This window comes from Netta rufina (genome assembly GCF_964035555.1).
Source record: "Netta rufina genome assembly, chromosome: 1".
Classification (NCBI taxonomy): domain Eukaryota; kingdom Metazoa; phylum Chordata; class Aves; order Anseriformes; family Anatidae; genus Netta; species Netta rufina.
The window spans coordinates 83,642,337-83,713,063 of NC_140123.1; the positions used below are offsets into that span (position 1 = coordinate 83,642,337).

Below are 70,727 nucleotides of genomic sequence, written 5' to 3' on the forward strand. Positions count from 1 at the left end.
CATCTGCACATCAAGGAAGTTCTGAACTTTGCTGAAAGTTCAGGCAGACTGCTGTGGCTTTGTGCATGGTTTTGTGAGCAAAGGGTGTGGGATTTTTTGGATTTATAGCCCTTACTGTTGATCAAGACTTGATTGTTTAATAATGCGATAATTGATAGGCTTAATGTGTCAGTGGCAGTAAGAGAAAGGAGTACTTGAGCCCTTAAGTGGTCGTCATTACTGTCAGAGCAGCACGAGCTCTCTGCACCTCAGGTGGCTGCTCTGCACAAGTTGGGGATTTAGCGGCACCAAATCTTGCGTGATGCTGAAGGCAGAGATGGAGCTACCTGCTCTGATGCTGATCTATCAGCGCTGATGCTTTCCGTGAAGTGACGAGGTTTGAAGCCTGCTGGTTTAGCCACTGTATTTCCGTGGAGTATCACATTTCCTTTAACGATTACTATGGATTGCCTCCCTGACTTATCCTTGCTTCCTGAGGTTTTTGGTTTCCTGACATTGAAGCAATAGAAGCTTCTCCAGAGGTTTAGAACAAAAAGCGAATTGTTGTGGGTTTCCTAAGCTCTGGTGCCTGATTGTTCAGTGTACAGCAGCAGTTCCTCACCACTCATTTTCTTTGAAGCATATGAGCACCTTTGATTTCCCTGTTACATAAATCTCCCTAAAACTAAAGTTCATTGGATGACTCCTGACATTTGAGATGTGTTACAAAATAACACCTCCAGGCTTCTACCTGGAAAATTTTTCAACTTTCCATGAAGTTTTATAAGTGCTTGTAACTTTTTGTAGCTAACCGAGCAATTCCAGGGCAGGGAAATACCCGAAGACCAATCTTTCTTAACTCACTAACCTTTTCCTTAAGTAACGAAGCTCAAGTTGGTCATCATTTTGCTAGATCTGAGATAAGTTCATCTGAAAGAAAACTTTGAAACTTCAGAAGAAATGCGTTGTACTTTCTCACTGCTTACCATTTGACGTAACAGGATCTTTGCAGGAGCTATGTGGTTGATTGGCTTCTCTGTCCAAAAGCAAAAGGCAAGTCACCATGCACGCAGCTAGGAGACTTGATCTGAAGGCTGTAGAAAGACTTTCCTCCTTAACCCATCACTTGATTCTTTTTTTTTTTTTGAAATTAATAAAAAGATGCATGTAAATATTTTTATTTAAATATTTTGAGAAGAGTTTCTGTTTGGCCAGTTTTCAAGGTCACACAACGGTCTGTGTTCTGGTATTATTTCAAAGGACAACTTCATAAACATTTTCTTGTGGTTATCAAAATTGATGCCAGGTTGCATTGCGAGATGTAAATCATTGAAATGTCGGAGCCAGCCTAGCATACCTGAGCTTGTCATGTGGTAGGCAGCTTCCTTACCTGTTTTTCTTTGCTCTTGATCCTTACAATAATAAATACCTTCATAGGTGTATGTACACTTGATACAGTACTTGGGGCTGTGGAGGACCAGCACTTATGGCACGGTTCCTTTGCATTCAGTTAAAGGAACCAGGATTTTTGTGTGCACGTGTGAGGTGATCGGTCACGGCTGTGCGGTGGTCCCTGTGGTTGCAGGCGCTGGTGAAGCGGTGTCTTTTCCTCTCTGTTTTTAGAAAAGTAAACTGGTCCACTGTCAGTATGATGCGGTAATGCTTGAAAACTGCCTGCTCTGTTCTGCACTAAGTGCAGTAGCTAGGTGCTGTGCATTATGAAACTTAACAATTACACAATTTTTTTCACAAACATATTACCGGCCATTTGTGAAGTGTGAAGAAGTTGGAGTTGTGCTTTGTCCTGGAATATTTCAGTGAATTTTGTCTTACCATTACTCTGTACACTTTATGGTGAGGAATACCAACTTGCTAAACATTGGGTTTTATAGGAGGAGAAGTGAAGTTTCTGGGTTTTTAATGACCTGTGAAAGATCTGATCTCATTCAGTTGGCGTGCGAAGTCAGCTTTGGCACAGCAGCGCTGCCACCCTTTGCGTAATGGCTAACTGCATTTTATTGACCTCCTGACTTGCCCTGTGCTCCCCTGTTCAGTTTCTGTCTGTAACCATGAATTGTCTCGAATTCCCAGAAACAGGAAGGCAAAAAGCGTTAGAATAGAGCTGTTTGACCTGATACCATTGGTTTTTCCTCATATTTCCTTAAAAGATACAGAACGTAAGCTCGCTGGACTTTTCTGATGGTTCTCTGTGTTTATAGTGTTTGATACACCTACGTGCTGGGGAATTCATTGAAGAAAAGGTGCTCCTGAAAAACAAACCACCAACAACTAAACAAAACTTGCCGTGCTGCTTGGCTTCATGTTTCACTTGGAGCCAGCAAATTTAGAGGGGCAGTCCTATTAATTCTTACACAGTATGTGTTGCAGTTTTCTATTTGCGTGTGAAATGATGAATATTTAAAATGTCCTTGCTCTTTTCTGAAATAGTGCACACATTCAGGAGGGATCTTTTATATAGCCAAAGCAGGAGGGGAACAAATCTGTCTGTAAGGGATAGTTCTGTATTTCATTTTGGCATTTGGCCTTTAATTATATAGTATAACAGTGCAACTTACGGCACTGTTAAAAGTGAAACTTTCTAGCTTTTAAACTGAAATGGAACTAAGCCAATGCTCAGGTGTTACACAAGAGCTGGCACAAGAGCTCTTTGCCTTGCACTGCAGAAAACCCTTCCTGCGGTGCTGCCCGACTTGGAGACTTCTTATTCCATGTTTAAAAACATGGCCCAGCTGGGAAGTGCTGAAACCTCGTCTGCTGGCTGAGCTTCTCCCTGCCTGAGGCAGGGCCATCTAAAACAAAACAACAAAAGGCTCGGAGGCAGGAAGGTGGTGGGAGCACAGGAGGGGCTGCTCGGGTGGCAGCGGTGAGGGCGTGAAGCCCTGGGCTGCGAGGAGGGAGGTAACGAGAGGGAACTGCTGCCAGCGTGTCAGGCCAGGGGCTGGCTGTGCGTGCTGCGAAATGAAGGCGAGAGGCGGCGCGTGTCTGTTGTACGCTGTTTATTTTTCATGTGGAGCTTGGCTGATAAATAGGACTGAATCAAAGCAACGCTCATGAAAAATAAAACCCAACCATGACTCAGAAGTGCGAAATTGCCCTCCGCGTGTCCGAAGACAATGAGGTTCTGGTTTGCTGGAGAAAGCGTGTGGGTGTCGGTGCCTGTACCGGCGGGGGAAAGGCTTCAGCTCCGCTGTCCTACCTGTGAGGAGGACGCCTGGTACAGGATATGGCTTTGTCACGGGGTGGCCACCTGTGGCTGAGAAACAGCTCCCGCTACGAAGAGGTCGGGCCGCCGAGTTTTTCTCCGGGTCCTATGTACAAGCCGTGGGCGCTGCCTTCTGCTCAGGCTGCTGGGCAGGACGCGCGGTGGAACGGGGACAAGCGGTGGGGCTGGAGAACAAGGAGACCCTGCCCGCCTCCACCGCCTTCGGGCATGGCTCCTCGTGTAAACAGCACCAGTGGGAGGGAGCAGGCGGCTCCACGGCGGGGCAGCAGGTTGCGACGGGAAGACTTCGACTTGCCAAGGACGGGAGGGACCGAGGAGCGCGTCCCTGGTGCGGAGTTACGGTGACGGGCTGCCTGAGGCTGAGGAAGGTCTGCACCGCGTCGCCCCGTCAGGCACAGCAGCTGGGTGAGCCGCGGCGCTCCTCGCACTGCCCCGGGGCAGCAGCAGCCACCCTGCTCCCCATGGCCTCTGCGCAGCCCTGCGGGGGAGCTCGCTGGGCTCCAGAGGACAGAGAGTGCCGTGAGATACTGCTCGGCCTGGCAAAGTGTGCCCGAAGGCAAATCGGTTACCCCGTTATCCCATGGGGCGGGGGGAAGCTGCGGGGAGTGAACGAAGCGCGGGGCTAACTCGGTGCCAGGGGCTGCGATTTACCTGCCTGGAGAGTTTGGGAGGGAGGGCAGGCAGCTACCCAGCGCGTCCCTCGGGAAGGGAGGCTGCTGCGGGCTGTGCTCCCGTCTAAAAGGTTTCCATTGTGTTTTCCAGCCTCTTCTCCCTGTTGGGATAGAGGAATGGCCTCGGGACCCTGTGCAGGGGCTGCGTGTCTATGAGCACATCTTGTTCAGGGTTTTATGAGAAATTTAAACCTAATTGGATTAGGAGCATGTGAGGGCAGTAGCACTGTTGGGCTCGTCGCTTGGCGATGCCTGTCTGGGAGCAGCGGGGCTCCTGGGGGAGAGGTTTGTTCTTAGGCTGCGGGATCCCACGTGCACTTCTGGAATTCACCACTAAAACCCATCAAAGCCCTCAAAGCAGCCGCTGCCCACAGCAAAACGTCCCAGTCAGGACTGGCTTCGTTTACTTACTTGCCTCCGAAGTGCAAAAACGGGGAGTGGAACAGAGGTGGTCGGGCAGCTGCTCAGGCACTAGGAACGTGGGGAACACCGAGAAAGCAAAGGGGCCGGTGCAGCCTGAATGTCCGCGTGCGCCCTGGACAGAGGCTTGGTCAGCAACACTGCGCAGCCTGAGCGCATCGAGCGACCCTCCGCAAACCCCACCGGGCAGCTCTCCGCTCTGCTGGCACCCTCTGGGCAGACCTCAAAGCGAACGAGGTGAGATTTCCTTTCCCGTTTTGCTGCAGCAGCGCCCTTCCTTCCCGTGCTGGAAGAGCTCAGGGTCAGCAGGGTCCAACGCAGCCACCACGGCCGTGGCTTTGCCTGTGCTGCCTGCGGGCTCAGCGCAGGTCCCGCTGGCCCGGCCGCCGCTGGTGGGGCCTCCCGGCACGGCGAGGGAGCGGGGACGGGTTCAGCTCTTCCTGAGATCTCCCTTGCTGTGCTCCAGTCTGTTTTTGACGTCTCCCAGGGCGCGTTCCCTGCTGTCAGAGGGACCCCAGGTGGTCCTCGCGCTTCTCCCCATCCGGCGGTCGAGTTCATAGCTTGTTCTTCTGTCTCATGGTTATAAAAATATATATCTTTATTTTACTTCTCGTCCTCGTCCCCCTCGCTCATGCTGCTGAGGGAGGCGGAGGCAGCTTTAGGAGAAGAGGGAGGGGAGGCTTTATTGAAGACCCAGGGTGGGGACGGCGAGCGGGACGGAGAGCGGCCTCGCGTGGGGCTGCTGCTTGGGCTCTGCCTCGGAGAGAAAGCCTGGAGCATCCGGCCGCTCCGCTCCTGGAACATCTGCTTCTGCGGAAACAAAGGGGAGAGGCGCCGTGAGCAAGGCACAGAGGGGAAGGCGTCCGGGCAAACGGGCTGCTCCGCCTGGGGAGGGCAGAGCAAGCAGCTTCTGCTCTGCAGCACAGCCCAGATGTGCTTTGCCTCTTACACCGTGCCCGTACTGAGTTGGTTTTCACCTGATGAGGTTTTGACTTAGCAAGGACGCCCCTAGCACGAGAGAACTCCGCGTGTTGTCCTGAGCCAGCCCTGGGGACCTCTCCCTGGCTGACTTCAGATGTGTTGGTGATTGTGTCCCACACAGCCGGCTCTCTGCCTGAGCTGCAGGTGCCCCTCGTTCCCAGGCCCTTTTCCTCCCGGTGTGCTGGGACAGGGCACCTCTGCAGGCCAGCAGCTCTGCTCCTCCTCCCCTTCCCCAGGGAGGCAGCCCTGTGCCTGCCCTGTTCTGGCAGCCGCTTCCCCAGGCAGCTGGAGCACGCATCCCCAAACCCTTCAGGTTGGGGGCAAGGGAGTAAATGCCATAATTCAGACATCCACTTAAAAGAGAAACGCGTGCAGGCGCATGTTCTGCTGTGGGCTTTATTGTCGCTTGCTCTGCAAAGCCAAGTGGGGAGCTGCTGGAGCTGGTGGGGTGCAGCCACCCCCACTCTGCAGTCAGGGGAGTGGCTGCAGGAGGCAAATCAATGCTGCTGCTCCTTGGCGCCGGCGTGGCCTTGCTGTCGGGCTCCAGGGCGGGTTGCAGGAGCTCTGCCTCGTGCTGCCGCAGGCTTCATGGGGAGAATGCAAACTCAGAGCGCCTCGCTTCTGCTCTTGAAAGGGGGGAGCAAGAGCTCTCAGCCTCGCCTGGAGCACTGGAAGTCGGCTCGTAGGTGATGCTCAGCTGGAATGGAAGAGCCATCCCCAGCAAGGTTAAGCTACCTGAGAGCAAAACGCTTCCACAGCCCCTGTGCTGGGCACTGCTTGGGCAGCCGAAGTCCCCAGCATTTCTCAGCCTGCAGTTACGTTTGGTTCCTCCTGCAGCTGTTGTGCCCTGTGCTGTCCTTCCCCCAGCCAGGGAGCATGGGGCTGCCCCTCACTCTTCCTCCCCGACCCTTTGCCACTCACTGTTTCCTGACAGAGGAGCAGCAAACGTGAGGTTTTTCCATCAGGTTTCTGCCCTGGGCTGACTCAATCTGTTTCATCCTCTCCCTGAAAATATCCCTCCCCAAAAGCATGGGCTTTGATATGAAATATTTCTTTATCCTGGCCAAGCAAAACGTTTTGTCTCCCTCCTGTCCCTGCCCCCTCCCAGCTGTGTCAGGAAGCTCAGTGACCCTGCAGTGCTTCACTGTATGGTACCGGTGCTGGCGATGGGAGCAGCCCAGCCCCGCCGGGCACTGCCCTGGCTCTGCTCTCTGTAGCCCCCTTGGCTGTGCCCCGGGCTGTAAGGGAGCACCCCACCTTCCTGCTTCATTCTGGGGGAAGACTGGTGCAGAAGCCCTGTCCTGTAAGCTCTGCTTTCTCTCCGCTGATCTCAAGTGCAGCCGTCTGCTCCTGAACGTCTGATGTGAGGCGAGCTCAGTCCCGCGGCACTCCGTGTCGACCAGGAGGGCCCAGGCTGTGCCGTGCTGCTCTCACACCAGAGCAGAGGTTTCACGCCACGTTAATTGCTGTTGTTTCTGACACCTCCATGACTCGCCCAGGCAGGCACACACCGAGACTTGTACAGGTGGGCTAGGCTATGAAGGCGTTGCATGCGTCTTGTCAGCTCGGAAACTGACGTTCTGACCTTTCCCAGAAGCTGCTGGGTTTTTGTGGGTTGCGTGGCCCCCACTTTTAGAAAATTGATGCCAGCATAAAGCATATTCTAATGACTATTTGTGAAATAATAATAGCTTATTAATGGGATGCAAATTGCTGATCTAGGAAGCTAGCATGCCCATAACGATTCCTGTACTTTTAATGTCAACATTAAAAGCAACATCTAACTAACTGTGATACGGCAAATTAATGTTAATAACAGTTTTGACACTAATAGCAAGTTATCAGTATTTTAAAAGTCTTTCCTGCTGCAAGGCTCAAACTGCTTTAAAAAAGCCACAACACCTTTCAGCTCGCTGTCACGGATGCTTTTCCTGCGAGAGTACAAGGAGATTTCACTCCTTTCACTCCCAGGCTTTTTCTTGGCAAAGGTCTCTGATTGCATCAGCTTTCCTACTTTGTGATGCGGACACTAACTCAGAAAACACCCCAGCATCCCCTCAGAACACCTTCACAGAGCAGCTTCTCTCTAATAAGTTGAATTCCATAAAATATTTATCACTAAAGGGCTTTTTAATGTCCTCAGTGTGTGTTTTTGAGGGGGTGGAGCGAGGTAATAGCATCAAGGCTTTGCAATTCTCTTCTCTCTGCACAACCAGGCTCATCTCACCCCCTGTGGCCTTCCCACAACCTGTCAGCACTCTGTTTGTTCAGCACCTGCAGCCATCAGACCATCTCCACATCGGGAACGCTGACTGGCAACCAACACCCTCTCCGTGTGGATGTGGTCAGTGCAGGTAAACCTGGGCTAGTCACCAAGAGTTCACAGCCTTCACTTTCCAAAGGAAAATGATACCACTAGTGAACACTTTGCTAAAATGCCGAGGGTTTGTTTATGAGCAGAGGCTCTGCTGAGATCCTTCCAACACAGCGTGCTATTCACAATGCTGTGTTGTTGGAGTACAGACTGATAAAAGTAAGGTGAGAGAACATCGTGGCTGTGTTGGCTTTTTAAAGCTAATAGTATCTGCTTCACGCCAGTCCTAAACTGTTTGTTTCTGGCTTGCTGCCTCTGTTGACGTTTTGTCTCAAACTGTAATCCATAAGCAGTTAAAGCTGTGCACAATTCTCTTGCAGAGGGTTTGCTCTCAAGTGTGAGGAGGGAGCTGCCTGGCTGCACACCGTGGTGTGAAAAAGCCCCTCTGAAGCATCCTGCTGTTCTGCTCAGTGTTTGTCTAGTTCTTACTCTTCGCCCCTCGGTTTTCTCTGCATGGCTTGCTGCTCTCCTCCCTGCTCCCACACGTTTCCTGAGGCCAAACTAAAGCCTCACTTGGAGCTTGGAGCCAAAACAACACATCTGAGATCGTGCCTGTCTCAAGGGGTTTGGCTGGGGCCTGGGATTTTCACCAGGAAACACCTGCATGGAGCGCTTGTTGGGAAAGGACCAACACCCAGCAAGAAGGGCTGAGAAGTTCTGTACAAACCAATGGCAACCTCTGCATTCAAATTAAGCTTTGCTGCTGGTTTCAAGCTAGCATGGGAAGTGTTACAAGAAAATAAAGCTGCTGCATGTCTGACAGGCTGTCAGAAATGAAAAAAGGGGGCCAGGACTCTCCTGGGGCTCTGGATTGTCACCAACTCGTCACTCGCTGCCTGATTTTAGTTTGATCAGGTAAGGCCTTCGGACTTCTCCCCAGAATGATAGTGTCCCAGCCTCTCAGCTGCCCTACCAAAGCCCTGCAAATCTTTGGTAAATGGGCACTGGGGCACTAGCACTTACCATGGACACCTTCAGAAGTGCTTCTCTTCTACCTGACACTTCTCTGCAGTCAGTGGGGTGACCCTGGCCACTAGAGATGTAAAATCATTTCTCAGAACTTTACATTGGCAGTTTTTAAGGTTAGAAAATGTCATCTTCTATTGTTGAATGCAGAGAATAAATGGAACAACTCAACTTTTCAGTGTTGCTGTTTCCCTCACCACCTTCAGTGAATAATTTCTCTCTGATGTCTGTGTGGGCCCATTTAGTTCTACCAGGGAAAACAGACGGCATCAGCCTGTTTGCTAGTACGTGGCTGTTAGGCAGCACTACTGAATGCAGCATCATACCCAGCACTGCAACTTATTTGACAGCAAGGCATCACCCTGGTAAAAAAAAAAAAATCTATAAACATTAAAGACAGAAGTTGTCCCAAAGGAGCAACAGACACGGCAAATCCTCCTGCTGCAGTACTGGCATGCGTTATTGGATCCAACAAGCAGGTCTGGCACTAGTCTGCTGTGCTGGCTTTTGAAACAAAGACTACAGCAAAAGGATTTGCTCTTGATCTTTGTTATAGGGGGATAAAAAATAATAATAAAAACAACATTCAGATTTCCGGGGATGGCAGAACACCTACCAAAGCTCCATCAGGTCCAAACAGCTCTAAAAAGTTGCCGATAAATTCCCTGGACTTTTCTTCCCATTTCTGAATGAGGTCATGGCTCTTCTCTTCCACCTTGTTAACAAATTCTTTTGATTTTTCTTCCACGTTCTTTACTTTTTCTTTCATTTTGTCGACTTGGTTTTGAAAGCGGTATTTCTTTTCCTGTTTTAAAAGTGTGGACAGAGATTAATACATAGGGATTTGGGAATAATTAGGCACCGAAAGTACAGAAGAAGAAAACAAATCTCATTAATGTATCATAATGCATATGGCCCTGTTTAACTGTTCTCACATTGTATTTATATACACAAATTTAATGTATGTGTAATGAAGTGCAGGAAGTACATACTGGAAATAATGTTTTACATGATTACTATCTTTATTCCACTATGCGACTCTTTACGTATTTGCAAAGTGAATGCAAAGTTGAAAATTTGAAAATTTTGTGAACCTTGTTAAGGGCACAAGTGAGAAGAAATTAACAGCTCAAACTTTGTAGCAAGCAAAAGGCAAACCTCCCTGTGCTCCCTAGCAAATGCATCCCACTGCAGCCTTGCCAGCCTGGATGTTGACCTGGTCCCAAATGCCTCTTTGGTCAGATTGCTGCAGAGCAGAAGGAAAACTCTGTTCACCTCCGAGCCTGGCAAATACAGGAGCTTCTGACTACAACAGAAAGATGGGCATAGGCCCAGGAAACTTAGGATAAAAGAGAACAAACTCCGAATTGCTCGGTAGCACAGACAGAGAGGAAAAGAGAAGATAATGTTGGGATGCTCTCATCTGGCCAAGCTTCTAAAACACTTCAATGCTTAAAGGTTTTGTGTTCTGAAATGCTTCCGTGCTCCACAGACGTACAGTATACAAAACTACCTCAAGCTGTGCCCCTGAAGATAGTATGATCTTCATAGCAGCACGACTCACTACCAGCTTTTAATTTCCTGCAATCTTCATTTAATTGACCCTTTACTTTCAAAATATATACTGTTTATTGCTGGAGGGGGGATGGGGATGGGAGCTCATAAATCACTAGAAAAAAAAGATCTTTGCAGGCCACAAAGCCAAACAAATCAATGAAATCTAAAGAAACTTAACTCATTTTGTACCTAGTAAGTAACCAAGCCTTCCTTCACCTAGGAAACCAACACTTTATTGTCTTGGTGAAATCTCATTTTTTATTTTGAAACACAAAATGCTTCTGGTGAAAAGTAGTATTTCCGCACTCGAATATATAAGCTAAATAATCAGTGTCAGGAGGGACTTCAGAAAACATCAGTGTTTTTGAGTGTTATAAGCCTAAGATGTGTAACAGTATCTAGTAACAGTAGTTAAAAAGTAACTTTAAGACCCACCAAGGCATCCAGCGTGCCCTAATTTAAGGGATATTTGCAATAGTGAACCTTAATGGGTGGAATATTTGGAGCAGGATTGTTTAGAGGTGTAGAAGACCAAAAAGAAGTGCAGTGAAATAAATACTTATGCCCTGTGTACTGTCATTTATCTGCCAGACTTCAAAATAAGAAACAATAAAATCCTAGTGACGTGACATGATTTAGTCCTTCACAAGGGGATTTCCCAGCCCCAGAGAAGAGGGGATGCCTCCTATGACCTCGCCCTATCACAACAAAGATTTCAGTAATGTAGGGACTTGAAGCTGGGACTTGGAACAGAAAATGGAGGGAAACTTTCATTTCTGCTACTTTATGGGAGGGCAAGGTGCGGTTCTGTATGTGGAAGCTGCATAACTTGAGCTAATAAGTTTTCTGAGAAATCTTTTCAGAGAGCACTCTTGCCCTACCTATTGTGCTACATATTGTGTCTTCTGATCTCTTCAGCATCATTTAAGCATTAGCTTCCTGACATACTTCCTTGTGTTTTAAAATCCATTTTAGCTTCCTCTAGTCATCTCTTGTCTCGGTTGTTTTTGTTTTTATCTTGTCTCTCTGTCGAGAAACTTTGGATATCAGAATCTTCGCCTTCTGTGCTGCCTTCTCACGATGGGAATAGAGAAACAGATCATCTCTTGGGTCAGTGTCTGAGAAGACTGCAGCTGGGGAGTTATTTTCTTCCTACTATGTTATTATGTCAGGAGAACAGGGAGCAGCAGCTTTGTTACCAATGTGAAAGTGTAAGATGGAAATGAAGCTACTAATTAATAGGAGTAATTAAAACTATCCTCAGCTTACCAATTCCTTTTAAGTGAAGTTCTTCACGGCTCTGCCTTCTATTTTTAAAACACTGTCTTAGCCTGTATGCTACATTTGGGGTCCTACGAGAGGCTGTTTCAGAAGCGACAGGGTGAGTGTACTCACGTTTATAAAACTAACGTTCAGCTCTTTGGCGGTGTATCCCCGTTGGAGGTTGCGTCGGGCATAGACGTCGTAGTCGCGGACGATCCTTGTGATGATATCTGACGTGGAGATGCCCTCAGTTCTCTGCGTCGGTACGAACATCCCTGAGCAAAGTGGGAAAAGAAAGCCAGCTGGGAAAGCACGGCAGGACCGGGCACTGTGGCAGGTAGCTGAGAATGGATACAAAAACGCCTAACCATAGTCAAGACATTTGCAATTCTGGCCATCTTCCTCCTAGCTTATTTTCTCTCCCTCACGTGTGAGCTTAGAGAAAGCACTAGGTTGCTACATGGTTTGTTTTCCCTCAGCCTGCAGAAAGGCTAAAACTTGCACGGTGTCAGTTGTGATGCAGGAAGCCAGACTGGCTCCTGAGCCAGCCCCTGTTTAACCTTATCTAAAAGGCTGGGGGGAGCAGTTGGCCTCCACTCACGCTACTGAAAGGCTGTTTGGGCTCTCCAGCGTATTGCCACTCTCCACTCCATTTCTGTGTTGCACCATCTGACAGGCTTTGTTCTGCTGAGCGGTAAAACAAACCACTGGCCAAAGCCACGGAGCACCTTCAGGTAGAAGATGTATACTCTGCGTTACAGGAAAAGGAAAACACCCAGGAAATGCTGACAGCTTGTAACAGGCACAGGGCAAGTAATGGTGGTGTGAGCAAACGTGGCTGTACACACTGTGGGGTCTGAGGCCACCAGTCTCGACAGCCCATTTCATGTACACCTGGCCATGTTAAGGGGTTGGATAATCGCTCTCCCTTTCCAACTAATTCAACTGTCAATTTATTAATACTGCTTGATTTTCCTCAACGCAGCTGAGCAATATATTGCTCCTCTTCAAGGCAGGCTCACTTAACCTGTTGAAGCAAGTCACAAAGGCAATAATAATAGAATACTAGCTCACCTTGTTTTAGTAGTTATTTAGGGCTACCAAAATTACTGCTATCACTTACATGTAATTGCAAAATTAAACTGCTGATGAGAGAGAGATAAGTTAAGACTTAAGATTTTGAAAAAAAAAAGTGCCTTGCCTTAAAAGGATGCTATAGCTATTGACAAATCCGTCTTCACACATTCACTGGAAGTAGGCAGGCACTGCTAGCCAATTTCACAGGGTTAGAAAAAGAACTGGTGAAAGAATCAAGAAACTTAGCAGCCTCCTGCGACTAAATGATAAGTGATACCTTCTCTTTATGATCTCTAATTACTATTCTGCTCAAAAATAGATTGTTTTAATCATGAGCAGAGAGGGTTCCCTGTTCCCTGATCACGCTTTTCAGGCATGCAGTAGTCACTCAGGAAACTATTTTTGGAACCCACTTTTAGCCAAAAACCTTTATCGACAGGAGCTACAAGAATTCATTAAGAAAACCCAAACCCTACCCTTGCTAAGCCAAGTGCTGAATTGTTTTCCAGTAAGTGGACAAAGCCACATGTGAGAACATCACCTTTAGTCACTGATTTTGCTTTCATTGGCTCCATGTGTTAGACTGATTGATGTTTTCAAACCTAATTGTTTACAAATGTACAGAGGTTTAGGCAGCACACCACTGCACAGCTCCCAGTTGTCCATATGCTCTCCCACCCATTGACTAGATACAGGGAACTAGTAGTGCATGGGAATCTACACAAAGAGCTCCACATTTCCCATTTGCTTTTCTGCTTGCTAACTACTCAATGTGGGAAAATGAGAGTAATGGAACTGAGGAAAAAGCACAAATGCATCCACAGCATTGGTCTATTTAAAACACAATACGCTACAGGAAATTCATTACTGTCATAATATTGTTCTGGAGTGTCAGGACTACTGTCACTCGAACTCAAAACCCTTCACAAGTTACATTATTCCCATTTTACATCTAACAAATTTCAGTCATATAAGGTTGAAGCACTTCTCCAGCATCCTGCAGTGACAGACAGGACAGAACACGTCTCTGAAGCTGTAAGTTCATAGTTTGTTGGGCAAAGTTTGAGTTCCTCATAAGGATGCACGCGCATTAGACCCATTCCTAACAACAGCAGAGGAAGATGTGCCAGGTTTGGGCATGCTCCAGCTCAGTTTGATAACAACAGAGTGACACCAAGGGCGCCTGTTCTGTTGTACTGTTAGCTCGGCACCTTATAGGTCTAAGTCAAAATAGCTTCCCAGCCAGCACGCATTCTGTGTGTCCCTCGGTGACCTGTCCTTACCAGAGGTATGTTTGTCCCATTGCCTAGTAAAGGAAGCTGGTGCTGGCTCTGAAGCTGTAGCAAAAGCAGTTCCCAAAGGAGGGTTGTGAGTCTGACACTACAGCGATGTTTGCGTTTGGAAAACGATCAAGAACTGCTGCTATAAAAAGCTTATGCTTTTAGCTTGGGTCAATACCTGGCCTACTGCTGTCATCGTATAGCTTGGGAATGTCACTTTGCACTGCAAACTATCAGCAGGCAGATTTGCTCTGGAATTCTTTTAAGCGCCCAAAACACGTTCTTGTAGACCTGGAAGAGGATGGATTCCCCCGTGGTCAAAGCAGCACCTCCAGGGAGCAGCGGAAGAAAGGAACGACCAGTTCCTACTCCTGTACTGGTCACTGTGCTGGGATAGCTGTTGCCTGCAAACGTGGCTAAACATGGTCTCCTCAGATTTAATTCAGCTTCCATGAACCAAAGAGAGACAAACTCCTGATGACTTCAGCATGTTCACATTCAGTGTAATACTGTAGTCAACCAAATAGCTAACTGGTCATGCCAATTAATTACTCTGGCACTCATTTAAACCATCTGCCAGTGTAGTGAAAAGAACCCTCAGTGCAAATCACAAGTGGATCCTAATGACTCCTGAAGGCTGATGGTGTGCCTTCCCGCAATAAAGGCTGTTCTGTGTCAAGGAGTCATCAGTTTGTGGTTACCACCAACTGCAATTGGCTGGGCTGCTGTGGGAACTGAACTCATTTTTATTAGTTCAGAGATCTTAGTTGAGCAACCTAAAATCAGTTAAATAAAAAAAGAAAAAAAGAAAAAAAGAAAAAAGAAAAAAAGAAAAAAAGAAAAAAAAGAAAAAGATGGGGCCCCTTTTTGATAGACTTGAATGGTTTCCTGGGGTTATGGCAAGAATTCAGCCAAGGACATTGTGATTTTGCAAAGTGAATCTTTCTGCTGATGCCAGCAATACCTACTGTGAGGGTGTACGAGAATGCAGTATTATCTCTGCTGCTTCTTTCTCAGCAGTTGTGGTCAAAAGGCAGTAAAAGAGTTTGAGCCAAGGCTGAAAAGAAAGGTGCTAGTAGTGTGAAGCTGCCCTTACCTGCCTCCTTTATGTGCTTGTATACATCATCTGAGCCAGCAGAGGAGTACGGGATGTCATCGTGGGCTACAAAGTCAATCTGCCAGTGAACAGAAGAAGAATCAAATGCCACCATCACTGAATTTTGGTTCAATGAGGGGTCTTTGTGGAGGATCAACTCTTTTCTTGACTTCATCTGACTTGCTTTTGACTTTCTCATCCTAAAGCCATCACCTAGAATATTGCACTAGATTTAGGCCTAAAACTACTATGTTCTGTGATCAGTTAGGAAAGTACACAAAGCTTGTCTCCAGAAGCATTGTCATTAATGCACTGTCTGCCTTTTAGAGGACATGCTGTATTTTTATGTATTCCTGGCCAATTATTGCACCTGTTGACATTAATGGGAAATGTGCCTTTAATCCAGGACTTTAATAGGGCTTCAGTCATGACAGGATAACTTTACTGATCTCCTCATGATCTCCTTTCCTGAATGTCAATTTACGGATGACTCCTTAGTGCTGTTTTGCCATTCAGAAACCACCCCGGCATTCCGAGAAATCACCCCAGCACACTGAGAAAAAAACGGCAAGAGAAATACAGCTTTTTCTGACAAAGGCTAAGGCAAGCAATGCAGCGTAACTGATTTCAGTGACTGGAGCTAACTGAATTAAATAATTTACTCCAGCTGATACAGGTTCACAGGCTTGCTGTTATCTTCAACTGTCCATCTGTACAGGGGAGGGAGGGACAAGGGAGGAACGCACCTTATGTTTTTCAAGAAACTCCGGTGTCAGCGTCCAGGGCGCATCTCTGATGACCTCATCCACATAGCGACAGTGCCTGAGGGCTTCGTATCTCTCAGTTTCGTTCATCACAGTGAAGCCTTTGAACTTATGAGTTAAATCATCACTGCAAACTAAAATATGGAAGTATCAACAAAATGGCCCCATGCGCTGCAGAAATTGCTTGACCAGCCATTTATTATTTCCTGCTAATTGCATTAAGCACTTGGTTATTACAATTTTAGGCAGCTCCAGGGCATCTAAGAATTGAGTTCTGCACAGAGTTGGCAGGTACAACCAGAGATTTATGGCAGCTCCTTCCCTTCTCAACTGCAGTCAGACCCTGAGTGAGATACTGCAGGACATCTCAAGGGGTGCTGTACATGCACGCTGAGGCAAGTGAATCCACTACAAGGGGGGATTTTGGACAATGTTTTAAAAATAAACAGAAAGTGCAGTGTCAGCAACCACACAGTGCTGACAACGCTCATGTATCACAAAATGGTTGAGGCAGGAAGGTACCAGGACATCACATAACCCAACCCCCTCCTCACAGCTGGGTCAACTACAACAGGTTTCTCAGGGCCACGTCCCAGAGACGGAGACCCCACAGCATTTCTGGGTGTCCTGTTCCAGCGTTCAGCCACCTGCACAGTAAAAATGTTTGCTCTTACACGAACAAAGTTCTAAATGATTAATTTGCCTACACAGCTCTAAATCATAGCAGAAAAGTTTCTCACTAAATAAACACTGATAGAAAGTAAGCCAGGGCAGTTTTTATAGGAGTCTGTCTCTGAATTTAGCTTTGAGTTCAGCAGAGTTCATAGAAAGAGAAGTAAGGCTTGTGCCACGATCAAATGGGAAATTGCAGAAGGAAACCTCATGGAAAGGACTGGAAGACGCTATGATGTGCTCTCGTGCAAAGAACAGAGTTAAAAGCCCAGGAATCCTGCATCTTTAACTCTGGATGTACCAATACCGTATCACATATTGCTTTTAAATTGAGAGGGAGGCAACGTCTGCATTACTGGGGGACTATAAAAGCTGGCTGTTATCCTTCTACCCACACAATGTTGCAGGAGAGGCAGTGGCCTGTCCCTGGAGCTGTAACTGTCTGGCATTACAGCTACAATAGCCATTTGATGCCCCGGGTGGAATAGTTTGATACCATCACCACAGGTCGAACCCACGCCTTTGGGTCTCACTTTTCTGCGACACCTGGACAAACGGTAAATGTGCTTGACAAATGATAAATGCAACATTATTAGTGCTGCAGGAGGGTGTGATAGCAGCCCTGCAGCTGCTGCTTCTTTCTAATTTGAAAACATCAACCTATCAGACAAGGCTCTGACAAAGGTGCAGCCTCTTTTGAGATCTAAAATGGATGTTCTTGCTGTGATGGTAATGAAGGGCCTTTAAAGCAGGAAAAATGTAGGAGGGTTTAGATAGCCCTGGAGTTTGTGCAAAATTCAGTCAGGTAATAATATATATGTATTTCAGCTAGCTAAATGCTACTCTATCCTATTATGTCATTTTTGATGCCTGCTGACAAGAAATTTAATGGAGATCAAAGCATTTGCAGTAGAAACATCCCTTCTGAAATTGTATTTATATTTCTTTACACACTTTATATCATCCTAAAGCTACCCTCCTCTGGAAGAAAGGGTCTGCTAAAATTATTGGAAAACAGTAATTTTTGCTTGAATTCTGTAGAAAGGTTTGATTTCGATCTTTGATTACTATTTATTCATGTACAGTGCAGACACAATATGTCTGTATTTCCTTTTGATCCTGTCATCCTGCTCTAATGACTGATTTGAGAAAGTATAAATATCTTTACAAAAAAAAAAAAAACAAAAAAACTTAGCTCCGAATAATTATTTTCACAATAAGAAATAAAAGGGATTGGTTGTGGTGCCAACCAACATGTATGACACCAGTGCTTTTGCAGCACAAATTGTATGTGGGTGTGGAAAAATGCCCATTTTATAAACATGCTAAGATACAGTGCATTGCTGGGAAAAGGTATTGATGAGTGCTGGCTGCTTTGTCCTTCACTCCAAAAATAAAGGGCAAAGTGTAGCTATGCCAGGAAATTCAAAGGAGCTAGACTTTTGCCCCAAAGCTCCTTCCCAGATCCATGACTCCACTCCCCTCCCTTTAAAAATAAGAACAAAATCTACATAACCATCATTTTTTTTAAGCCTCATTCTTTTGCACCTCCACATGCTTCTTCTGCAAGATACCTGTCTCCAGAGAGAACAGGAGTCCTAAATTTTTCCTTCACAACAAGGGGATGTTGTTTCCCTCCCAGGAAGCTCCATCTGAATTGCCACCATTTATAAACTTAACAGTAAAATGTAAGATTGTGTTTATGCGGAGATTTTGCCTTTTTTCTGTGTTAGGTTTTTTTTGCCTTCCTTTTAACTGATTTGGGACAAAGACACAAAATCATGTATTTATAAAGTGTCTGAAGGTTGCATTCACATTCTCTTTATCATCATTTCTGTAAGCGTTTGAGAAGCAGCTGAATGTTGCTGTGCAATGTTTATGAGAGACCTATCTCAAACCCAAAGGTGCAGGGAAGTTGGAACTGAAATGCATGTTCATGAGGCCTCACGAGAGCCGCGTGTGCACAGCCAGCTAAGCAGGAAACAGTCACTCTCCCTCCGGTGACTTCTCTGGCATATACCAACTGCTGAGCATCTGTTAGCAAGCTGCACAGCAAAAAAAGAAGATAGTTGTGGAAAAAAAATATGAAAAGAAAGTAACCTGCCTGGGGACACTTATAAGCTGAAAAATATGTTCAAATCATAACCTACATTTAGGTCTCCAATGATAACGGTCTGAATTTAGCTTCTCTGCTGATGTTGAAGGTTGGGCCTGCAGACTCAGTACTGACCCAGCAGCCAGGGGACGTGGGCTGTGTCTGACTGGCAGAAGGACTGAAGAGCCAGAAATAAATGAGTGGTTGATCTCATTCACTCATCTCCATCTTTGAACAATTTTGAGTGAATAACTGAAAAAGGTAAATTATTCATATGGAGCTATTCTAAGCTCAGAGTCATGCAGGCACCTGCTTTAACTAGAATGGGAATTGTGCCTGTGCTGCTGAGGGCAGAATTTGACTTTTACTTTAATTGATTCAATTATAAGACATAAGTCAAGGCAAATCGCCTATAGAAAGCCCCCAGAGTGAAAGCAGCATTCAAAGTCATAGTGCATAACCAGCTGGGGGTGAGAGCACAGCAATAACGCTTATGCTGAAGCATAGAAACAAAACTCCAGTGCAAGAAATAACTCTGATCTTACCTCCTACTAATAAGTAGCTATTTGGGAATAGAGTTTTGGCTTGCATAAGAGCTCTAGCATGGCCAGAGTGGAAGAGGTCAAATATCCCATCTGCATACACTCTGACAGGTCTGTCAACTGTAAAGAAAGAAACACAATAGTGATTTTCCAGACCCAAAACAAGTTGCACTTAATTCTACTGGACAAGTTTTTGTTCCCAGATAAGATCACTGTGGAGATTTACCCCCGTTCTGATATTCAAAATACACTGTGGGTGAACTTCCAGTGTTTTATGCTGCTTATAACTTCTCCTTCTCTGTGCTCTCTGCTGTTTTCTCTCAGACTTAGCCTATTTATTATCATCGATCATCCCTGTATTTTAATTTAGAAAAAATGTCATCTTCCTGTCTCATTCAGAGTTCCACCATATGTCTTGTTCTTTTCCCTCTGCTTTTCTAGTTAGTTCTGCCTTCTGGATTTTTTGAAATTTTTCCTTATTTTTTTTTTTCCTATCACCTCACTTCTCCACTCTGGTCTGTGTCTTTCTTTTTTTCCACAGCCTTCACATAAACACTTCATTACCCTTTTTTAATATTTCCCCCAAGATCTCTTTTTCTCATCAATGAGTCTATCTTCTTTTTTTTTTTCACCATCCACCTGCTGTCACCCTTGTAACTCTTTCTTTCTGCATGAAATTTTCAGCAGCAGTCTTCAGACAGAAAAGGTAAAACTTGCTTTACCAAATGACAGACCTGACAACGGTGTGTAGCGGGTTTATGTGGCAAGGTTTTTGTAGTGGAGGCTGCAGGGGTGGCCTCTGTGAGAAGAAACCAAAAACTGCCCCATGTCAGATAAGGGCCCGTTTCAGACAGCTCCAAAGGGATCCACTGCTGGCCAGAGCAGAGCCAGTAAGTGATGTTGTTTGTGCCTCTGTGAGAGCAGATTTAAGAAAGGGGAAAAAAAAAACTGCTGTGCAGCTGGGAGAGAGGAGTGCGAACCAGCCCTGCAGCCCCCAGGTGAGTGCAGCAGGAGGGCAGGAGGTGCTCCAGGCAGGCAGCAGCAGTTCCCCTGTGGCCTGTGGAGAGGCCCCTGGTGGAGCAGGCTGTCCCCCTGCAGCCCATGGGTCCCACACGGAGCAGATCTCCACGCTGCAGCCCCCCCGTGGGTGGAGAAGCCCCCGGTGGAGCAGGTGGATGTGGCCTGGAGGAGGCTGCAGCCCATGGAGAGCCCCCGCAGGAGCAGGCCCCGGGCCGGAGCTGCAGCCTGTGGAGAGGAGCCCACGCAGGAGCAGGGGGTCTGTGGGGAGCTGCCGCCCACCCAGGCAGTGGGGGACCCGTGCTGGGGCAGTTTGCTCCTGGGGGATGGACCCTGTAGTGACCATGAAGGAGCAGCAGAGACGAAGCATCAGGCACTGACCACAGCTGCCATCCCCAGTTCCCCTGCACCACCTGGGGGGGGACATAGAAGAGCGTGGATGGAGGGGAAGGTGTTTTTAATTTGCTTTAAGTTTCTCACTGCTCTACCTTGTTAGTAAGAGTTAATAAATTTTACTGATCTCCTTATGCTGAGTTTGTTTTGCCCATTATGATAAACAGTGAGTGCTCTCCCTGTCCTTATCTCAACCCTTGAGCCTTCTTCACATTTTCTCCCTCTTTTCCTTTGAGCAGGGGGAGTGAGAGAGCTGTCATGGTGGACCTCAGCTGCTCAGCTGAGTAAAACCACCACAGTGCCACATAATAGCCACCTCCAAGCAAAAGGACAGCAGAGATGATAACAACAAAGATCCAACATTCACGGACTGTACTTTACGTATTTGGGACTTTCTGTGAAATCATTCTGTTCCCCAAGCCCGATCACAGAGATAAGTCTGGCAAAAATGTCTAGACAGAGTTCAGAAATTGGGCATGGTTTCTTTGCAAAGGGCAAATGGCCTTTAAGGCCACTTAAGGTCTGATGTGGTCAACAAGAACATGAGTGAAAGAAGACATTTTCCAGCATACATAGGCAGCATGTGAAGAATCCCCAAAGTAGCCATTAATCAACACAATTTTTAGGCTGTCTGGAGCAGGCTGGCAAGCCTTCCTTTTGACCAACATGCAGACACCCATGAAACATCAAACTCTAACTTGAAACATTTCCCCTTGTTGTTTCTCCTGCTGAAGACAACGGTCCTCTAGTTACTTGTTCCTTCCCCATTAGCTAATAGCACCAGATACCAGGCTGGCCTTTCTGCTTCCAAACGGAAGGCAAAAGTGAGTATTGATACAGGGCTGTAAGGGAGAGCCTGTGGTTTGGGAGTGCCCATGGTCCTGCTGATGTAGCTCTCCACACATACCTGGTGTTCCCAGGCGGGCTTGTGCAATGGTTAGCTTCTCGTGGGGTGCTCGGCACTGACAGCTCGTTTCATCTGCAAATGGGGCAGGTGCCGTCAGAGTCTGGAAGGGGGGGAAAACACAAGGTCAATTTGTTTTTCCATCGAATAGTCAAAAAAGAACCATTCAACTGTGTTGTAACCAGGCTTAATGCTGGCTTGTTCCATGGGGACTTTTGCTTTCTGGTCACCCTTCAGCATATACAATTCATACAGTATGAAATATGACGACAATATGGCTTTCTAAATACAACCCAATTCATTGCCTGTCTTGAGAAGCTCGAGCGATGTGAATTGAGAGCAGATACATACTTGCTCTGTTTGCAGGACAAAGTCAGGTCTGATGGTTATTTGTCCAAGCAATTTAATCTTTGCTTTGGTCTCAACAAGTCCAAAGGCCCAAGATACAAGATGCATCCTCCTATGTGGAAATCACAGCTGGAAAAACTAATCGGGATTTAGAATGCTATAAACAGGCCATCTCCTCACAAGCACCAGTTCCTTCCACTGACAAAACATCAGGACAGATGACTGGGACCACAAGCTGTTTTATTGTGTTTTTAATCAGAACCTTAGGCAATTTTGAGGAGCCGTTCAAGATAAAGCCAAGACCGCAACCAGAAGTCCCACCTAGCTAAAGCAAGCTGAGCTGCAATTCCTTTCTCTACTCCAACATGTACTGTAACAGTACTAAAATGCTCTGCGATCAGAGCACCACGAGGGTCCTTGCTCTGAAGAGCTTATAACCTAAAGATATTACAGAGAGAGTGAGGACGTGTGAAGAATGACGTGGTATTATCTGTCAGGAAACCTGGCTACAGACATTACTTTTTCTGCCCATGCCTCTGTAGGAAGTTATCAGCAATAAGAATCTCAGATATTTATTATCTGCCATATGGTCTGATATGAAAAAAAAAATGCTTCTCCTGCTCTAGGCTTGAAATCTTTATGGAATCACAAAAAAAACAAGCTATCATTAGCTGAGATTTGGGCTGCTTTGTTTTTGAGAAATGAGGTGGTGGTTAAGACAAGCCGAGGGAAATATTTCACTTACTTTGCCTCCACCATGATACAGCTGGGACCTGGTGACCTTGCACCAGTGGTTTGGCTTGGTTTTGACAGTCACCATTTATACAAGACACGTTTGTCACTATCAGTTTGTGCACCCAGGGTTGATAGTAACAGAATCTCTCTTCCCTCTTATTTACCACTTCTTCAGCTTTTAGATGCTGAACACTTGATCACCAAGCATTTATTTTCTTTAGCATCCCTGAGACATGTTAACCCAAAGACATGTATTGCCTAATTGCTGCTGTCCTCTGGGCTCACTGGCTTGTTGCACGGTAAGCTCAGAGAATAGTATTAAAACAACAGCAAAAGGCGACCTCTGAGATTCACTGTCAGCTCTTTCTGCTTTGGGATTTACTAGTCAATCTGTTCCCCAAAAGCACTCAACCTTTATATATAATTCTTTTATTTTTCTTCGATCTTTCCTTCCTTTCTTTGCAAGCTCAAGAGCTACAGGAAATCACCCAAGGTAACTTTAATACATTAGTGCTGAAAATCACAGCGTCTCCGCACAGACAAGGCTAAAATTGAGAATCCACGGCAAGCTCCACATCTCTGCTTGGGCTTCACGGGAGGGAAGTGTTTGGCTGGCCACCCACGTAGCACAGCGTCGAGCATTGCACATAATCATACAGTGCGAGCTCCTTTCTTTATTTTCTAAATACCGTCTTTTTGCTTCTGTCTTTGTGATCCCTGAGTGCTAACCTGTCTTTTTATCTCCAAGCAAGGTCAAGTTACACAACAGCCCGCACCACCTGGTTCACGCTGGGATAAAGAGGAAGGCAGAAATGTTAAAACAATAATGGCTATGGTCTGGGGCCTGCAACTGGTAATCAGATCCTAGCTTGGTAGAGGCCGTTGCCTTGGAGATTATTTGAAGAAAATAGGCCTGGTTCGCAGCAAGATTTATTTTTTTGTGACTAGGCAAACACTGTAGTGCTTTTTGTCCGTGTAAACGCCCGTGCAACACCAAGATTTTCCTTGTGGTCCCCACTAAATGGAGAACTACCACTGTCAGCTTCCCCTCGATCCCGTTTTTGTAAACACTCATCATTACCGCTCACTTTACGGCCAAGGGCTTAGAGCCACACTCGTCAATATTTCCACTGCTCTCTGGCCTCTCAGTCACTGGATATTAAAATGCATTACACACGGTAAATTAAAATCAGCCAAGTTCTGTCAACGAGAGAATGTGTGCTGACGGATCAAGTGAGACACAGCAATAGCTCCCAATTGGTACATCCAATATTATTTCATTGTCTCTGGCCCAGAAAAGTTGCCGCAGAGCTTAACAAAAACATCTGGTGAGTAAAATATTACAGGATTGGTTTGTCTACCAGAGCATAAGACAAAATATTTCAAGAAATGATCAAAACCCAGAAATCATTTATCAAACATCTTTCTGCCTTGATATAATTACTCATATTCTTCCCAGTTTCTTGTCAGTAATAACTGGAATTGGGTGAAGAGAGCAAGTAATCCATATAGCAGCCTTTTCATTTCGGTTAATCCATTAAAGTACCGTTAGAAGTTTGCTATAGTTCTGCCAATAATCAGAGGGGTAGACAAAGACTTTGTGCAAATGTCCTTCTGTCTTCATCTGACAGACTTTTCCCTTTATCTGTGCCTTTATTATTTTCTGGACACTTACATTTTGTGATCAGCCAAGCAAGCCAAATCACCCTTGCATTTTGGACCAAAGTAGGCTTCTGAGATCTGCATCACCCTGTAGCACGATAGAACAGCCTGCATTGCACTACAGCCTCAGTGTGAGTTCAGTGATGAATTTTGATTGCTCAGCACCTGCCTCTTGCTTGGATTATTTGATATTCTTGCACTGGAAGCTTTAGCAAATCCTTCCACAGTCACCTATTCCCCATCTTTCACCATTTCACAGTCCTCTCTCTTTTCTCCCCTCGGTCACTTTTTTCCATGGTGAAGAATGCCTCGGAGCTTCTCCTGCACACAGTAACGCCTTTGCATTCCCCAGATACATGAGTCAGTAAGAGCAGAGTGCAGTGCGGTAGGCAGCACTCCCCAGCTGAGCTGGTTCTGTGGCCAGGACACTTTACGAAGAAATCCTATATGACGGATGGAAGTAGCTCATTTTCAGGTGTATCTTGATGCTGCCTTTTTATTATCCCTCCTCACAGCCTCTCAGGCTACTGTAACCATTTAACTTAGCTGCAATTCAGCAATATAAATATTAAAAGCTTATGTTCCCACAGGATTTAAAAGAAAGTGGAAGGTGTTTTGTAGAGGAACAGGAGTCAAACCACTGAAATGACACTTAAAAAGCATGAGCACCTTCACACCTTCTTTTGTTTGCAGTCTGTAATAGGAATAACTAGTTGTGTTTGTTTGTTTTCTGTATTTCTTTTTCTTTTTACACAGCAACAAGACAGAAATATTTTTGAGAAGGGGCAAACATAGACCCATCTACATAATACTGCACCTGCCATTATAATTCTGCCTGCAGGGTAATTGCATGCAACATGTGCTAATAGAAGGAGCTACTTTTTTATTTATTTGATTAAGACAGCTACACTACCTTGTTCACTGCACAACAAAAACAGGCAAAAAGGTCATTCTCTGGATGGAGAGAACAGCTATACATCATCAAAGGTTCTGCCAGTAACACTTCAGATCTTGAAGCAGTACAGCTATCCAGGCAAAGTTTTGTAGGGCCTGTGCTTATAAAATAATTAAACTGGCAGGCAAATGCTGTGGGAGGTATGATGCTGTAATCTCCTTTCATCTGCGAGGCAGTATTTAAAACAGATAACTGATTTCACTGGAACAAATCACGTGGGGAAGGTCTACTCATATGAGGAAAGATTATTTTGGGAACCTGCTCCTGATGTTGGCAAACAGTAATTACAGAGCAGGAAACGCTGACATCAGTTTTAAGGAGCATTTGTTAAGAGCAAAATGCTACTGCAACTCTTTAAAGGGAACTAAAAACGCCTGCTGAGTTTCTGAAGCACGAACACCCTTTGCAAGTGGAAACACTCTCTGAAGGACTACCCAGGTCTTCTCTTAGAGGTTCGGGAGTGAACGGTATGAGAAATGGAAATCCCACTGTCTGATGGATTTGTGACCTTTAGTAACTTTGGTCCAAACAGGTAAATTTATGAGCAAGGAAGTTGCAATTGAACGTTATCAGTGGGTGCCTCAAGGTGAACTTTTCACAGACGAACAGTTCCAGCATGAACGCATGAAACAGAAGAAAACTTGGCTTGTTCTCCAACAGCTCTGCTGACTCTGAGAGGTGGATGTAACAAAAAATAGAGCAAAGAAAGCATACATAAAACTTCAGGTTTAATATAGGCAAGGCTTAATCTCCTGAAATCACTCAAGCTATAGCTGAGATATTGGGAGAACTTGGCCAAATTTCAATCCCTGCTTGCGCTTCTACATAAAGATACTTTATCAATTATTTCAAGTCAGACGTAGGGTAGCTTCTTCATATAAATCATCACTCAAAATAGTGCTACGTTGGGGGAAAAAAAAAAAAAGACTAAAAGACTTTTTCCCCAGCACAAGGCAAGTATTCTCCGCAGTTCCCCAGCTGGAACACAAAAGCATCCTGGGATGAGCTATGTTCCTGCAGGAAGCGCAGTGCACTTTTGTAACAGATCTCTGATGTATCCCGTGCCTTTCACAAGAGCTTTTTCACTGTAAGCCTTCTGCCTGTGTGTGCGTAGGGAAGGAAGGCAGATTACCTGGGAACAAATGTGTAAGCGCACAGTTCCAGCTGCACTGGCACAGGACTCTGGATGTGTGGCTATACACTACATGTAATTCCTGTATCTGTAGTGTAGGCTTTCTTCTTACATTTCTTACATATGTTATGTTATAATTTGAATACATTTTGGGGGAGAGAGCAGAGAAACCATTCACATTGGTTTTCTACTTAAAGATACAATACAAACCTTCATAGCAGTGACAACAGCACAGCTTATAGAACTTGGTAACATTCTGCTAATAATGCTGCTTCTAAAATAGTATTGAAGATATGTATTTGCAAGCAAGGAATACAATGCACAGAGTGTAATGCTTGCTCCCTGTGTTTACAGGTCATCTGTGAATCCTGCAAAAAAGCACATCTGTAGGTTTGTGACCTGACCAATACAGGTCGCAATGTGTTTTTGCAGAGACTATAGCATTTTGGAGTGTGTACTGATGAGATGTTCTTTGATGCAGCAAAAGGCATATCACAGCAGATTTCTGGTGCCTACAGGCCATTTTTAAAGTTATTTTTTAAGCATGGCAAAGACTGCTACGTGCTCCCAAGTGTGAACCATATTGGTCATTTTTAAGAGTTTACACTTTTGTGTAATAGCCAACATTTACAAAAAGTAAAATTTACCAGAGCAGACACCAAGCTTGTAAAGGAACTAAAAGATATTTGGGCAAATAAAGTCATCCTGGGTTCCTCTAATGTCAGGCTTTTTACTTACATATTTATGCTTAGTTCCAATTTGAAGTAAACAGATGGCAGACCCCCTAAGAATTAACATCAGGTGAGAGAAAACAGACACATGGGACACTTTTGTAAACACAATAAAAGCCCCTAAATTTGGCATTAGCTCCTCTGGTTAAAACTGCATATATCTGTTAGTCATACATGAAAAATAATATGAAGATATATGGCTCATGGAAGTACAATATCTGAAATAATTCCAAAAGGATGCATCAGACCCTGTCAAAACACTGTTTGCAAATAAAAACGAGGTGAGGCATCCAGGGATGAAAATAGAAAGAGCCAAGGCACGCAGGTTTTACTTGCAATTATTTCAAATGTTGTGCTTAACATTTCATTGCTTAACAGCAGCAATAAGAAAACTGTCTAGCGGAGTCTAATGACACCTCTATTTCACTGTCACTTCTTAAAAAAAAAATAAAAATAAAAAAATAAAGAAATAGGTAAAGCAGCTGATACCTAAAATGACATGGAAGCTGTGATCTTCAAGTGTTCCTGCGTCTCATTCTCCAAATTACTGCAATATACTGGCCCCAAGGTATCTGGTGCCTAATTCCTACTGAATCATAACAGTCCGTAGCCTCTGAATCTCAAGACAAGGCAGCAGAAGTAAGCCCAGGTTCGTGAGCAGTTGCTGGGATTGCCAGGGTGAACCTCAAATAGCCCCGATGCTTACAGTGCCTTGGCAGAACATGCTTTATCTGCCATATGGATAGCTCCTAAGTCTCCAGCTAGTCCCGCTGCCTTCACAGCGATGATGTTAGGCAGAAAAACCCAGCACAGTACTTCCACACAGGGTGCTGGTGTCCCTGGCTGCACAGGCAAACGGGACCCGGCTTGCTATGGCAGCACGGACATCACATAGCCCTAACCTCAGGCAGACCGACCCTAAAGTCCTGAGAACAGCTGCTTAATTCCTTCCTGGCCCTGTACCCACCAACATCCCACCCAGCAGGCACAGGCCCACCAGCCACCCACCTGCCTATGCCCTCTCCTCCCCTGTGGTTCACCTTGGCTAATTCGGGTGTTTTTTGTGCCTAACCTCCCCTGCACATCGCAGAAAGGCCTTTATTCCTCACTGGGGTGTAAGCTCACATTAGACCAAGGCACAACGAGCTAGGTACTGCCATGGAAACATCCATTTCAGTGTACTTCATTCCCGTAACCGACCTAACTAACCCTAAGGGCCTCAGCCAATTTTGAGAATATTATATTGGCGCTCAGGTCCCAGCAGTACTTTCCCAGATCTTCTCACTGAGGCCTATGTTGGATGACAGAGACATGAAATGTCTCTGAGAAATGAGGAAAAGAAGCTCTCCGTATGTTGAAGGGAAGGACGCGGCCAAGCAGTAGGTTCTGAAGTTTGTTTTCAGGTAAGTTTCGATGTGTATTCGGTTTTGCTTTATTTGCAGCACTGTACTTATAAATTGCCATTGTTTCTTTTTGTGAAAGACACTACCTGGCATAGTCCTGATGAACAACGTGGGGTGTTGAAATGTCTGTTTCTTTACTGCGGGTTGAGGATTAGCAATTCTCAAGGTGCACACTGACCCCTCAGCGAGCTACCCACGCGGAGGTTTTTGTGCGACCGAAGTCAAACTCTTGACCCCAAGGGACTTGCCTTTTTATTTTCAGAGGGCTTTATACTTCCTCTCTTGTATTTCCTCCTTCGGTATCTCTGCCATCCACTTAGACTAAGGGCCTGCCTCACTTACAGGCCTTTTCAGTATAGGTAGACACAGGCAAACCTTCAGGGGATTCCCACACCGAGATCTGGAGCCTATCAGTGGTCTGCGACCCTTAAAGTTACGTGGGGGCAACTTCCATATCTTGAATGTATGTCATGATACGACCAGGAGCAACGTTTAAAAACAATGCAGTTAAAATAATGAAGGCCCCTGCGACCGAACCATGGATATCCCAGTGGCTAAGCAGCAGAAGCAATGCTCATTAAAAAAAGAAAAAAAGTGATTGGACAGTGATAGATTGAAAAGTGGCCTAACCCAGCAGTTTGGTCCAGACAATAAATGGGTAAACGCAGAACTATGCAGACCAGGACTGGTAAAATGCTATCTGTTTTTTCTCTTGACCACAAAACTATTCAAATCACCAGTAGGGACAAAGCTGGAGGCTCTAGTTGATCTGTTTCTCTGTGGTGCACTGAGACTAGGACACGTGGGTCACTCTACAAGAGATTTTCCTGGCCTCCAAATACATGGACATTGAGAACATAAGGAAGGCAAAGACTGAGTGAAAGGTGGATTGGGGGAATTGACTGAAGCAAGACTGCTCATTAATGCCCTAGTCGGTTAAGAAAACCCAAAGAGTGTCTTGGGAAAAAATTAATGGCAATTTATATCACAACAGTACTACACACTGGAAAACATCAGCCTTCAATACACATTGAAACTTACCTGAGATTTGCCTTCAATGTGCCCTGTTTTCCTGCTCATTGAAGGATACAGGGGTTTTCCTTAGTCCTACTGTGACACTTCCTGCCAAGCTAGCAGACTCCATAGCCTAAAATCAGAGGACCTAGTGACAGATATCCATTAAAAATATTCACAGTTCTAAGGCTTTAAATAAATAACTCCTTTTTCAATGAAGTGGACAACAACTGTTTCAAAAAAAAAAAACAAACAAACAAAAACCTAATGCCTTTTTCGTCTTTTCAAATCTGGGCTCCTTCGTAAGTTTATCCTCTTTTAACACAGAGAGCTTCCTAAATACAAGCATATACTAAGAACTTGGAGGCCCAGATAACTCATTTTAGAGCCGTGTAATAACCAAAGAGAAGCATCAAAAAGTCCTCTGTAAATGCCAGACTGGTATCGCCCTGAGGTACCATCCTGTGGTTCCGCAGAACAAGCCGATACTAAAACGTTAACTGAGACATACAGCTCTTTCAGATACACGGATCAAGTATGTGACTTGTCCAGTGATCCACCACTGAGCACGCTGACTTCAAAGGATTGGGATCAGAAGATGTGCTGAAAATATTTAAAAGCGTCTGATGGGAGCTTTAAACTCCCACTACTACTCCACATCCGCAGAGCTGTGATTAACTCTTCTGGACACAGCCCTGGATTCTTCCCACTTGAGACACGGCTTTGTTAAGGGGAACTTGACTGCACTTGTCTGCAACATTCCTTACACCCTAACCAAGTCAGGTAGTCCCATTAAACTGCAGTTTATTATTTTTTTTTTCCTGAAGACAATGCATATCTGCTGGCTGACAACATATCACTTTATAAGGACACTTTTTCCATAAGTCTTGATTCAGCTGAATGTCTCCGCTGCCCATTATGAATTTACTGGTACCCATGAAGATCTAACACACTGTAATGAATCCCTGCTTTACTCGTGTGCTCGAGCTGTCACCCTAATTTCCACAGGAGTTATACTGGACCAGGTGATACCATAAATACTGGCATCATGTTGTCACTTCTTCCTTTCAGGTCTTTTAAAGCATCAGACTGCGCGGGGTGATGTGTTCAGACGGGCTGCTACACCTCGGCTTTTGACAGGGAAATCCTCGCGTCTACGGACACCCTGCAGGAACGGCACGTGAGCCAACTCCAAACTCCCACTGGAAAGCTCCAAAAAAGCATCCCTTGAACAAATTACAGACTTTTCTTTAAAGTTCACTCCAATTATACCACTAGCGAGCAGAAAACGTCAATTTAGGTCAACTCCACCGAGCGCTGCTATTCCTCGCCACGTTAAATGTCTCGACTACCGCGCTGAGCTTAATTACCAAAGCCCGGATTTTAAGCACGCTTTAATTAGCACCACGACTGATCCCGGGAGCGGGGTGCGCCGATTCCCCGTGCCCAAGCTGTTGCACCAGTGGCAGACCTGCACGCCTCGGGATGTCCGCGGGTCTGGGGGCTGCGTGCGGGTGCCACCTCCACCAACACCTCCACCGAGGGGTGACAGCGGGGTTTGGGGAAACGCCAGAAGGGGCCTTGAGCATCTGAGCCCTTGTGGGGCTGGCACTGTGCCCATGGGGCTGGCGCCTCACTGGGCTGCTCTGCAGGACCACAGCGCATGGGCTGGGCTAACCTTCCCTTCCCTTCCCTTCCCTTCCCTTCCCTTCCCTTCCCTTCCCTTCCCTTCCCTTCCCTTCCCTTCCCTTCCCTTCCCTTCCCTTCCCTTCCCTTCCCTTCCTTTCCCTTCCCTTCCCTTCCCCATCCCTTCCCTATCCCCATCCCTGCCCCTCCCCACCCCGTCCCCGTCCCCTCCCCGTCTCCCGGCACTGACCAGGCGCGGCTGGGGGCAGGTGTGCTCCAGCTCCTCCATGGCCCCTCCCGGCCGCTCATCCCCGGGGCGTTTCGGGAGGCCGGGCTCTGACTCAGCACCGCGGGCGAGCACGGGCATGGCCGCGGGCAGCGCCCCCCCCCCCGCCCCCCGCCCCGCTCCGCTCCGCTCCCGCCCCCCCCGCCCGGTCCCGCTCGGGGCCGTCACGCGGGTGCCCGCCCCGGGGGGGGTCTCCCCGGGAGCCGCCCGCGCGTCGCCATGGCAACCGGGCGGATCCCCCCCTCCCCTCCCTCCCTCTGCGCCGCGCCGCGCTCATTTGCATGCGGCCTCCTGATTGGCTGGCTGCCGCCCCCGCCACCGCCCCGCGGGCGCCCGCTAGCCGGAGGGGAGGGGCCCCGCGAGGCGGGGAGGGAGGGTGAGGAGAAGGGGGGGGGGAGCGGCGCGGCTTGTTGAAATAAAAGCAGAAATAAAGAGCCCCAAAACCGGCCGAATGGCCCCCAAAATAAAGGAGAGCTGAGCTACGAGGAGCCTCCGTTTCTCAGGGGGCGAGGCGCCCGGGGCGCGGGTGCTGAACGGACAGCTCCCGGCCGTTAACGGCTGCGCGCGCGGCCCGCCCCCTGCTGCTCCGCCCCGTAGACGGGGGGATCTGACCCCAAAATGAGTGTTCTGACCAAAATTTGGGGCTCTGGCCCAAAAATGGGTGCTCTGGCCAACGGGGGTGCCCTGATCGAATGGGGTTCTCCACCCCAAAAGGGGGGTTCTGACCCCAAAATGGGTGCTCTGACCCAAAACGGGTGTTCTGACCCAGAAGGGGTGCCCTGACCAAAGGGATGCTTCGTCCTAAAAGGGGGTGATCTGCCCCAAAAGGGGGTGCTCGTTTCCCCAGGACAAATATCTCCCTTGCAGCAGTGTTACCAGTTAAGTGGTGCCAGAATCTCAAGGTGGAAGTGGAATACCTTTGTTGTTGCTCACTTCTTTTCCGACTTTCAGAGATATAGTATACTAAAGCTTTCTTGCCTTCCATTTGAAGAGCATGATCAATAAAATGTTTGGTACCTCATTAATAGAGAGAGTTGAAATAATGGCAAACGCTCTGGTGAGCAGGCAGGGGAAGGCTGTGGGGTCTGTCACGTGCATCCAAACAGACTTTGTCCCAGGCCACCTTGGCTCTGAAGATCTTCATTAATGTTATAGGCTCTTGGACAAGGCATCCTAAACTGCCTCTTCGTCTTGTTGTGGGGGAAAATGGCCTTTCAAAAGGCTGGAGGATGTGCTCTTTACCCTCTAAAATAAATAAATAAAAATTAGGTTTGACTGGAGAAGCCGAGTGGATGGCCTTCTGGAAATCCTTACCAGCGAGACAACTTTTAAAAGACCAGTGGAGAAAGAGTGATGAGCGGGATGGTTCAGGCATCTAATTTCTTTTATGTAACCAAATATCTTGCATCAGGCTGAGCATGGTCTCTTGGGCATCCTCCTGCCACTTCTTCGGAAGTAAACGGCACATATAGCCACTGCCTTTAACAACAGAGCTCCTGGCAACAACTGCTTGGGCAGATAATCAAATAGACATCTGATGCATAAAAATCCTGTCCCATGGTGCATAAATTGATTTCACATGCAAACGAGCCCAGAAACCATGAGCCCCTTAATGCTAATTCCAAGATCTGAACTGAGTAGACAGCAAACAGGGAAAATTCTTAATTGCAAGGAAGGTTCCCTCTGAGACGTAGTGGTCGGGGTTTGCTTTTGTTTTGTTTGTTTGTTTGTATGGAATTTCTTTTTGCAAACTGGAACAATTCATTCTCCAAGTTTGATATATGCATATATATATATATATCAAATATTTAGCTGTTACATTTAAACCCCCTCCTTTCTCAAACAAACTATTATCTCCGTCTGGACTTCTTGTGCAGCTGAACACCATGGAGACAAGTATTCCTGTGCAGACTCCTCTATATTTTCGGGCTGTCATTTTTAAATACCCCCTTGCCTTTTTTTCAGTTTAGTCATTGAAATGCACACAAATGCAACTAAATAAACTTCAGTTCCTTATAGACACCATCACCTATAAAAGCTCTGTCATGCTTTTACCATAGTATGCATATTAAACTCAATCTAGCAGACAAACACTGATCAGACAACATGGCTGAAATCTGAATTAATGTGTCTACTTCCATTAGAGAGGTTATTCCCCTTTCTCCGATGGCTTAAGATAAGCAAGAAACTTACTTCATTGAGCTTACTACGTCAAGGTCATAGCTGTGCTGCTTAATGCATACTAATGGCATCCTCGCCTTAAGGCAAAATCCCTAGAAGAGCAACCTGTACTTGGAAACTGGGAACGAACCCATTAAAGACCTCGAGCTGCTTGAGAAGGGAAATGATGTGCATTATACAATTAGTTAACAAGGAATGCTTTCTGCTCTTTAAAGGCTAAAGCAAAGAAATACCCCCATCTTCAGCAAAGTTTAATGACTTACTTCTAAGCCCCTTGCTAACACCGTAGTTTGGCTCAGATGCCCTCAGTGGTCCAGATCTGTTACTGCTACAGAGAAGTTTGTAAACACTCAGCAAAGTCTCCAGGCTAAGGTCTGCTGTATTAGCAGGCCACTCCATGCTTCTGATGTCCTCTGTAAAAGCAGGGACGGGAAAGTATTGCAGCCCCTAGAGAATAGTACCAAGTGTTTGAAGTGCCTCAGTACATAGCAAGCACTAAATACCACAGCAGAAGCTGTATTTAAAATGGTCTGCCCATGAGAGAGGCTGCAAGAGGCTGCTAAGTCTTCTGACTTAGACCTGAGTCATGTTACAGAAGAACAGAGCCTCGAGTCTTTCCTGTCCAAAAGTCAGCAGGAAGCCATGGAAAACTGGGGAGAGGCATGGTTAAATAGGGTCTGAATTCAGAGACAAGCATCTCCAGAAAACATCACAGAATAAATTCCTGAATATTTAACAGATGAGCTGAGTTTTGCTTCAATGTACATTTTTTGGATCCTGAAGGCTTTAATGACTGTCAGCTGCAAGATTTTGTAAGATGGAGGAATGACTTACAGCTGGAACAGAATACTTAAAATACGATGTTTCTTTCTACCTATCTATCAATCTCTCTCTGTATATATATATATATACACACGTCTATATATATAGGTATAAGCAAGTCTCTCTATATATAGACTTATAGATTATATATACATAAGATGTATAGGCAAGTCTATAGAGAGAGACTTGCTAGAATTAGTAGTCAAAAAAAAAAAATAGAAGAAAAAGATACCATATTGCTGTGATGACCAATTAGTTAAATCACATATTTTTAGACTGGGATTAAAACCCCACAATTCTGGATTTTTTTCCCCACCTGCATGGACAGAGAATGAAAGGTATCAATTTAAATACACCTACTGGTTTTCACTGCCTCCAACACCATCCCTTTTCTGCTTCCATGCAATTTTATCTGACACTGTAGCTTTAACTCATTTGTAAGGTGTAGTTCATCATTCCAGAGGAATGCACAGTGCTTACAAACTATCGCCTTTTTGTTAAAGTAAATTAAATGTACTTCTGATTTATGAGAGTGCCTTACTGAATTGCATATGGATTAAATCCATACTTCTTTTTTTTTTTTTTTTTTTTTTTCTTTTTATATGCAATGACAGCCTATAAATTATTAAGGGTAAAAGCACGGGATTTGGTATAACAAAATCTGGCTCTTTCCACATCTCTGTAGCAGAGGTGTGATTTTTAGTAAACACTATATTCTCAAAATGCTTGTACAGACTCAAATTGGACAGTCTTTCAATAATCACAGAATCGTGGAACCACAGAATATCCTGAGTAGAAAGGGACCCACAAGGACCATCAAGTCCAACTCCTGGCTCCACACAGGACCACCCGAAAATCAGACCCTGTGTCTGAGGGCATCGTCCAAACACTCCTTGAACTCCAGCAAGCTCAGTGCTGTGACCACATCCCTGGGCAGTCTGTCCCAGTGCCTGGCCACCCTCTGGGTGCAGACCCTTTCCCTAACCCCCAGCCTGACCCTCCCCTGTCCCAGCTCCATGCCATTCCCTCGGGTCCTGTCGCTGTCCCCAGAGAGCAGAGCTCAGCGCCTGCCCCTCCGCTCCCCTCATGATGAAGCTGTAGGCCACAATAAGATTTTTAAAAAAGAAGGCATGTCAGTTCCAATATGCTTTATAGATAAAACTTCTGAAATCCGTAAGTACCTAAAAATAGGGGCTTCTAAAGTGCCATTCATCCATGCCTTATAGCACTATTTTGAATAAGTGGGGCTATCGACTTTGGGATAGGTTCATTGTGTTCTCACTCTTCTATGAACTGCTTTTATAAGAACTTTCAAAGAAAATAGTAAGAAATTAAGGTTGGTATTGGACCAAGAAAACATGTGTCTTAATTTTATCTTTCTGCAGTCGTAGAACAGTCAGAGTGGGAAATGTTAGGTCTGTTTCTCCCACTATTAGATTGTTTTGTTGTCCTTGCTATTTTTAACAATCAAGCTTTTAATTATTGTGCTGTCATGGGAGGACAGCCTTCCCAGCAGCGGGACTTTCCTGCTGCGTGCACAGAGATTGTGAAGCATTTCAATTAGCGAGTCTCTGTTCATCATTCTTTCCCCAGAACTGCAATAATTCAGTCAATCCGTTCTTATCACTGTCCTCACTTTCTCGTTAGAAAGTTTTTTCTTAACATCTAACCTGAATTTCTGTGGCTGCAGTCTTGCTTTTCTACCAGACATAGAGAACGGTTGTATTCTCTTTCGCTTTTAGTAGGCATTGACTATTTATGGTTAAGGTTTTGAATAAACAGTTACTGGATTTGGAGTAGAGATCTGGCATTCAGCAGACAGGTTGCTATTTTTGACAAATCTCATATGCCTCTTCTAGACTAAACAGCCCCAGTTCCAAAGTTTTCTTATACAGCCCATCTGACAGGCCACCTCATTATCCTCTGTGCCGCTTTTTGGGTTTCTGTACCATTCCTGCAGAGTGGTGTAAGCACGGTACTACAGCTGCAACTTTACCAGTATGGAGGGATATATTGCTAAATACATGTATTGCAGATCCCACTGCTTTCTCTATCTCAGTATAAAGTTTGCCTAAATGATTCATGCTCTATCTCTGTCTCTATCCTTTTAGTCACTCATTACAGATAAATATAATTTAAGGAAAATCTCTTTCCTATTTATATTTAAACTATATCGTTGTTCTTCATTTCTCTTTTCCTCTGCAAGCCATTATTTTCTCTCTTCCTGGAACAATTTCACCTTCCCTTCTTCTGCCTTTCTAGACATGCACACCAACCCCCTCAAATCTACACAAAATCCTTTATTAAGACTGTCTTGCCCTTATTTTTATTGCATTTTCTTCTACCCTTCTGTCAGACTTTTGGCTAGGACGGAGTTAATTTTCCTTGTAGAGGCTCACACAATGCTGTGTTTTGGATTTTTGATGAAAACAGTGGTGATAACACACGGATGTTTTAGTTGTTGCGGAGTAGTGCTTGCACAGAGCCAAGGACTTTTCAGCTCCTCGTGCTGCCCTGCCACCAGAAGCTGGGGGGACACAGCCAGAGCAGCTGGCCCCAGTGGCCAGAGGGATATCCCATACCCCATGGCACCGTGCCCAGCCATAGTAGCTGGGTGAAAGAGGGACAGGGGTGTTTGGAGTGGCGGCATTTGCTAGCTAGTTTAGCTTTTATTAATAATTAAGACCGTTTAACCCTAATATCCTGTTTGAATTGCTTCTAGCTTTGCCAACTTTGAAGCCTTTGATCTAACATGTTACCAGCTGGGCATCTTCTGTCCGCTGAGCAGTTGTGGCAAAACTTCTACCAGCACGATACAGCTGCTTTCTGTGACTGGGAGGAGAGATCTGATATCTGGTTGGAGGCTTGGCACTTGTGACAGTGGTGTGCTGTTTTCTATTTTCATGAAAATTGGGCAAATTTAGTCTTGGGTGTAAGTCACTTCATATGTGTCAAAGTCCTGAGGGCACTAAGCAAACTTGTTGACCCTGACAAGCCTCATTTGGGGCCTCTACCCCACACCCTCTGCCTGTGGGCTCAGGGCTCTACTTTAGCTTCAGCCCTTGTCTGAGCAGTGTTGGAGGAATACTGATCTCCATCATATGCTTGGCCCACCCACCAGTATGATCTGGATCTGAAGCTGCAGGCTGATTTCCTGACTTGACCCCAACCCTTCCTTATTTCTGTAGACCTGTCTCATGATCCCTGGACCTGTTCCTAACCTATATCTGCTGGCTGACTAAATGGCTTGCCCTGCCTCATCACCATGACACAGCCTTACGATCAGGTCTCTTGGTTGTACCTGGCTACCATCTGCTGTTCTGTCCTGTTCACCTTGCTTGGGTACAGTGGGACTGGGCCCTGACTGTTGAAGCTCCTGATCTGCCAGCCTTGTCATCCATCTAGGCTCTTGATTTGTCTTTCCTTAAGGAGCAGCTCCCATCCTGCTACTCCCTAGCAATATGTACAGTGCTGGTATGCCTAATCTTGTTTTTACCTATTAAAGTATCTGGGAACCCCATTCCTTACCGAGTATGGGTGAAAATAAGAAACCCTTGTCTACAGAACAACTGCCTCTGTTTAGTCATGGGACTTGGAAACTCTGAAGACCTCTTCCTGTAACAGTTTCTTCCATAAACTAAGGCAGCACCAAAACTGATCAGAAGGACTCTTTTAGGTTCACATTTGCTTTCCTGTTGGTGTCCAGAAGGGAGAATCAAAAAGCATGTAAGGCAGACCTGAAGGAAAAAATCATGTCTGGTTAGTATTGGAAGGTGGGATCAGATACCAGTGGGATGGGCACATAGAGAAGGGACAGCTGGGAAGCACCACAGAACTACTCTTTAGAGAGAGTAGTTGCAAAGAAGCAACTATGGGAAAGGGAGAAAGAACTTCAAATGCTTTCTGGATTTACAAAGTTAAATACAAAAGCCAGGTTGTCAGACTTGTCTGAATCCCTGCCTATCTTTAAGTATGTCAATGATTTCTAAATTCTTTCACTGATTCTCAAACCGTACCTATGCATGTTTACCATACCATGAAAGTCCTAGGAGTAATTTTTCACGCTTTAATCAGGTTTGATACTGAAATTAGATTACTGCCATTTGTTCTCATTCAATTTCGTATCAATTTTTGTGGGATCTGTGCCATGTTTGAATAGGAATGGTATTGGCTGGTGTGTCAGGCAGGTTCTTTTCACCTTTGGACAACTCAGAGGAGCGAGACTCCAGCACTTTCATTAATGGCCTTCTAGAAAGCCTGTGGAGTGTAGAGGGAGATGGGGGAGAGGTAGGAGGATAACCCACCTTACAGGTTTTCCTGATGGATGGAACAGGGGATAGCTAGATAAAAATACAATGTAGGGAAACAACTGGCGGATGGGTCGAGCTCAAATGGTTATAGGAGATGAGGTTACATCAGGCTGGTGGCCAGTCAGTAGGGGGATTCCCCAGGGCTCCATTTTAGGGGCAGTTCTATTTATTTTTTTTCATAAATGACTTGGATGTAGGACTAGAAGTTGTTTTGAGGAAGTTTGCAGATGACGCTACATTGGGAGGAGCTGTTGAATCCAACAAGAGTAGAGAGGCCTTCCAGATCTTGACAAATTAGGGATCTGGGCAATCTCCAACTGCATGAAGTTCAACAAGAGCAAGTGCTGGATTCTGCTCCTGGGAAGGGGCAACCCTGGCTGTATGCACAGACTGGGGGACAAGAGGCTGGAGAGCAGCCCCGCAGAGATGGATCTGGGGGTTGTGGTTGACGGCAAGTTGAACATGAGCCAGCAGTGTGCCCTGGCAGCCAGGAGGGCCTGGGGTGCATCAGGCACAGCACTGCCAGCTGGTTGAGAGAAGGGATTGTCCTGCTCTGCTCTGTGCTGGTGCAGCCTCACCTCAAATACTGTGTGCAGTTTGGGGCACCACAAGATAAAAAGGACGTAAAACTATTAGAGAGTGTTCAAAGGAGGGCTACAAAGATGGTGGGGGGTCTGAAAGCCAAGGTATATGAGGAGAGGCTGAGGTCCCTTGGTGTGTTCAGCCCCGAGCAGAGCAGGCTGAGGGGAGGCCTCATGGCGGCCTGCAGCTCCCTCACGAGGGGAGCGGAGGGGCAGGCGCTGAGCTCTGCTTTCTGGGGACAGCGACAGGACCCGAGGGAACGGCATGGAGCTGGGACAGGGGAGGGTCAGGCTGGGGGTTAGGGAAAGGGTCTGCACCCAGGGGGTGGTCGGGCACTGGGACAGGCTGCCCAGGGATGTGGTCACAGCACTGAGCTTGCTGGAGCTTAAGGAGTGTTTGGACAATGCCCTCAGACACAGGGTCTGATTTTCGGGTGGTCCTGTGTGGGCTAGGAATTAGATTTGATGGTGCTTGTGAGTACCTTCGAACTCAGGATATTCCAGGAGTTTGTGGAGGCTCCACCCCTGAGATAGCCACACCTTGACTGGGCACAGCCTGAGCAGCCTGTGCGACCTGGTCCTGCTCTGAGCAGGGGAAGGACCAGAGATCTGCGAGGCCCCTTCCCAGCTGCGTTATTCTAAGATCCCGCACTTAGGGTAGATACAGCAGGATGACAAAATGATTTATGCTGTGGGGAAGAATTCTGACAGCTTAAGAGCCTCAAAGGTAGAAAAAATTGGGGAAGATATTATTGTTGAAAGATGAGAGGGAAAGTGGAAAGTCTTTTCCCAGGTTCTGTGCTATTGTGGATTAAACAATTTCTCAGCAGGTAATGAATTTTTGAAAAATACAAGAATGAGAGAATTAAAGTGACCCTCACTAACAGCTGAACTTCTGCATTTCTACTACCTGAATGAAACGGTAATGATACCAAAAGGCCAAATATAAATATGGAAAGTGATTCAGCAGGACTTTAGCAATTCTGTAGTGATACAGTCGGACTAGATAGTCTTTGAAGGGCCCTCCCAACTGTACTATTCAAGATTTAGTTATGATGAGTTATGGGCTCTGGACATTTGGTTAGGTTGACATGGGATCTGCACGTTGGTGCCCTGAATTAATTGACCCCAAATTCCTTGACCATTCTCAGCTGGGGTGTCCCCATATCTGCTGCCAGCATATGGGGCCAAATAGCCTGGTATTTCCCTGCAGCCCCGGGCCTTCTGCCTGCACCTGAAGTATGTTGTAGGTGTGCGCAGCTCCGGCTGTGCTGCAGCTGAGCCTGGCAGTGGACCCAGCTGATGCAGACCTTGACCCATGGGCTGAATTCCTGCCCTGGCCTGGGACCTGTCACATCATCATGGATTTGCCTGGTGGTCTCTGGCCCGTGCCTGACCCATGTTACCATCACTGACCCTAACCTGACTGACCTGCATTTCTGGGTTGCCTGTGTGGCGAGGCAAATCTATAATCTTGTGTGATGATTTGGACTCCTGGCTGACCCCGACTACCATGTGGGATGGGGCTCAGGGTGGCAGGGTCTCTCCCTCACCAGCTGTGTCATGTTATCCATGCCCTTATGGAGCAGCTGATCCTTGCTGCACCCTGACAGGAAGCTCAGGCCTTCTGGAGCCCTAAACTGAGCACAGTGCTGCCTACCCCATGGCTGTGTAGGGTCTTGTCCACATGATTCCCTCAGAGTCATCAGCCTGACCCTGCCTGGGCTTTGGTCTGCCCACCATGATGGTCCCTGCCCAGCCACGGCTCCTGAGCAAATCCTCCACCCTGGCCTCCAGGGTCCATGAAGTAGCATATTGATGACCCACACTCAACAGTAAATCCCTTTTGAGCCCTGGTCTCTGTGAGGTGTGAGGACTCTCCTTGCCCAGAGGGGAGGAAGCTGCTAGTGCTCAGAGGACCCTGACCAGCCTCACCTGCAGCCTCTACCTTCAGCTCAGGGGCTTTGCACCACCAGCCCTTGCCTGAGCTGCATTATAAAAGCGCTGGTCTCCAGCTCAGACATAGCTATGCCCTTGCTTCCTGATTTGACCTTGGGCTTGGATTATCATTACAGACTTGTCTGGTGTTCATTGGGTTGTGTCTGATCCTGGATACCACCATCAGGCCTGACCCACACCCATGGGCTGACTTTGAGGCTTGACCTTGGACCTGCCTCATCACCACAGGCATGCCTGGTGATCAGCAGGCTGGGTCTGACCTGGACTACCATTGCTGGACCTGCTCCTGGGCCATGTCTGTGGGGCCCAGCACCAAATTTCCCATCTGCTGGGGAAGTAACAAGCCCCTGTTGCTTCCTGCTGCTGTGAGCACAGGCTCCACTGGCACTGACTCAGAAAGAGACCTGTGGGGACTACAACTAGACCGTAAATTTTACAGCACATTGTGATGGCTTCCTCGTTCCTGCTGATGAGACTTGAAACAATGAACACGGAGAATATTTGCCAATGGATTTGATCTTCAGCCACATCTTGAAATGTAACAGCCTCTCTGCAGTAATGTTCTGCTTAGATGTTAATTGTTAATTTTTGTGAAATTGTAAAGAGAGAGTGCTGAAAGTAGTTAAAACAGAGACTTTCATGCTGTGGCAATAACTGTATGCTTTTGAATACCATTGGCATCAGACTTAATTCTTAGACATTATAATTATGTGAGGGCTCTTTCTCTGTGAGTTTGCTCTAACTCGTCTTCCCAATTTAATTTATGTTATAATATTTTGTACTTTTATTCTAGGCTTGAATAGGAATATTGTATGAAGCAAGCAGGTGGTTCAACTCTACTCTCTGTTAGTGCAATTCCACAGATTCAGGTAGAGTTATAGGATTTGTTGTAAGTTAACCACAATTAGAATTTAACACTTTAAAAAAAATAAAAATCTCTGGATGTTCATTCCGTAGGCCTACTCTTTTCTGTCAGAATAGAAATTAATGGAAGCTGTTCCAGTTTCTATTCCATGTTTACATTTCAGAGCCTTCATGTCATAATAGCAGCTTTATTATCTTTATCCTGATGTTAGCAGGTAACGTGGGTAGGTAATTAAAAATAGATGTGCAGTAAGCAAAAGACATTTACAGACCTGGTAGTTAAGAAGCCCGCTGTCTAAACATATGTTTGCATTATCATCTTTATTAATAAACACATGGAAGAAGCATCTGTTTCCTCATTTTCTATCAGTGAAATACCTGTGAAAAGTTTTGAAAATGATCAACTCTTGGTAAGTAATAATTTGAGAGTTTTGGCTTTTAATTTATTTTATCTGTACTCCTTTATTAATTTAGTACCCTATGCAGTCAGTATGGGTTGTTAACGTGTCACATGGATAGCACAGTACCTAGCTGCTGAAATGGTGTAGTCAGAGAAATTAATCATGATTAACTTAAAGCATTTACACCTAATGAGTGATAACATGAATTAATTCAGACCAATAAGAGACCAATATAATTCTTACCAATATAAGTAGGAGAATGAAATACTTGGTGCTGGTGGGTAATGTACACATAAAACATACATACCCATATGCATACAGACACAATTCTCCAGTTACTCTGCCCTCAACAGGGATGTAAGAATGTGCAGGCATTTTAAGTTAGTGAAGCTGAATTTGCCATTTCTGCTATAATTCAAGGTCTATTTGCATTCTGTGTTTTATACCACCCCTCGTAACGTCAACTTTTTTTTTTTTTTTCCATCATCAAAAAATTACAAAGCAAAAGCTTAAAACATAATGTTGGAATCTGAGAATTTTAACATTTTGTCCTACTGTCTTTGAGACATATCAAGCATGCCCTATATATCAAAATGGAGAACACAGTAATCCTCAATACAGTAATTTGTTCTTTTAACAAAGGTTTGGTACTATACTCCAATTATACTTTTAAGTGTTAGTATATACTCTAGTATATATTAACTTGGAGCTCATGCAGTGAGTTTACAGCATTTTCTATTCATAACTAACATTTTTTTGATTCAGAACTTACGTATATATGTACTTAAATTATAGCTGTAAGAAAACAACATGGAAAATACATCTTTGTCACCTTTCGTTGAAATCTGGAAGTGCAGGTTTCCTGAGCTTCCTCTTCTGCACTGCGCTTTTGGCTGCCTACCATCTTCGTTACTGTGCTTCTCTCGTGCTTTTTTCTGTAGCTATCACACTTTCTTTTGAGTGGCTTGAAGCTGCACAGTGAAATTCCCACTTCTTTTAAGTAAAAGACAATTGGGAAACGGTCGTGCCAAGTTGTTCTTATATGACTGTCCCAAGGGAGGCTAAAGACCAGCTTGGAGTAATCTGTGATAAAGCTGTTTAGCAGAGGAAGTCCCAAATGTTGCTGGGTTATTTTGCTTTTCCAAAAGAAACTGTCATGGTCCCCCCCCCCCTTTTTTTCCCTGCAGCACTTAAATGCTTGTTGTGCTATGCTCTGGGAAACAGATACCTTCTTGTTATGGCCTGAGATGAATGTCAGGATTCAACTAGCATTCATGAAAAAGGCTTTTGTGTGATCTGTGCTGTCCCACAGTGGAGCTATGGCAACAACTCCAGTTTGATCAATTAACTGTATCACTGTGTACCGGCTCAAACCATAGCATCACCTGAATGACTAACATTGCACTCTGTGTTTGACAGCTGACAAAGGGCATTGTTTTATTTTAATCAGAAGTATTAAGATCCAGTCAACTGAACATTACTAAGTCAGGGAAAGAACATCAGCTAGATATATATGAAATGCAGTATCGCTTTATTTTTATTCAAAATGAACAACTTTCTGACATTGTTATTTTACAAATGCCTATTGTAGCTTAAGAAATTGACTACCTTGGGTTTGAACTCCACATCATGCTCAGTCATGTGGTCTTATTTTGTATTTTTTAAAAAAGGGGGGGAAAAAGGCATGGATGCACTGGACCAAATGAAATGACACCTGCAGATCAGACAGGCGCTCTTCTTACAGCTGTCAGTGCTTCCAAGGACACGGGTGTGCTACCTGCAGGCTGACCTGCAGCCTGCTATTGATTGCCAAGAGGGGTGGTCTCTCCCTCTGTGTGCCTGGGAAGGGGCATGCTGGCTATTGGGGTGGCTGGGGGAGCAGGGCTCTCTCTTGTGGTGCCAGTGAGCTGCTGTGTGTGCCTGAGGCGGGTTTCTCATTGCACCTGGGGCAAGGTGCAGCTGTGAGGTGTACAGTGCTGTAGCAAGAACTGGGTAAGTCAGTCAGAAGTGTCAATGTCTAGTAGGTTTGTTAAACTTTCCTCTGACCAATGCAAAGGAGTTCTTGTGGAGATGGACAATAATGTTCGGTTTCAGAACCATGTAAATTCTGTTCCCTAGATATCTGAAAATGAGGTAGTCGGTATGTTCAGGCCAAGTAGTACTAGGTAAGGCTCTGGTGACAGCCTTCCAGCCGTGTGGAGAGTCCTACTTCATTTTGGATGGCTCTGAAGGGTCAGTGCTACCTGCCTCTGCACGAAGCCAGGCATCATCCCTCCGGAGTCAATGCCCGCGTGTTTTCAGGAGCAGCAAATGCTCCTCAGGTAAGTTTCTCAGGTAAGTTCAGACGAAGGTGGAAACTTCTCCGGGCAGCGGCTGACCGACGGTGACTGAAACTATTCAAGGTAAAGCTGTGGCAAGACAGAACAAAACCCACTGGTTTCCCTCTCCCTGATTTATTTTATTTTTTAAAATAGGGACACAGGTGAATATATATATATATATATATATATATATATATATATATATATATTTATATATATATATATATATATATATATATATATATATATATATATATTTATTTATTTCAGCAGTTGGGTTTAATGCCCCAGTTAAATGCCGCTGGTTGTGGCGCTGAGGTGCATCCTTCCCCACACAGCCCTCACTGGGCGGCTGCCTGAGGGCTTCAGACGGGAGGGGGGGGGGGGGGCTCGGTACTATAAGGCTGCCCTGCCGTCCCTCAGCGCGCTGGGGCGGGTGAAAAAAAAAAAAAAAAAAAAAAAAAAAACCTTAAAAATAAATAAATATTAAATAAATAAATAAATAAATAAAGAAGGAGGGGGCGGGGTGAGGGAAGAGGAAGGGAGCGGGGCGGCCGCGGCCGCTGGTTGGCTGTCGGCCCGGCGGCGGCTGGCGGGGCGGGCGGCTCGCGCCACTTTCGGGAGCTGTTGGCGCCGGCCGTGCGCGCGCGGGCGCCATGGCCGAGAGCGGCGCGGGGCGAGCGGGCGGTGAGGCGGGGGGGGGGGCGGTGTGTGAGGGGCCCTGAGGCGCCGGCCTCGGCCGGGTGGGCCCGGGGAGGCCGTGGGAGGCCGTGGGGACGCGGCGGGGGGAGCCGGGAGCACCCTGGGGCCTGAGGGTGGAGGGGGTTGGGAGCCGCATGGGGGGCTTTTGGGGTGTCCCCGCCGAGCGAGGGCGGCCCCGCGGTGGCCCCGTGGCGGTGGGCAGGGCTGCGCCGCGCCGCGGGTGCCGGGGTGTGCAGCAGGGCTCCGGCCGGCCGCTAGCACGGCGCCCTGCTCGAGGTAAGCAGCCGAGGTAAGCGCGGCGCCTCGCCTCACTAAAGGTTGTTTCCCGGCTGTTTGGCCGCTTTCAGCCATGCCCGAGGGTGGAAGTTGTGCGGCATCACGTTCCCGGCGCGAGAAGAAGTCGAGGAGGGGCCAGCAAGAAGCGCTGGAACGCCTGAAAAAAGCCAAAGCCGGTGAAAAATTAAAATATGAGGTAAACGTCCCCTGTCTTTCCTCCTAAATAAAAAGGGAGTGTGAGCTGAGAGGCTTGGCTACCCTTCATACATATCAAAAAATATGGGAAACAAAAACTGCCTTTCAGCTCAGATTTCCCTTTTTTAATGTAAAAAACCTGCATATTTTAGAATGTAGTTGTCTTGCTGTGTTCTGACATCACTTACTTGTTTCTTCCTGTTTTCAAAGCTAAAACAATTGTAATAATCGCAGGTCAAACATACACAGCATTTGCTTGGTAACTGTACCACAGGGAAGGACCAGCCTCTAAAACTTACTTGCTTTAGTTAATGTTACGATAGGAGTAACTTTACTTTTTTAAAAACTTCATATAACCTTAAGCTAATTAATTTCAATGCTTTATGTGACTGAAATCCATTAATATTGACAATTGTTTCTACCAAGGAAGCAGTAGTCAAGTATTTCACTGATACAGCTGAAATCTGGCAGCATGACATTGTTACTGGCCAATTAATTGCAATGCCAGCAGGAAGTGACCTCCCCATTGAGGTGCATAAGTCTAAAGAAGCCTGAAATGCCTATATCCTTAAGATGCAAATTCACTCAGGCACAGAAGAGCATCTTCAGCGTTATTCTTTAGCATATCAAATCACCTTTTTGTTGAGCTTGTCTGGATGCTTAAGAGTAGAGTAAGAGTTCAGAACTGTGGTGGCTTTTTTTGTTGCGTGAAATGAGTAATAAGGCATCTCGGGTTCAAATGAAATCTCTGCTGGTGTTTCAATAGATTCAGTGTACTGTAATAATTTTAAAGATTAAAAAATGACCTTTTGTCACTGCCAAAGAAAAAAACGAACAAACTTAAACTAAACAAATAGCTGTGGTTACTAGTTGTGAATAATGGTCTAGGAAGATGTACAGTTCTTGGGAACTTTTGTGTTCTTGTTGATGACCTATATGAATAATTGGTGGAATGGGAGCTGTTAATCATCAGTGTACTTTAACTGAAGGTTGAGGAGTTCACCGGTGTGTATGATGAAATAGATGAGGAGGAATACTCCAAGATGGTCAGAGAACGGCAGGATGATGACTGGATTGTTGATGATGGTAAGTTAAGAGTCCTTTAGAGAGTTATTTTGATTATAGTATTGTAACTCAGCTGGGTTTCATAATGTTCATTTGTTGATGTAAGTCATATTTCAGCGTGTTCCTAGAGTCATTTCAGTAGACAAAAAAGATGAGCTTTTATATGGAAATGAGTCTCTTCCATTGTTCTCATGGTAGTGTATTAGGATGGTAGTGAAAGTATTTTCCCATTAATAACTGTTTTTGAAATTTTATTTCCAGTTACCAGTGATGTACCTTTAAAAAGTGCTTTAACTGAGAATATCTAATTAAACTTGTATTATTATATTTAGTCTAATGGAAGGTGCGGCTGAGAGTGCAGTAGATTTTAGCACTTGCATTTGTAACACTTGCTCTATGTTAAAAGCATTTAAGTATGTGAAATGTTGGATTATGCAGATACCTAGAAATATCACGAGACGGAGTTTGAAATGTAAATTTATACCAATTTGGTTTTGTTCAGATGGCGTAGGTTACATAGAAGACGGAAGGGAAATCTTTGATGAAGATCTAGATGATGATGCTCTTGGTTCCAGTAGGAAAGGTAGGTTGAACATAACAGCTGTGGAAGCTCTTCTGGTTGCTTTTGAAAGGCACCTGAAATGGGCAACTTCTTGGTATCAGTATGTGGTGAATAGGGCCACATGGCATGTTACTCGAAGCTGTGTAGCTCAGTGGCTGTGACTGGATTTTTTTTTTAGTCTTTGTGATGCAGAGGATAATAGTGGTCCACAAACTGAAAGTCACCTCTAACTACTTTAGGGCTACCAGGGTAATTTGGCTTAGTTTTCTGTGGGATATGTATTCACAACAAATGCACCTGGGGAATGTCCTTGTCTTTCAAAGCCAGTGTGTGAAGGATGCAAAGTCTCTTGCCAACCCTTACATACTCTTATGGATATGGAATCAAATTATTTTGCCAACTTTTATTGCCTGATTTTGAGAATCCAGGCCTAGTGCTTAACTCCTGGACACTTGTTTCTTCTCTGCAGATGCTTCTATGAAAAGCATCTTGGTCCTTTTTCTGGAGTATGGACTTGTGTGGGTGCAAAGATCATCCCTGAGGCGACTAGGCGAGATATGATGTTGATAGGGCTTTGGGTATTTTTTTTTGTATTTTTTTTTGGATGCATGATATCCATTAGAAACCTGGCAGCAAACAAAAGATTATTAGGCTTCGTTTCAGCTGGCAGCTTAAAGGTGGAAGAAGTGTGTTACCTCAGCTGTCTATTCCTGATAATAACTGATGCCTCAAAAATTTGACTTTTTGATGAAGAAATCACAAACTTTATCTTTTTTTTTTTTTTTTTTTTTCCTGTAGGAAAAGGTGGCAAAGTATCTGCAGTTGATAAAAAGAATGTGAAGAAGTCTATGGTGTCAAAGCCAAACACGATTAAGTCTATGTTTATTGCCAGTGCTGGAAAGAAAAACACAGATGTAAGTTACTGCATTTTGAAGTGTAAAGATTTTTTTTAAACTTGTTCCCACTTTTTGTTGGGGTGGAGTAAAGCAAGGGTTTCTTTCAGTTTCTTTTGTCTAGTTCCTAGCAGGAGCTCTTGTTTATGGAGCATTCCTGAAAATATGCATGTGTTTTGTAGAAACACTTTAGCCATTTGCTGCTGGTCTCCTGATTGTGTTTGCAACTATAATTGAGCTGTTTGGCTATCTTATCTTGCAGAAAACTGTGGACCTCTCAAAGGATGATTTACTAGGGGATATTCTTCAGGATCTGAATGCTGAAGTAAGTGTATAAATCTGCTTGAGACAGCTTAATCCATTTATTTGTCTTGCTGTGGAACATGTAAAGAAAAAGTTCTTCCTAAAATCGAGTCACTTGAGGTTGACTTCTGCCCTAGCACATCTGCTCGGTGTATCCTGTGTGTGTATGCAGTCTACCTGTCTGTTGTCTCCACCGCACAGAAGTTGTGTGACTTTACTGGTTTGATAAGCCCAAATCAGTCCCCCCTGCTCAGAGACAGTTTCTAATGTGACCCAGGGCCTGTGCGAATGCAGCCTTCCATGCTTCAGTCAGCGTGGAGTGGAGCAGGACTTGGTGTGCCTGGATGACGTGTACCGTATGTGCGCATCACCACGCTCCAGCCAGCGTACTGTAGGGTATTTCTGTCTGGCATGTTTGGGTTCACCAGAGGAGACGAGGGAGAACAGGTCAAGCAGATAACAAGATCAAGCAGATGTCTCAACTTCTGCCTGCCTCCTGCTTTCTATGGTTTGCTCCAGGGAATCAGATGAATACTTCCCCTGAGCTAGGAGTGCCAGATAGCTGCCGCAGCAGCCCAGATTGGACCGTCTCAAATGAGGCCATTCCTCCTCATCACTGAGTTTTCAGGGGGTTAATGCCCCTTATCAGGACTTCTCAAAACTGGAAGGATTGTTCCCATGTAAAAGTGCTGTAGGGAGATACTAAATTAAAATACATTCTATCATAATAAGCTTAATATGTATGTTAGAGAGCAATAAGACGGTTATAAATATTCCAGGGTAAAGTTGTTCTCTTGGTATTGTGGTCTTTTTCACATTTTTACCCCTCCCTAAGGTATCTGATTGAGAATTATAATAGCGTAGGCTATCAAAACCCTCAAATCATTAAGCAAATGCATCTTAATGCTGTCAAATTTTGTGGAGTGTTAAGCAGGGGAAATAATGGCTTCTATTTAAATAGTACCTAGCTATTGTTTTTTGGCTTTGTTGTTTGTTTCCTAACCTTTCTTCTGTTATGCGTTGATATGGATGAATGCAAAATATCTGTACATATAAATAAGTTGAAATGTTTCTTCCTCTAGTATGACACTGTTGAAAGAGCACTTTTGCCTTTCTTAAGGCATGTATGCTCAGTACTGCTATTTTAGCAGACATGCAGAACATACCACCAATTATTCTGATACTTGTGCATTAAAGGCATGATTAGCCACAGAAGTGAGCACAGTTTGAAAACAGTTTCACTCACTGATGACAGTTTTTCTCTCAAACTTTTCCAGAAAAAATCTAGTTTCTTTCCTGATGGGCTGATTGCTCAGATAAGTTTTCCTTTTAACATGGCTGAGTTGTGAATCTGGAGTTTTCTTTGTTTGGTGAACGACAAATATTGGTGGACTTCTTTCTCTTTGATGGAAAATGTTACTAACCAAGACAGAAGAAAAGGCTAAACAACCCTTCTCTGTTACGTCACTGTCTCTTTTTGTTCAATATTCAGACTGTTCAACCAAGTCCACCACCAATTATAATGCTGAAAAGAAAAAGATCTGCTGGAACACCACTGAATCCTTTCTCTGTACAGTCCCGAACTCCTAAGGTGAAGTAAAATAAATAAATAAATAAATTTAAGTTCTCATTGATAGCCATTAATCTGTTTCGGTTGGTTTGAATACTGTAGTCCTCTATTTCTGCTTTTAGGAATAACTTTTCTCGTTAGCTTCTTTAGTAATGTTAAAGTGTAACTTGATGTTTTTTTTCTTTCTCCCCATCCATGTTAATACATAAACAGAATATTACTTCTATATATATATTTAGTGTAGTAATGGTATGTAACTTTTACATTTGACAGATTAAGTTGTTTCTGTAATATTAGGTACCTCACATGAATGTGAGCTTCTGCTTTTTCCTCTTTTCCCTATGAGTAGAAAAGAACTTTGTGGCAAAGCATAGATGATGGGAAATGAAATAAGCAGAAGAAAGTGTATCTGTGTTGTGAAAGAGGGTAAGAGACTTCTCTTCTGCAGAATTGGAAAGCAAATGGAAAACTGAAGCTGTGGATATAAGTTGACTTTAGTGGAAGACTGAGTGAAAGGAGTGACAGGTTGCTGTGGGTGGAAGCCTACTGTTTTGATGAGTTCTGGTAAATGGGGAGGACTTTATAGCTGGAGATACAATGATATACTTGCTAAGAGTCTGTAGAGAGCAAGTGGAGTAAAGTAGATAAATCTGACTTACCATTAAAATAACAGAGCGAAACCTTTTGTGATACTGAAATCAACTCTTGACGCTGAAAACAACCACCAGTGGCACTTACTTCAACAGTTGTGTTGGAGCTAAGGTATAATTAAAAAAGTAGGAGATAGAATAAGAGAGGATCTGTGTCTTTATGGTGCAAAGCAGAAGTTACTTTTATACTGAGGAAATACTGAGGGGAAAAAAAAAAACAGATAGGCAGTTCTGGTGATGCCTTCTGTGGTCCTAGGAGTTTGGAGATTCAGGCAATGAAACAGATGAAGTGTATGGCCTTAGAAAATAAATGGGCATGAAAGAACATGATGGCAACTACAGAAGGCAAGAGCAAAAGTATTAGTATGAATAAATTCATTTGGCTGAGCTAGCAAAAATTTTTTTACTGAGGTAGATTAGATCATGTTTGCTTCTGTTTAAGGTAAAGGATGGGCTGCATTTTGTTCACTGCAGTAGGAGTAGCTGAACTGATTTTGTTCAGCAACCATAAATGATTTTGTGCAATTCTGTAGATAGTGGCTTCCCCTGAAGTTAAGGTTTGGGGGTTTGTTGCAGACTAAGGGCCTGTAGATACAGACACCTGTTGTTGGTCATGGTGGAGACCATTTCATAGACATCTTCTGTGACAAGAGTTTCTGTGGCTGCTGCTGTAGTGTGACAACACTACAGCAGCTACTGTCAGAAACACACATTATTTGTGTACCATCTTGGAGTTCGGGCTTGTGGAGCATGTTGAAACATGGTATATTTGTCTGTATCTGTCATGTCTGTAGGGTTAAAATATCCAGTGGAGAAGCACTCTGCTCTCCAGTCCCATGCATTCCTGTAGACAGCTTATACCTGTGCACAACAGTAATGAGTTTAAGCGGCTGTATTGGTCTTTCACCATTTTTCCAGGCTCTGTCCCTGCGTGACATATATTGTCACATACTTAGCTGGCACAGATAGAGATTTTAATTTAGGAATGAGGTCATGCTACATGGGAAAATAATGAAAATAACTATACACTTGAGTAAATGTCATCCCCGGCCTGTTGTAAACTGCTTTTTAAAGAACTGTAGAAGGAACTCATTTTGAGGAGTTCTAGTTGTCATGCTGCAGAATACGTGAAGTTTTCCCTCTAGCCCTGGTTACTAGTTTTGCAAATAGCAAGTACTATATTTTTTTCCTTCCTTTTGTGCTTTTAAAAGAAAAATTTTAAACTCATGTCTAAAATGTTTTTCAGGTAATCACCCCTATATCAAAGAAAGCTCCCGCTCATGTCAGAAAAGAAGCTCTTCCTCCAGCTTCATTTCATCCTGAACATCCCAATTACACAGCAAAATCTGTCATAGCCTCTGAAGAGAATGGAGATACCAAGTATGTGCCAAAAAATACAGAAAACGGAGTAGTGGAGACACTAGAAGAAAAAGCTATTGAAGGTATCGAAAAACCAAATCTCAGCTCTGGATGTTCTTTAAATATGGCATGTTAGCGTAACACTTCCTAGTTTACACTAGTTACATGTTTAGCTAGCTTAAATGTGGTCTTTTACTCCTATATTAACATTTAGTGTTATGTTCATGTGTACGGTTTGCAGTCTGTGCATGCAGATGTAGCGTACAGTGTGTCATTTTAATGATTGAAGCCTCTAGTTCTATGTGCAACACTTCCAGCTGACGATCAGGGGATGGTGGATTTTGATGATGAGGACTTTGATGAACCTATGGAAGCAGAGCATGTGGGAACTATACCTGAGACAGCTGAAAGCTTGAAAAGAGACAAGGAAGTTGAAAAGAAAGAGACGGAGCAGCTGGAATCTGAGAAGAAAGGGACATCTGCCTTGTAAGGATCTCTTTAATTTTCTTAAATTTTCTTCCTTCTAGCAAGACGCCTTTCAGTATGTACAAGCCTTAAGTTAATTTTCATATTTGTCTTTGCCAATAGTATAACTGTGATATAGAATGATGACAATCTGATGTGATGGTTTTTTTGTCATGAACTTAAAAATGGTCAAGTTGAACATGCTGATAGCTACTTTATTGAAAAACACTTAATATTTCTGGGATTTAGCACATAATAACACTTATTTCAGTACGTTGAGGTGACTTAATTTGGGTGTGAACATACTTTAATGCCAATAAGCAAAAATAAGGAATACCTAAAGATGCTTATTCTAAGCAACCCAGAAGGAATTCCATAGCATTAGTTGTAGTATTGTTGTAGTATTGTAGGTAGAAGTAGTTTAACCATATGATCAGCTGTTTTTGGAAATAGAAGAAAACATTTTTTCTTCCTTTTTTTTTGTTTGAAAAAAATCTTGAATGTTTTCATAATTTGAAAATATAAAATAGTCCAAGGCCTAAACATCTAATGACTCCCAAAAGGTAGTTTTGTTGAAATAATCTGCTGTTCCCACCGAGCAGCTTTTACAGATGGATGGATTTATTTGTTATGTAAAGGCTTGAATGGCTGAGGCTGAAATTGAAGCTAAATGACTTCTAAACCCTGTGTGTTGTGTAATGAGAACCATGGTTGTTATGTGGATTTCTGTCTTTGTTGCTCCATCCTTCTTTTCAGAAGAAATCTGAGGAAACACAACTGCTTGGAGTATTTCTTGGTAGTGGAATGAGTGACCGAAGGTGTGAGAACTCTGGACTGGAAAAAAAAAAAGTAGAAACAATGATGGTTATAGCAAAGGCAGTTTTACTTCTTGTTTGTTTCTTCCTCTGCAGAAGTTGTTCTCTCCCAGATGTCTCATGCTGGGACAAGGTTGAAGAGGATGAAGCTGATTTGGTAGCGACAGACGTTCAGCTGGACCCCAGTATCCTTCCACTTGTGAATGGGGAAAATGATGATCAAGTCTTGAGATTTTATTGGCTGGATGCTTATGAAGATCAGTACAGTCAGCCAGGTCAGTTCAGTTAAAGGCAGAAATTGCCATTCTGATTCTTTTTGTGCAACGGGGTTTTTTACACTGGCCTAAGTTATGTCTGGATTATTTCTGTCTAGGTCCTGCAACTTGTGTAATAATCTCTTCTGTTTCTCTGCCACCTTGTCTTCAGTGCAGGGCACTCTGAGTGGGCAAAGAAAGAATGTTGTCTCTTGGTCTAGCATAACGCTGGGGTGGTACAAAGGCAGCTACTAGCACTTCTTGATGTTGGTGACCCACTGGCAATCTTAAAATCTTTGTGCTCTAGGAATAAGCTGATGTTGTTAATTTCTTGTGTAGTGGCGCAACAGTTGAGCATGCTTGCTTCTTTTTTCTGGAAACGTACCTTAAAATTCCAGTGGATAAGTAGAAAACCTGTACAATAGCAGTTGCATGATTTTGTATAAAGGGGAAGGACCTTTTATAGAGGGAAGAAGGTGGCCTGAAGGATGTAAACTCTATCTAGATGTTTTTATTCAAACCAAGTAATTCTTGAATATTGTTTCTGTATTAGCATCTCTAAGCTACTTTGTGCAGCTGAAGTGTGAATCCTGGCTCTCACACCTTCCAAACTGCACCTCTTTGTCTTCCAGCCTTCACGTGAGAAGTTGTATTCACATCTGTTCTCAGCACTTCCCATCTGTTCTTTTCTTTAAAATCCGAGATTTCTCATTTGTGCTTCGTGCAGGCTTACCAGAAGGTTCTATCGGACCTTGTTGAAGGCATTTTGCTGTGATGCTGTAAGCGTTGAGTCAGATACGTTTCTCTGTTACACCTTTCTTTGTAAGTTGGGATGCTGAACTTAAATATGAGACTGTGCTGGGTTGAACAGCTTAGTGATAGGAGTGGTAATAATCATAGATATCTTGATGAAATCAATGGCTCTAATATAAAATTGCTCCTTTTAAAGACCCCACTATTGTTCTTTTCCTTTTTTTTTGTCTTCCAAGTCAGTGGTTGCTGAATGGAACATAATTATGAAAGGATTTCTGTTCCGCGCATGCAAGGAGTGTTCTTTTCTCATTATGACTTTTTCAGGATTGAATAATAAAGACTGCACCTGTTTTCAATTAGTAGTGTAGAAGGGAAAATTTTGGTACAGCTTTTTGTTTAACATGTTCATGATCTTTGTTTATGCCTCATTTGCTGGGATCTCAAATGCATCGCCTGAAGAGTAAATACCATGGCGTAATCATAAGACTCTTTCAAACTTAATGATTTGGCGGAGGCTTACTTTTCATAACTCCCCTTGCTGTCTCAGGGAGAGAACTTGAGAATTGTAATCCTATTAACATTTTAAAGAAATAATAATTAAAAAAAGCCCTTTCTTTCCCTGGAGCAAGATGGTTTCCCTGTATCTTGACTTTGCTTGCCTTTTGATTTATTGGTAACTTGGTCTTTCTTCTCACAGACTTTATATTTTATAAGCTTTTCTTTCTTTTTTTTCCCTTTTCTTCCTTCTTTCTACAAACAAGTTTACAGGGGATGGAGTCCAGTATCTCTCCTCTAATTTCTTGGTTTTACATGTGAAATGTCTCTGAAAACTCTATGAAGTTGGTCCTGCTTTCAGTGTGCATGTGTGTTGGGGTGGGAGGTGTGTGTTTGGGGACCAGCTGTGACCTCCAAAGGTTCCTTCCATTCCAAATTAATTTGATTCTGTGGAACCTGGCAATTAAGACCACTTACTTGACTGTGCTAGATTTGATTGAAGTTCGTCTCTGCAATACAGATGTCTTTTTATCCTGTATTTGGGCGTCTGTATCCTTCTTTCTACCTCACCTGCTTACATGTATACCTGGCAGGTTAACTTCTTAGTGCTCTTAATACTGCCAGCTCTTCAAACAACCAGCTCCTGGTCTGCGGCCTCTGCCATAGTTTAATCTTTTTGTATGATTCACACCCACCTGAGCCCCTCTCCTCTCTTGCAGTGATTGCTGGGGAAAAGGACTCCATCTTCCCTGTCACTTAGATCTGTAATTTCAGCTCTTTCTAGATCCTTTTATTCAAACTGTCTAAATCTTGAAGATTGTCTCTGTATTAAAATCTCTAAAATACTTTGTGCAGCTGAAGCATGTATCCTCGCTCTCGTCTTCAAAACTGCAACACTCTCTTCTCTATCCTCAACAAAAGTAGTCTTGTTCACATCTATTCCAAGCACTCAAGAAATGATTTTTTCTTAGCCTGTCACTCTAACTCTGTCATCCATCTTAGTGCATCTGCACTGATTTATCTGCTGTCTAATGGAGTAAGAAAGGTACCTTTACATCTGAGAGATTGCACGGCAAAGATAATTTACAACTCTTAACAAAGGACTTGTTTCATGGATTGTCAGACCAAGGAGAAATGTAGGTTCCAAAATCTGCCTTACGTGAAACATTGTTTCTGAGACAGTCTCAGCTCTGATATTTCTGATTTCATGAATAGCAGTGTACTGTAGGGAGCCTGTCTCTCGTGTAATCTAATTCCAAATTATTTATGGAGTTCGAAGGGGAGTCAAGGTTTCAAATTGTACGTGGAAGTTCATTTTACTTGAAAGTCAGCTACACTGCTGCTGTGTTGTGCCACAGTTTACCATCGCTTGATAAACAGCTTGCAGCATTTTGTGCTGATGCCAGATTCTCAGTGGCTCAGAGATGTGCTTGTACAATAATGACATGGTCCACAGCAAACAGTCAGTTGCATCAGTCCTGCTCTATATGGTCTTTTTGACCTGTCTACTGGCATTACAACTACATGCAGGAATTCTTGCAACATAATAAATCTTGCAGTGTTCTTATCTGCTAAAAATAGCCAGTTGAAATGTTTTTAAAACCAATCAACTTCTAGTTGTTGTCTTCTGTATGTGTTTCTGTAGATTTTTTAAGTAAGAGTCTTTTTAAGAGTCTTAATCTCACAGTACTAACGCGTAAGAAAAGAGGATTAATTGTTCTGGTCTAGCCGAAGAATGAGAAATTGCAGATGACAGAAATGTTTCAGGAGTGATTGACAGCGCAAGCATTCTGATTATCTTCAGCTTTCAGTGACTTCTTCCCTCTCTCTCTTCATGAATTATCAAACTAATGTAGATAGAAATGGAATATCAGATCAGAATTCGGAGACTGGTCGTGTGATGCCATTTTGAATTTCATATATCAGGGTGTTGTTACTATAGTGATGGAGGTAGGGGCATGAAGAACTATGCATATAACCATTTACAAAGCTGATGTTTAAAACGATTCAGAATGTGCTGATGCACTGGAAAGATTTGTTGTTCAGGGACCTAAACGAGGAAATGGTTGTGTTTCTGTGCAAGAATGTGTGATAGCTGCTTTAAGCAGCACTAAGAATATTGAATTCTTTGCTGTTATTCCCTAGGTGTGGTATTTTTGTTTGGCAAAGTTTGGATTGAATCGGCAAACACCTACGTCAGCTGTTGTGTGACGGTGAAAAACATTGAGAGAACTGTTTACCTACTGCCACGTGAAACAGTAAGTATATCTTTTAAGCATGTCAAACATAAGTACCTTTCATTCTGATTATGGCAGGTTATGAGTTCTAGTAGTGTGTTTACGGGAACCGTCGTCTGTTGTCTGATGCCAGAGGTAAAGCTGTGTGCAATGTATACATGGTATGTCACGTGAGATGCAGAATAGAGTGTTGCTGCTTTTCCCCAACCCTAACTATCAAGTGCAGACAAATTGTTATGTTTTGGATTTGCTGCTCACGGAGTAAAAATGTCTTGTAGTATGATTAGAAAACTTCAGAGTTTTCTCAACACTCTGTTTTCAATTAATATTTTTAAATGAAGGTTTTCCTGGCTGATTGCATTGTAGTATTCCCTTAGAGAGGAAATAAATGGTTCATAATACCAAAGCAAAATTCAACTTATTGGTCCTGTCAGCTGGCTTTTTTTTTTTTTTGTTTAATCTGTGAAACGTGACTTTTTCATCTTTATAGGAAATCGATCTATCTACTGGGAAAGAGACAGAGACTCCGGTAACAATAATGAGTGTCTTCAAGGAATTCAATGACAATATTTCACCAAAATATAAGATTATGAAGTTCAAATCCAAGGTTTGTATATAAGCACGCTATTTGATCACGTTCTGTTACGGTTTGAAAGGTGGGAAGTCTGTTGATAAACTATCCAGTGGGAGAGGTTATGCTGAAATGCAAATATCAGATCTTAGTGTCAAAGTTTAAAGTGACAGTGTGTTGTTCAGCAGATAGATCAGTACACTGGGATTAGATCATCTTTATATTTGACCGACTGTTATATTGAGGCTTATATGTTTGCATGTTTTATCTTCTCACATTGGCAGATTTATCTTTATAATGTGTGCTCTTCGGGGCAGAGATCGTTGTAGTGAGCTTATCCAAGAGTTAACATGTTGTGAGGACTATCTGGTCTTGAACCTTAAGCTGGTCTGTCAGCTGGAGAGTTTGTGTGTGGGGAAAGGTAGCTAATTGGAAGAAAAGATTTCTTCAAAATGAAGTGCTCAGAAACTTCTGTGTTTCTTGAAGTAACATCATTAGGCTGATAAAGCTGGCTTTCGCTGTAATTACCGGTGGTGTGGAATTCAGTGTAACTTGTCCCAGGTTAGTGAACTTGTGACTTGATAAGATTCATTCTGGGATAGTTGATCAGCAGTTGGGATGGCAGGTAAAAAATACAGCAAAAATGGAATTTAACAATTTATACGTGAGGGAAAATAAAACCAAGTAATTCAGGTTGGAAGGTATCTCGGGATGTCATCTAATGCAAAGCTGGAGTACTTTGGGCAGTTTAGGCTGATGAAGTGAAAACGTCAGTATTGCTTCTCAAGTGGCGAATCTGTGTAAGAAATGACATCTCAGCAATATGTGGCTTAGTGTGCTGCTTACATCATTTAGGGAAAATGAGGGCTTCATTAGAAGTTTGTAAAACATTTATTTTTTTTCTAGCTTTTTTCTCGAGTTTCTGATCCAAATTTAGCTGTTTCAGTTCTTTCACTGTTACTTTTCAAATATATTTGATCATAACTTACTTGTTTTGTGTGAAAATTGGAAAGGGGTGGGGGGAATTTAACAATGGGTAAGAATTGTGTAATAGCTCATTATTCAAAGACCCTTTCTGGAATGAGAATCAATTCCTTGTTAAAACATGTTGCAAACACTTGTGCTCCAGAAAAGAAAAGAGGGGAAAAGGCCTTTGAAAAGATGCAGATCTACTTAAAAAAAAAAAAAATAAAAAAAATCATAATTTAGGAATCTTCTATCTGTTCCATTGTACTCAGGAAAAAAAGTATGGACGAGGTAACAGAATAATACTGTTTAATTATCAATGATGGCTTTTAGAAATTGAGGTAAGCCACATACTGAAAATATTCTAACTGTTATTTCCGAAATTAGTTCAAAGCTTGTCAAATGTTTGCTGATTTTTTTATATAGAGCTTGGGATGAAAGACCTGACTTGTCTGGGGCTGGCTGCAGTGCATCTGGGATTCTTGGGTGTTGTACAGGAGTGATCCCTAGCAGGGAGAGGCAAGTAGCAGCATGAAGGCACTGTTAAGGTCTTACCTAGAATATTATAACACTTGATCGTGCTGATGAGGAAGCATGAACTCACGTGACATCAGATAAGGAAGATAGCAGTAGGGAGGATGAGACAAAAGAAAAACCAGTTGTAGCAGAGATAGGAAAAGATTTACTATTAGATAGAAAAAGCTTTATTTTTTTTTTCTGGCCTAGTAAAGTGGAGAGTAATGGGAGGAGCTTTTGGCTCTCTAAAAATATGAAATGGGGATGAGCAGCAAGAGAACTATTTAAAGGACAGTTTTAGCACAAGAACATATTTATGAAATTTAATTTGTGAATAAATTAGGCAAGATAATTGAGGGTGCAGAGAAGCTCTGGAATAACTCACCGGAAGTGTTTCTAAACAAATAGAATTCAAATACTGTTTGAATTTGTCGGACGCTTCAGCTTACTGAATTTTTACACACTTAACACCGTAGAAGACTCTCTCTAGTTTTATTTTACTGGCTTTTTTTTTTTTTTTTTTTTTTTTTTCTGATCTTGATGGTTACTGCATCTTGGAAGGGTTTAATGAGCTAGTGGGGTACAGCAAGTCGTGTGGGGGATGAGAGGAAAGGTAAGGGAGAGCGGGGCTGCCCGTGGGCCTTTGGAGGGCTATTCAAGGAAAGTATTGTAGACTCAGCTATTCCAGCTGAACACAAAGTTTACTGTGAGCAAGCGGCAGGGTCCTGCAAAGCACACCGGGCCAGGCTTGCGTCGCTGCAGCAGGGGGTGCTGTTGCTGCCTGCAAGGTAACTGTGGAATTACTGGGGTGGTTGTCCCATTACTTCATCCTCTTTTGCTTTTGTTCCACTCGGAGAGCCCTCAGTTTGCCTGGTTATATACCTTATTAAGCCCTTTTTCTTAAGGAGTCACTGTGTTTCTTTTCCTTGCAGTCATGCCACCAGAGCTGTCATATTATACATCCTTTCCATCTCTGTTTCCACGTAGCTGTGCTGGGCTCCCAGATGGAAATGCTGGTTGCATTCAGCTGGGTAAATGCTCCAAAAAAGGGATTTCCATACAGTTGTGACTGTATGGGGTTAAGAGTTCATGTTTAGAAGAGCCCCCTGTTCTGTGATGTGCAGTCACTGTTCCTGTTAACTACTGTATTGAAAGGGTTGGTGTTTTTTGAAAGATTTTTGGAAAGGCTGATGGCAATATTTGTCAGGTGAGTGGGACACTCGTGACTGATGTGCTGAGGGTAATACACAGCAGTTGTGTCTCAGTTCTGGCATCGTACTGTGACACGTGGAGAAACTCGTGTTCTTCCACCATTAGCTGGGAATTAGAAAGGTTACTCGTGTACCTACGATGTGCCCAAAGTTCTTTATGTTGAGAATATCTGGTTTTGTGATGATGTGGAGAGAGCCCCTATTAATACCCCGAGACAAGTTGTTCTGGGGCTGTGCGTGTGCGCCAGTGGCGGCCCTGCCGGCACCAAACTTTGTCACTGCGAACAGATACACTTAAGCCGTATCACTTCCTCCTGCACCTGCTGCTAATTGCAGCTTCAGTGGGTTGCACTGCTGCCAAGTTAGCAAGTCTTCACAAATCAATTTGAAAGCAGCCTTATACTCCACTTAGAAACTTCGCAGCTAATCACTGCTGCTCATTTCTGCTCTCTGAAGGGCCACTTGAAGGGCAGATTACTCTGCAGCAAAGCATTCATTCACTGCAGTTATGACCAGAGGCTTGTGTAATTGAGCTGAGCTCTGTGGAATAACGCAGATGAATCACTGCAGCATACTATTTTTACACTGCGTTCAGCTTGCGTTTGCAACAAGAACTTGTTTGAAGCCTGAGAGGTTAAAAAAAAAAAAAGTAGTATGTGCTAAAAGCAGTGTACGGCCATCTGTGACACTGTGGCTGGGATGCGCTGCTCGTGTGAGGTGCTGCTTTGGCTCTACTGTTCAGACCTGCAGTTGGAGGCTACTTTCTTACACTGTTCTGACCTCAGAGTGATGCAGTTGGGCCAAGTTACCTCGCTGCTTTCTGCTTCTGTGTCAGTGTTGTAGCATAGTCATGGTGTAACACAGTCGAGTAGCATGGATGTGTAAGGGTGGTGCAGATGGTCTGTGAAGTGTTGCAGAGCATTTCAGTGAGTACCATAGCATCGCTGAACAGGATACTGTAATTGCTTGGAAAATGGAGGTAATTGTTCTTAGAAACTGACAAACTGAGCATGTTGTGAAATTGTTATTGTTCTCAGAGAAAGCAGAAGTGATACTTGACTTTCAGTGAAGTTGCACAGGGCTTGATACTGCTTTAACTATCTCTGTGTTACATATAAACAAACTGACTACTTTCTACTAAAACCCGAGTCAATCATAAAATATTGTCAGAGAAAGGGTGTAATAAAGTAAACAGCTCTTGGGTCCCTCTCTGAAGTGCCTGCATGCTAAAGCACAGAGCATGGAAGGAAGAACTGTGCAGCTACAGGTTTACTCATTGGGATTATGGATATGTGGTGGGACAGGGTGTGGTAAAAACCATGGGCTGGGATGGTGAGGGGGCAGTTCCTGCTCGTGTTTCTGGGCCCGGATTAGAGGGCAGGCCAGTGGGGTGAAATCATGGTGGGTATCTGCTACAGGCTGCTTGATGGAGGAAACAGAAGATGAGGCCTTTGGATGAGTGGAAGAAACCTCACTTTTGCCAGCCCTGTTCCTTATGGAGGGTTTTAACAACCACGCTGTCTGCTCTAGGGGAGGTGCAGCAGGGCACAAGCAATGCAGGAGGTTTCTGGAATGCAATAATGACACCTGAACACAGCTGACTGGGGACCTCATGAGGGGAGACACTGGACTGGGCCTCGTTCCTACAAGCAAGGAAGAACGGGATGGGGATGTGAAGTTCAGGGGCAGCTTTGGCTGCAGTGTACAAGAGTTGTTGAAGTTCAGGATCGTGAGAGGGGGAGAAAAAATCAAAAATCAGGATTATAATCCTGGTGTTCCGGAGAGCAGACTCTGGCCTGCTTGGGTACCTGTTGGAACAAATCCTATAGAAAATGTCCTTGGAGAGAATAGGGGTTCAGAAGAGCGCATTTACTTTTCAAGGACCACCTTCTCTGTGCTCAAGAATGATCCATCCTCACAAGGAGGAAGTCAAGCAAAGGTGGTAGGTGTCCTGCATGGATGAACCAGGAACTTCTGAATAGATTCAAACGAGAAAAGGAAGCATGCAAGAGGTGGAAGCAGGGTCAGGTGACCCAGGAGGAACGTGCAGGCACCATCCAAGTGTGCATTAGGAAGGTCAAAGCCCATCTGGAGATGAATCTGGTAAGGAAAGCAAAGGGCAACAAGAAAGGCTTGGAACACTTGGACTGGACAGATAGATACAGGTCCCTGGGATGGGATGGGATGGGATGCACCCGTGAATGAGGGAGCTGGCCAATTCCACCGTGAGGCCGTTCTTGGTTACCTTTGAGGGGTCACGATGATCAGGGGAGGCTCCTGAGGACTGAAGAAAGGAAGTGTCACTGCTAGCCTCAAGGTGCACAAGATGATGACCTCCAGAGGTCCCCTCCAACCTCAGCCATGCAGTGAAGGATTATCCAGGGAATTACCCTGCTGATCCAGCCTCAGCGCAGTTCCTGGGAGAAGGCGGTAGAACATCTAGTTGTGAAAGGTGTTTACACATGCACAAGGAAAAAAAAGCAAGAAACAAAGTGCTTGGGAGTGCTCCGTGTGGATTTACAAAGGGGAAATGGGACTTAACCAAGCTGGCAGCCTTCTGCAAAGAGACGACTGGCTTGGTGGACAAGGAAGAGCAGTGGCTGTTGTTTGCCTTGAGTTAGTAAGGTCCTCAGCCTGTCTCCTCTCCTGGCCTCCAAGACAATCTGATGAAGCAAGGGCTTACTGTATGCTTTTTGATTTGTGATGGTTAGTATGCATGTGAATCAATTCTGTAGAAACTGTTCATGCTAAGAAGACCAACAGAACTGAAACAGTCTTACTATCTTTAGATGGTTATAATGCAAAGAAGTTGCAAAAGTGGTAATGTATGATCCAAACCCTTGATATTTGAAATGCTGTGTTTTGGTTGGCCTTTATTTCACAACCTTTCCTATTGGACAGAATTAATTTTCAATTGGGAATTATTGGAAAAGTAATTATATCTTTCTTTTATATAGAAAGTGGAAAAATATTATGCTTTTGAGATCCCGGATGTTCCAGCAAAGTCAGAATACTTAGAAGTTAAGTATTCGGTAAGTATAATTTGTCTGATGAAAGAACATAACCTGCTTTCCTACCCACTTTTTTTTTTTTTTTTTTTTTATTTAAAGAAAAAATCGTAGGACTTGACCCTTAGTAGCTAGTGGCTGTACCTATGTTGAGGTGTGTAGGTAGTTGGTCATTGTTTGTTTTTTTCTTTAAAAAAAAAAAAGGGGGGGGGGGGAGGTTACTGATGAAGGGAGGGGATGCTTCCTATTCCCCAAGTTCAGAGATTAATGCCTAAGCTTGTGGCTTTTTTTTGTTACCATTTGGCTACTCGTTAGTCCTTAACAAAAAAAAAGTTGTTTATCAGGAAGACTAATATTTGTCAGTGTTAGCTGTATCTGTGCAAGTAAGTCCTGAGAGGGGGAGAAATGCATATAAAAACTGCTACATTCCTCCTGCCTTCTCCCCCAGTTATAACTTGCTTATTGTGTATGTATATTCCAAGTATTTTTTTTATTGCCTTGTCTTGCTAGCAAATCACGTAACCAGCCAAACAGCCCTTTAGCTGTGCTGGGTCAGGGCCTGAAGTGCTGTCAGATGTTTCAAATTGCTTGCTACCTTTGAATGTGTTGTTGAATCCACGTGTATAGCTGGTATCTCTGCGTATGTGGCTTTTGCAAATAGCAGCTGGATGAGCAAATCTTCAGTTGAAGAGCTGTAAAATTGAGCAGCAAAGATGGGAAAAAGATCCCATGAGAACATCAGTAGCTACTCTTAATTAGCAGAAATACTTGACTTGCTTTCAAATGTAGGACTCGGCAGTTGTGAACCATTTTGGCCAGTTGCTGAGGTAATGCCTTTTTAACCCATTTTTTATGCTAGTTTGAGGTGCTAAAGCAGCATCCCATAGAGATTTGCTATCTGTCCTAAATCTTTCTTCAGCTGTGCAGAAACACTTTATCCAGCTTTAATCATCGGTCATACAAATACTGTAACTATCTAATTAAGTTTCTCTATTAAAATGGTCATTGAGCACTGTTGTAGTCTTGCCTGATGATAATACTTCTCTTGCATCCAGTATGGATGAAGAAGGTTTGCTTCGGTGCATTTTTATATTAGTGTCCTGATTTTAGGTACTTATGCACCCATTTAAGTAGGGTCAATAGTGTAATGTCGTGAATTACCATAAGATATTACAGATGAAGGCTTTGCCTGTGGGAAATTACAGTGATTTCAGATCTTCCCTGGTTTTGTTAAGGTGGCGTCTGAATGTAGTGTGTCAACATGACTGTGGTGGGAAAGGACTGACTGCTTTTTATTACTTGTTAGGCTGAATACCCTCGGCTGCCCCAAGATCTGAAAGGAGAAACATTCTCACATGTATTTGGAACTAACACCTCTAGCCTGGAACTCCTCTTGATGAGTAGGAAGATCAAAGGACCGTGCTGGCTGGAAATAAAAAATCCACGTATGGTGCTTTGCTCGTGAAATTCTTGCTTGTTGAAAAACGCACATAACTATAGATTGTGGGGAAAAATGTAAATTCTACTGATAAATTCCCATCTTGCAAATTAATTTTGTAATTTAACTGTGCAGTTTTCATTACCTGGTACAAACTCTAACTTTTTCTTCGTATTTTAGAACTCCGTCTGTATGAAGTTGCACACTGTGCAGATCAGATGATAGCTTTGAATGGCATCATGAGGGAACTGCAGTCCATAGAAGCTGCTCTTTGGTGCATACCCTAAAGCAGTTTATATAATGTATAAAGCAATATAGTGAGATAGCTAAAAGTTACTTTCCTAGAAATGTACTCCTTTTTCTTCTCTTAGTAATTTAGATTTTCAGGAAAAAAACAAACAAACATCTTTTTAAGCGCAAGCCACTGATAGATGGCTTTTTTTCTTGCACTAAAGAAAGTTTGTGGTGTGGAGCCTTTGTATTTGAAATCCTTTTTACCTCTTGATTGTGGCATGTACTACTTACAGGTGGTTATGCTGCCTTACTTTGGTTTGGTTGGAGATAATCGTTGGGCATGTGCTGTGTATTCCCAGGAACATGGGGATGTGTTAATCATACTGGACAAAATCTTTGAGGCACTTCAAATACAGTATTGACAGTATTGAATACTGATAGGATAATTTTCCTTTTCAACACCTAGCTCGTACAAAGCTGGCACCAGTAAAAATTTTGGGCTGCAATAGGCAAATTGTACCTCTTCATACCTTAGAGATTTAGAATAAGCATGTCTCCAACCATTCGATGAGTCTCCTATGGCTTCTCCAAAGAGTGTCATCAGTAATCATAACGAAGCTGCCTGTGCAGTTTGAGTGTCAGTGTTGGGTTTCCAGAAAGGTGTCAAATAGTTTTGCAGGGAGTAAGATAACCATGTCTACCGACAGCTGTCTTCAAAAGGTTAATCCCTCAGAAATGTGGCCTCTGCTTCCTTGTAACAGCCTATACAGAGTTACCTCATCAGCATCTTTTGTGAATGAGCATTTGTTTATTTCTTAAAGCAAGTAAGGAATGACAGGCCAAAATAATCAAATGATAATGGGTGGTTAACATGTCTTTTTTTCATCTACCCATTTATGTTTTCTGATTTTTTTTTGATTGCCACATCTAAATGTGTCTGCCTAAACTTCAGAAATGTAACTGATGTGTGAATTGAGAATTTAGTAGACTTGGGGCATCTCGGCTGTTAAAAGGAGAGACAAAATCTTGGCCTAGATACAAATATTCCCTCGCTTTTTTTTGGTGTTAAAGAGCCCCTGATGTGACTAGGCTTCTGACTGGTGAGTGAGGGCCTTGGGAGTCCCCAAAACTTTGGCAGGATTAATCTGGATCTTGGACTATTCCACAAAAGCAAAACATAGAAGGAACACACTCTTTATGATGGTACTGCTAGAGAAGTCTTACCTGGGATTCCCAGAAGAATGAAGGTGGTTCGTGTTGTTTCCTTAGAGCCCTCCAATCAGTCAGTCAGCTGGTGTAAGATAGAGGCAGTGGCCTTGAAGCCTGCTTTGGTGAACGTGGTTAAAGATACTCTTCCTCCTCCTCCGCTTGTGGTCATGTCTCTCAGCATAAAGACCACCCAGAACCCTCAAACTCACCAGAACGTGGTAAGTAATTGCTCTTGATTTTGGTTTGGTGTTGTTTTGTTCTTTGTACTGCACTAATTTTTTTTCAAAAGGCTTGGAAGAACTTCATCTTATAAACCATGTCTGAATATATATGCTACTGAATAACCTTCCTGTGCTGCAAGCACTTCAAAGAAACATTTACTAGAGGTTGCTGGTATAGATCAAACTCTGTGGTTTCAGTGGAGCAGTTTGGTCATCATTTATTGAGACAGTAGATCCTACGTATTTTTAAAGCCTTCTATTTTGTCTGTTATGCATAATAATTATGAGTAAGACTGTCCCAGAACAGCTGTTAATGGATTTTAAAAAAAAAAAAGTGTTACATGTTCTAGGTAAAACTACTTTTTTCAAAGTAGAATGAGAACCTGCGAGTACCTATTACTCTGCTGTGAGGCTCTTTCCTTTTCTCGGGAAGTAGGAAAGATAACAGTGTCCATCCTCAATTGCAGACTGCAGGCCACAAAGCATTTATCTGTTTTGTAATATAGGTCTCTCTAACTTAGGAAGAGCTTTTATAGGATAGTTGTCTCCAAGTTATTGAGTGGGAAAAAAAAAATAAAGCTCACAATTTTTTTCAATCAGAATTAGCCTTCTTGGTCAAATTAAAGCCTACCTAATGGGATGTAAACCAGATACCAGTAGAACTCTGCTTACCAAGATTTTCTAAAGCCTGTTTAATTTGTTTTCTCTTGCGTTTTCTTAACCAGTGTATGGGCAGTCAGGACTTCTGCCAGCAAAACAAGCAGAAGGATCAGTAGAGTAATAGCTTCTGAACACTGAAACTTCTTGGCTACTTCTTGGGTTTTTGGAAGTCTTCACTGCTTGCTCAGGGGCAGCCCTTCCTAGGGGAAGGCTTCTGCATGTCTTACCCCTCCCACATCTCCCCTGTACTTTGTAGGTGATCCTTTAAATTATGGGGTTTGTTCAGACTCAAGAAAATTTTATAAAAGCAAAGTTTTCCAAAATGAATGATTTCCCATGTCAAAGTTCTGAGATAATCTTTAGGAATAAGTTACGTGAGATCAATTGATAACCTTCTGTTTAGCTTCTTATATTTGGAGTTTGTGTTAATAAAGGATTTTTTTTTTTTGTGGAAGTAAGAGAAAACAGGCAAGGAAACTTTTTTTTTTTTTTTTTTTTTTTTTTAAAGTGTCAGGGTGGAGAAGAAATGTATGTTGATAACAGATCATGCGTATTTTGACATGTATTTTGTACTTCCTTGGTCTAGATTGTGGCCATTGCAGCTCTGATCCATCAGAAATTTCCTTTGGATAAAGCCCCACCTCAGCCTCCTTTTCAGACACATTTCTGTGGTATGTACTCGGAACAGGTTATGTGTAGAAAACATCTTCTTTCAGAGTGGGGTGGGATTTTTCTTTTTATTTTTTTAGACTTCACTTGGTCACTCCAGCAATAGTGGATTAAACTTGTTATTTTTGTTATTAAAAGTGACCAACTTTTGACTCTCTTTTCTCCTTATTTACTGGATACTGACTTTTTATTGAAAACTTGATTGCACATCTTAGTTTGAGGTGATGTGAAGTAACCTTGCTCTGTATGGTTCCTAGTTTTTGTTAGTTTTACTTCATCATGTGTTTTTTTGGGTGATGTTTTTCGCCTATAAGTTCAGACCACTTACTTACTTCACTTAGTTATTTTTCAGATTAGTTCTTCTCAATAGAACTTTATTTAAACTTGACATATTTATTTTCCTAAACAAGCTTTTTTTTTTTAATAAAAAAAAAAAAAAATCTCTTGCAGTATGGTAGCTAAACTTTGAGATTTGGACCCTAGCAGGAGGATAATAAAGAATATTGAATGCATGTGAGAGGAAATATTTAAACTGTGAACAACAGTTTAATCTCCATTGATAATTCTACTCAGAATATTAGATTATTTTAATACTTTTTTTTGATTACTCTTATCTTAAAGAGTCTACCCAGAATTCAGAAGTGATTTAATAGTCTTCAGACAAAACTGGCATGTTAGGTTAGTAGTTCTTGCAAAGAGAGAATCTAGGTGAGATGTTTCTGGGTTTGCATCTCATCAGTTACTGTCTTAGAGCAGTTTTTTAAAAGAAGCTGTAAACTTCTGACCTCTAGATTTGTAGTAGGCACCTTGCAGTACCTCACAGTTGGTTCTTTTTGTGGCTTTTCTTTGCTGATCTTTTAATTAATCATTTAATTTATATAATTTAAATAATTTAATTAATCATACCAGCCAGATCAGTGACAGGTGAGGAGATGCATAAGGCTTTTTACATATGATCTTCATTAAAAGACTAATTGTCATCTGGTAGACATGACTTTTTTAATAGAAAGATCTTGTGCTTTAAACAACATAAACATTAAAGGCAAGTATTCACATAAGAATAGCTTTTTAGGGTTAGAGGTCAGTTTCCCTTAGCTCCCTTCGTTGTGGATGGATTCTTACAGAGAATACAATTAAGAACATGTATGTAAAAACAAATATGATTTCTCTTGCAGTTGTGTCCAAACCAAATGATTGCATTTTTCCTTATGACTTCAAGGAAGCTATTAAAAAGAAGGTAATTTCATTTTGTTAGCCCTCTGACTGTAGTACTTCAAAATATGAACATCATGTTGCTTTGGGTGAGTCATGTAAGAGAAATATGCAAAGGAATGGCATGATTATTTCATTAGTTTTCACTCTGCAAATCTAAATCCAGGTATTTATTGTATTGCTTCTATAAACAGAGGTGTATGCTTTATGCAGTTCAGCACTGCTGCTAGTAGTGCTTATAAGATAGATGGGGTGTTAGACAAAAGAGTTTGAAACGTTTTGCAAAGAGGATAAAATTAATTTTCATTATACATCAGTATGTACTTGTAATAAGCCAGGAAAATTTTTCTTCTTCCCTTGGATAGTGAAGTCTGTCAAAACTTACCCTTTCTAAAGGGCAATGGGAGGGTTGACAGAATAATAGAATAACCTGTTTTTGTTTTTCCTCTGTTTCTGCATGATCTTAAGCCCACAAGTGAAGGATGTACATGGAGCATTTTCCTGGTGTGCTTGATTCTTAGGAGGCTCTTAAAATATCACTAGACACCTGCATACAAAAGCAAAATGGAAAAAAGCCTCTGAGAAAAGCTTTCTATGTCTATGTGAATGAGAACAAAAAGCCTTGAATTACAGAAGGAAAGGGAGAACTCTGTGGTGCTTTATTATTGTCTCGTAACTAGTAGGGGAGAGGAGATGTTTCCATTTTAAACTTATTGGGTCATTGAAATCAGGTGCTCTCTTGCTCCTTTTAGAATGCTAAAATAGAAATAGCTGCAACAGAGAGAACACTGCTGGGATTTTTCCTTGCGAAGATTCACAAAATTGACCCAGATGTTGTTGTGGTGAGTAGTTCTGAGACTTTGAGAGTTAAATTAAAGCAGATTGTCAGTTGGTCAGCTTTGTTCTTTTTCCTTTGTCCCCTTTTATTTTTTTTTGTCCTTTCTCTAATGTTTATCTCAGACTGCCTCATGAATTGAATTTGCTTATAAGACAGCAGGTATACTTTGGTACAAAGGTGATGCAGAATTTCCCCTGCCAGCGTTTTATACATCCTTTTATTTCCCATAATATCTGAAATAGGCAGTTTTTCCATGGTATTTGAAATAAGTATTTTTTTTCTTAACTCAGGAAGACACAAACAACAAAAACCCTTGTGATGTCCCAGAAGAATGGGAGCTCTTTGTATACGGAGTCTTTTTCAGTTTAGATGCTCATATAATTTTGTATCGCCATTTAGATTGTGTTTATACTATAAATCAAAATGATGACCTTTACAAATGCATGGGCTCTAAGCAAAGCTTTGTGATGAGCATTCTTTTGTTTTCTACTGTATTGGCAGCTGAGAATTTATTATAATTACTCATTTTCTTTTTTTGTTAAGTTTAATTAGCATACAATCCTGAATTTAATGACGTTTTGAAGACGAATTGAAGTAATCTGAGGCTGTTTATATACAACTTCGTATTCTTATGGAGGTGTATACAAATAATTGGAACAGGTGTTGAGAATAGGATGAAATGAGCAGTCAGATTCCTGATGTGATCCCACCTCACTGTGCCTGGTATCCGAGCCTACAAGCCTAGCTTCTTGGT

At 43.6% G+C, this 70,727-nt stretch overlaps 2 protein-coding genes across 7 annotated transcripts in view; one reads left to right on the forward strand and one right to left on the reverse strand.

The window, feature by feature from the left end:
- Window positions 1-2,981: 2,981 nt before the first annotated feature.
- PCYT1B (phosphate cytidylyltransferase 1B, choline) lies at window positions 2,982-31,281 on the reverse strand. 4 transcript variants are annotated; one of them, XR_014618893.1, is made up of 9 exons: window positions 31,152-31,281; window positions 21,299-21,398; window positions 18,985-19,101; window positions 15,655-15,806; window positions 14,909-14,987; window positions 11,588-11,730; window positions 9,252-9,440; window positions 4,306-5,124; window positions 2,982-3,716 (listed from the first exon to the last, which is right to left on the reverse strand). XR_014618893.1 is itself a non-coding variant. In XM_084296464.1 (8 exons), exons 1-8 carry the CDS (start codon window positions 31,266-31,268, stop codon window positions 4,918-4,920), a joined length of 1,104 nt encoding a protein of 367 aa, XP_084152590.1. In that variant the 5' UTR covers window positions 31,269-31,281; the 3' UTR covers window positions 2,982-4,917. The 4 variants fall into 4 exon arrangements, 2 of the variants coding, with proteins under 2 accessions (XP_084152590.1, XP_084152591.1); XR_014618894.1 differs by having other exon boundaries at window positions 2,982-3,721; XM_084296464.1 differs by having other exon boundaries at window positions 2,982-5,124.
- A 13,924-nt stretch (window positions 31,282-45,205) lies between these two features.
- Window positions 45,206-70,727, forward strand: part of POLA1 (DNA polymerase alpha 1, catalytic subunit) — a 198,450-nt gene continuing 172,928 nt past the window's right edge. For all 3 annotated transcript variants that reach the window (XM_084306326.1, XM_084306327.1, XM_084306328.1), the window contains exons 1-18: window positions 45,206-45,313; window positions 45,676-45,800; window positions 46,789-46,885; window positions 47,367-47,447; window positions 48,225-48,340; window positions 48,582-48,644; window positions 50,115-50,213; window positions 52,089-52,284; window positions 52,519-52,687; window positions 53,578-53,756; window positions 57,129-57,241; window positions 57,711-57,827; window positions 63,442-63,516; window positions 64,799-64,937; window positions 66,434-66,591; window positions 67,841-67,925; window positions 69,099-69,160; window positions 69,888-69,977. In XM_084306326.1, coding sequence (XP_084162452.1) covers window positions 45,283-45,313; window positions 45,676-45,800; window positions 46,789-46,885; window positions 47,367-47,447; window positions 48,225-48,340; window positions 48,582-48,644; window positions 50,115-50,213; window positions 52,089-52,284; window positions 52,519-52,687; window positions 53,578-53,756; window positions 57,129-57,241; window positions 57,711-57,827; window positions 63,442-63,516; window positions 64,799-64,937; window positions 66,434-66,591; window positions 67,841-67,925; window positions 69,099-69,160; window positions 69,888-69,977 — 1,995 coding nt within the window. In that variant the 5' untranslated portion in view covers window positions 45,206-45,282. The remainder of the gene's footprint in view (window positions 45,314-45,675; window positions 45,801-46,788; window positions 46,886-47,366; window positions 47,448-48,224; window positions 48,341-48,581; window positions 48,645-50,114; window positions 50,214-52,088; window positions 52,285-52,518; window positions 52,688-53,577; window positions 53,757-57,128; window positions 57,242-57,710; window positions 57,828-63,441; window positions 63,517-64,798; window positions 64,938-66,433; window positions 66,592-67,840; window positions 67,926-69,098; window positions 69,161-69,887; window positions 69,978-70,727) is intronic.

Coding starts and splice junctions, on each gene's coding strand:
- PCYT1B (XM_084296464.1), bottom strand. CDS start 31,268: ATGCCCGTGCTCGCCCGCGGTGCTGAGTCAGAGCCCGGCCTCCCGAAA. Junction 21,399..31,151: donor CCTGCCCCCAGCCGCGCCTG/GTCAGTGCCGGG, acceptor CCCCCCTTCCAG/ACTCTGACGGCACCTGCCCC. Junction 14,988..15,654: donor AGTTTCTTGAAAAACATAAG/GTGCGTTCCTCC, acceptor GTTCACTGGCAG/ATTGACTTTGTAGCCCACGA.